The 60,948-nt window shown below is 41.5% G+C and overlaps 1 protein-coding gene across 3 annotated transcripts; it reads right to left on the bottom strand.

The window, feature by feature from the left end:
- Positions 1–2,953: 2,953 nt before the first annotated feature.
- On the bottom strand, positions 2,954–21,253 carry MGST3 (microsomal glutathione S-transferase 3). Of its 3 annotated transcripts, XM_060033436.2 has the most exons (7): positions 21,130–21,209; positions 10,254–10,387; positions 8,331–8,454; positions 7,133–7,206; positions 6,227–6,284; positions 3,904–3,976; positions 2,954–3,194 (listed from the first exon to the last, which is right to left on the bottom strand). In XM_060033436.2, exons 2-7 carry the CDS (start codon positions 10,325–10,327, stop codon positions 3,058–3,060), a joined length of 540 nt encoding a protein of 179 aa, XP_059889419.1. In that variant the 5' UTR covers positions 10,328–10,387; positions 21,130–21,209; the 3' UTR covers positions 2,954–3,057. The 3 variants fall into 3 exon arrangements, with proteins under 3 accessions (XP_059889419.1, XP_059889428.1, XP_059889433.1); XM_060033445.1 differs by lacking the exon at positions 10,254–10,387 and having other exon boundaries at positions 21,130–21,253; XM_060033450.1 differs by lacking the exons at positions 10,254–10,387; positions 21,130–21,209 and adding an exon at positions 20,999–21,121.
- Positions 21,254–60,948: the final 39,695 nt, after the last annotated feature.

The following is a 60,948-nucleotide window of genomic DNA, read 5'->3' as shown; positions in this document are numbered from 1 at the left end:
GCCAAGGCAATAGAAATAAAAGCAAAATAAACAAATGGGACCTAATCAAACTTATCAGCTTTTGCACAGCAAAGGAAACCATAAAGTGACAAGACAACCTATAGACGGGGAGAAAATATTTGCAAACGATGCGACCCACAAGGGCTTAATTTCCAAAATATACAAACAGCTCATACAGCTCAATAACCAGAAAAACAAAACCCTATCAGAAAATGGGCAGAAGACATAAACAGACATTTCTCCAAAGAAGACATACAGATGGCTAACAGACACATAAAAAAAAGCTCAACATTGCTAATTAGCAATGGATTAGAAAAATGCAAATCAAAATTACAGTGAGGTATCACCTCACACTGGTCAGAATGGCCATCATCGAAAAGTCTACAAATAATAAATGCTGGAGAGGGTGTGAAGAAATGGGAACCCTCCTACACTGTTGGTGGGAATGTAAATTGGTGCAGCCACTATGGGGAACAGTATGGAGGCTCCTTAAACAACTAAAAATAGAGTTGCCATGTGATCCAGCAGTCCCACTCCTGAGCATATATTTGGAGAAAACCATACTTCGAAAAGATACATGCACCCCAATGTTCACAGAAGCACTATTTACAATAGCCAAGACATGGAAGCAATCTAAATGTCCATTGACAGATGAGTGGATAAAGAAGATGTGGTGTGTGTGTGTGTCTAATGGAATATTACTCAGGTATGAAAAAAATGAAATAATGCCATTTGCAGCAACATGGATGGATCTAGAGATTATCATACTAAGTGAAATAAGTCAGACAAAGACATATCAAATAATATCACTTATATGTGGAATCTAAAAAATGATACAAATGAACTTATTTATAAAACAAATACACTCACAGACATAGAAAACAAACTTATGGTTACCAAAGGGGAAAGGGGATGGGGGAGGGATAAGTTAGGAATTTGGGCTTAGCAGATACAAACTATATGTAAAATAGATAAGCAACAAGGACCTACTGTATAGCACAGGGAACTGTATTCAATACCTTGTAATAAATTATAATGGAAAAGAATCTGAAAAGAATATATATATATATATATATATATGAAACTGAATTACTTTGCTGTATACCAGAAACTAACACAACATTGTAAATCAACTATACTTCAATTTTTAAAAAAGAACCTTATACAGTAAGTATTATCATTATCCTCAACCTACAGCTGAGCAGATGGAGGCTTAGGGAGGCTAATAAACTCAAGGGCATATACCTACCTGCGAGGGGGGGACACTTGAGGTTCAGTATGGAGCAACGGTAGACTGGTATGGTTCTCTAATTTCCACCTGTAACAGAACTCAGAATGTGTTTTTCCATAGAAATAAACTGACTCTTTGGAATGTACCCTGTGGAACAGCAGTGAGTGGAAGCAGTACTTATGCCCCTTTTTTTTTTCTCCACGAGACCAGGGAATTTAATAGAAACTAGCTTGCCAGTCAGGGTTATTCTCTATGGCATTGATACAAACTGGATTCTGCCCAGCCCTTGCGTGCCCTGGAAGTGTGTTGGTGGAGGAAACAGGGAAATGAAAAGGCAGAGCTCTGGGTTCCCCACTTCAACCACGGCACCCTTTCATGTGTTGGGTTCCTTATAAAACTTCCTTTGGGCCCATTCTATAATAGCAAAATGACAAAGATGGATGATATTACTTTGAAAAGCATACCCTGTTAAGACTTCCAACAAAGGTGAAAACCCAGCTTTGTCTCCATGTCTCCCCTGCCCTGCTTCACTGATGCCTCCTATACTCTGATGAGAAAAGAAACCTTAACAAGTTCTCCAGTCTCTTTAGGTGCATTTCTTATCAAACAAAAACCAAAAAGGCAAAAATCAAAATAAAATCAACCCAAACCACAACCCTAGCTTATTACAAATTTTTAATTATCTTTTTAAGTCAGGAACAACAAAACCATACTATTCATCACCACCATCATTTCATAAAGGGACATTTTAATGTAAAAAAGAATACAAGTTAAAGCTTTATGAAAACAGTCCTCATTTTTCTTATTTTGCTCTCCACTGGTGAAAATTTCTCATGAACCAACACTGATCTAGTCCAGCTTTTTCATCCAATGCCCTGAGGACTCCAGGCAGTCACCTGGCCAAAGCTGACCATCTTCAATTGCTGACCAGGGCATTCTATCCTTAAATGTTTTAGCTCCTCAAAGTGGTAGTGGGGTACAATGGAAAAAGCATGGATTTGAGAGTCAGGCCTGGGTTCAAATCCTATCTAATCCTCAAAGGCTACTGAACACTTGAAATGTGGTTAGAGCAACTAAAGAGCTGATATTTTTGTTTGTTTTATTTATATAGTATAGCATAAATTTAAATGTAAATAGTCCTATGTGGCTAGTGGCTGTATTGGAAAGCACAGATCTAGACACTATTACGGTCAAGTAGTTTAGGGCCACATTCATTTCTGGAACAGCCATCTCATTCTGCCAACTCGCATTGTTCTCCAAGTCAGCTAAAACCTTTTAAGTCTTCCATATTTTGTTGCTAAGGGTGTCCTTCCCCATTTGTACCTATGCAATCAGATCTTTGCATCCAAATGCAGGAAATTAGATTCATCTCTATTAAGTTTCATAACCTTAAATTTAGTCTATCATTTCAGTTTTTAAGCATTAGAAGCAATCTTCAATCGAGATTTTTTAAAAATCCTATTGTTATCCTATGTATTAGCAGTAAAAGACTGCTAGCAGTAAAAGACTTTCTTCGAGCCCCAGTTTTTCACTGCTGTGGCCTGACTATGAACATATTTCCACAATTAGACCTTTTTCTAGCTCACACATTAAGTAAACATCCTCTGGCAGGGTGAGAAGGGGTGCTTAATACCTGTGGCCCCTCTCTCATCTACTAGGAACAGGCTACTTATATTTTAGATAAAGACTCAAAAAAAAATAAGTGATAGAGTCAGGGTTAGGTATGAGGCTGACGCCAGGTAAGTTTTTATTTAGGGGAAAAAAAAAGTCACTGAAAATAAAAGTCACTCAAAATGAATGAGAGTTTCAAAACACCCTATAACTCTTTAATGGCAGCTTTTGCACCCACTGCTCAAGCCAGTTCTAACCCAACCAAGATGCTGGAAAGCAGAGCACACAGAGGTGCCCATCAGGCCAATGAGGGCGATGAAGCTCAGGGCTCCCCGTTTCCGCTTTCTAGGTTCTAAAAAAGAGGAAAGAGCGTAAGTTACTGGGGGTGTTCCACAGTGACAATGCTGTCAACATCCACCAGCCATTCTGTCAAGGCACCTGGAGCTGTACGTTAGACCATCTAGTCTTAGGAGGTCAACCAGCTCTTCAGCCTAAGCTGTCAGTATGGCAGATACTGCACGCAAAGTCGTGTGCCACAACAGTATTGAACTTTAAAACACATTATGGGATAATAATTAGAGCACCTTTGCTCCAGGATCTTTTGGAGTTTTCCCTCTCCCAAGAGGTGAGGACAGCCAGAAGAATCTCTTCCCCCTTCTCTCAGGCACACCATTTATAGCACTGATTAGGAGCAGGGCATCTGGGCTCAGACTGCCTGGGTTTGAATCCTGACTTTCCAGTTTACACTTAGTAGCTCTGTGATCTAGAGTCTTAATCTTTCTCAGCCTCAGTTTCCTCATCTATAAAATAATATTATCTATGTCATAGAATTGTTGTAAGGCTAAACAGCATATGCAAAGTTCTTAGAACAGCAATTGACACACTGAAAATGCAAAATGCGCTTTGTTACTATTCAAAGGTTAATAAAAAGAAAGAAGATGACAGATCTTTCACCTAAATATCAAGTTACTTTCCCTTTTCTTAAAGCCCTGCTAAACAGGATAATATAGTAGTATAAGATTCTAAATTTGTTTCCTTGACAGATGTCAATATGTCCTTACCTCCTGTGTAATAGCCATAAGCATAAAGAACTCGTCCAACAATCCAGGCCAAGCCCAAGCCAGAAACTACACGCTAAAATAAAAGGGCTCCGTTAGTTATTTGCATGAAAGAAACAGGCAGAATTTTATTAACATCTAGGATTGATTACACAATGTTTTAACAAAAAGTTAACAGTTTCATGGATATAGTAAAATACTCCCTACCAAAGTCAGGGTAGAATGAAGTTGTTTCAGTCAGGAAAATCAAAGCGCTGTGATCCTTCTATGAACTGCTCAGAGACCTGGGAGGTGATTGCTGGCCTTCTCCTAGGTAGGTGGGATGGGAGGAACCTCCCGGCCTGCCCCAGGGGACTCAGTGTGCTAGAGCGCAGGGGGAGGAGAGGCAGGCCTGGGGGTCACAGAGTAAGCCAGGAGAGGAAACCCACTGAAAGGCAGGACTAGGGGAGGAGCCCTGCGGACAGGAGATGGACTGCGCACTCCACAGCTGTGTGCTGCTTCGTCTCAGCCAGGTCCCCCCTGGGAGGGCTCTGAGGGGCTGTGCTGCGGCCCACGCATAGGCATGGGGCTCCACTAGAAACAGTCGGGGGAGTGTGTCATGTTGTGAATCCCAGAACATGTGGTGTTGGAGGGGAAAGTCTCCCCATTCCCAACACCCTTGAGAAGAGAGAGTGAAAACTCATGCGAGATGGGAAATCCTTCCATTTGGACACCCTGCTGGGGTGACGAACCCATTTGGTCTAAAGGAGACAGGGGAGAGGAAGAGAGAGGGTGTGTGAGGACGTGAGTCACTGTGCGTCACTGTCCCCAACTGTCTTTTCAGTTTAGCAGTGGCATCAGTGGGGGTGAGGTTCCTACTTTATGATTTTTATTTGTTTTTTTTGATGATTTAATGGAAGTTAAGTATCAGTAGGAGAATGAAACAACTATAAATAAACCCCCAGGCACACAAGTCACTATCTAGAAGCTCTGTAGTTTCTGCCTGGTCTCTCTTTAAAGTCGCGTAATTACCGTCAACCCGGGAACAATATCAGGTGCTTGTCTTCAGAGTAGTCTTAGAGTATTTCCAAGAACTAAGCACAAGGAATGGGATCTAGGGGAGTGGGACAGCAATGGGGCTGGGGTGGACATCAGGTGACACCTAGAGAGACCAGCTAGTCTGTTTAGACCAGCTAGCCTAGTTACTTGCTAGGATTGGGGCTCTCTAGAGGCACAAGAAAGAAATATCTTCTCTAAGAGAGTAGCAGACTTTTCTTTGAAACAAATACAAGACTTTGAGGTCATGAACTATAGATGTGCCATTCTGGCAGCTGACAAAGAAAGCACAAGGCCATTCAGGTACAGACCAGAGGCTTATGAAAGTCTCAGAACCAGAAATGTGGGGTGCCAGCACTCCGGTCTGAACTCAGTGGAGGGGAAACCTGGGCCCTGGAAAGGAAACACTTTCTGTGTAAGGCAAGACCCCAATGGCAACTAATCAGGCTCAGATAAACTTGCTTTATTTAGATAAGGTGTAGTGCAGACCAAACCTAAGGCTCACAAGGGCCTTAGCGGCCCACAAGACCCCGAGGTCCACCCTCACCTCCAGCCCTCACCTCCTGCTCACCACTGAAGCCGCCCTACTCACTGTGCACCACACAGACCGGCCAGGCTCCTGCCCCAGGGCCTCGCCCTTGCTCGTCTCCTGCCTGGAGGTGTCTGGAGACATCTGCAGCACCTGCTCCCTCACCTACTGCTTAAGTGTCACCTTCGCAACAAGGCGCTCCTCCTGACTGCCCCACTCAGCACTGTCCCCCCCAGTCCCCAGGCACTCCCTTTCCACCATCCCTGCTTTTGCTTCCTCTGTGGGGCGCATCACCTTCTAACATGCTACGCGATGTCCTTGAATTGCTTTTTGTCTGTGACCCCCAACTAAGAGTCAGCTCCACGAAACCAGGAGTCTTTGCCTGTTTTGTTCACTGCAGTAACTTCCGGTGTCCAGGAAATGTTCGTTGCATGAATAATGTGGCAAAGGAAAACTCAATGGACATGAACCTCCTAGGATCAGAGAGACCTGGGTTCAAATTCTGATTCATCTACTCTGTAGCTATTTGATCTTGAGAAAGTTACATAGTATCCAAGAGGTTTCTCCTTATCTGTAAAAAACGGGAAAAATGCTACCTACTTTAAGGAACTTTATAAGAAGTAACTGAAATTCTTTTAAATACATGGTGCCTAGACATTGAAGATGTTCATTAAATTTTCATTTCTTCTTCCCTCCTGAATGGCTCAGTGAATTAAATCTATTCAATCTAATTAGATGAAGCCCCTCCCCGGAAAAACTTACTGGGTGGTAAACACCTCCGACAGCTAGAAAAAATAAGAAGGGAGGGTACACTTCCAACCTGGAATAGATAAAAAAAAAAGTTTTTTTTTTCCTTTTAAGTGCTCTATATAAGTATGTCTACGTAAAACTAAGAACCCTGTACATTCTTACTTGCCAAGTTAGAAACTTGAGAATAAAAATAAACATTGACCAGAGGCGGAAGGCCTGACCACTAAGATCCACCTTCTTTTGCTCTTCTTGGGATTAGATTAGAGGTAACTCAGAACACAGTGAGTCAAAGACCTCCAATCTAACAAACTGATGAGGCGAATTAGAGTAGATTTCCTTGCAGAGCTCAAAGCCTCTCACCCCCTAGGCTCAGAGATTCAGTATCAGTTTAGAGTGAACTTGCTGCAAATACCGCAGAAGAGTAATGCAGCATTAAATTCATATTTGAAAAGGGCATTGGGGGAGGGATGAAGTGGGAGTTTGGGTTTAGCAAAGCTATTATATATAGAATGGATAAACAACAAGGTCCTACTGTACAGCACAGGGAACTATATTCAATCTCCTGTAATAAACTATAATGGAAAAGAATATCAAAAAAGAATATATATATTTATAACTAAATCATTTGGCTGTACAGCAGAAATTAACAACATTGTAAATCAATTTTACTTCAATTAAAAATAAAAGAAATGGAAGAAAAAAAGAAAAGGTTATCTAGAATCCCACCATCCTAACAACTCTTAATTTTGCTTAATATTTAATCTGTTCACTTAATACATTTTTAATGATACTTTTAATGAGTATTCATGATCATCATCGTTGCTATTACTCAGCAAACAGAGTACCAAGGGTTGAGGTGTTGTACAGAAAACACCCGCTCTGCAGATGTCTTGGGGGCCGGGCAGGGCCAGCACTCACGTGTTCTGGTGGGCCCGCTGAATGCAGTTGAAGAGGTGTCCGTTTTCAGGGTCAGTACTATACATTGTAGGATACTGTTAAAACAAAGTGTGTGTGATCAAATGGTCAAGTGTAGCATTCAGTGTTGAGAGTTAAAATCCACCTTAAAGATAATGTATCCCAAAGCATCTTCTGCCATAACCTTGGTAAGATGATCATTCAGTTTCTGCTTACATGCATGTGGTGACAGAGGCCTCATTCTCAGAGGCAGATTCAATCTGTGTCTATTAATATCCAGCGACGAGAATATATGTCTGTGCCATTCAAGGGATAGAGGCAGCTTGTGCCAAATTCAGGGTTTTTGTTGACGTTATGCCATCACGGGTGGCTTTGGGATGTATTACAAGGATGCCATTGGGAAATAGCTCCTTCCCAAGAGTCAGCAAATACCACATCCTTTTATGGTTCCCCTTAATGGGGGAACAGAAACTGAGTGTGTGAGAGTTTTAATGTGTCCATCAAAATAATAAACTAGACATGAAAACTTTAAAAGGAGCTCTAATTAGAAATTGCTCAAAAGAAGTAGACATTTAAAATTGCTCACCAGGGACAGCTTCAGTAATTATCCCTTCTAGATCAGCTAGAGCTAAAGGAAGCATTCAACAGACCTCCTCCCTATGTCTGATGTCCAGACACAGGCTAACTCAGCACCATGTGCTTCGTTTCTACTTGGGAAACAGGAAAGTCACCAGAAGACATCATTTTAAAGTGGCACACCAGGAAACAACTGCTATTTAACCCCCTCCAACCCCTGTTTTTTTTTTTGGCCTCGCTGTGCAGCTTGTGGGATCTTAGTTCCCTAAACAGGGATCGAACCTGGGCCCTTGGCAGTGAAAACGCAGAGTCCTAACCACTGGACAGCCCGGGAATTTCCTATTTAACCCCCTTTAGAAAATAACTGTCTTCCTAGCAAAGAGCTCCAGCCAAAAGCACACCTGGTCTTTTTACAGAAGAGACAAAAGTAAAACAAGATGGAAATGACTCTCCAGAAGGGCCCCATATTTCTCGGCTTCCTCCTGCCAGACAGGTGCAGAATTTCTAATAGGAACAGGCCGGAAACTGCCACCACTGACCACTAGCACCTCACCTTTCCCTCCACAACTGAAAACAAGTTCTTGCCGCGACGAACCCACAGAGGCACCGCTGTGTTCCCACTCACCTCCACTTTGTACTTCTTGCGGGCCTTGGAAACGTTGATGGCTAGATGAGTTACCATTAGGAAGCTGGCAGCACCAGTTAGAATCACGAAACCATATTCCTTAGAGAGGACAGCCATCCTGACTCTGTGGGAGAAAGAACACATTAGGCCGCCACCTGGCACTGTGGGCTCCAAGCTGCAGGAGGCCTCAAGAGTGGGATGTTTTGTTACCAGCAAACATATCCCTACAGATCAAAAAGAGGCGTGAGCGATCTGGTGGTTCTAAGAGGTAGAGATATTACTGTTATACCGATATTACTGTATACCACCCAACAGAATTAAAAAATGATTCAAGTCTGCAATATACACACAGAAAAGTTCACGATCACATTGTATATTCTCTTTTGCGCCTGAGTTCTTTTGATCAACATCGCATGTATGAGATTTATCTAAACCACTGCAGTAGTCATTGCTATTGGATGGTCTGGCCACTAAAAACCACAATTTAAAAAAATATTTAGCAAGGCAAAATGCTAAAAGATATACTAAGTTACACAGAGAGAGAGAGAGAGACAGAGAGAGAGAGAGAGAGAGAAAGAAAGAGAGAGGGAAAGAGAAAGAAACAGGATATAGTCAGTAAGTACACAGTGATTCCAAGTTTTTCGCTTGTATGTCTGTTGGCATCGGGGACACTCAGGGCAGGAACCCTAGGGCCTCCCTTGGATCCTGAGACACGTGCTGGTACAGCAGCAGAAATATCACACTGGTAGGGAAGGGATCAGTTATAGTTCTTTGAAAGCCAGAGCAAGGCTCTGGGCAGCTCTTGGAGAACCCAGATTCTTCATCAAATTAATGCTTCAAAACTAACCCCATGATGTGTTCTAGTGTCTGCAATGCAGCTTATTTTGAAATGCATCAAAAAATGATGATGCAAGCTAATATAGCAAAATATTAATGCTAGAACCTGGGTGGTAGCTATATGGATGTTCACTATACAATTCTTCCAACTTTTCTGCATGTTTGAAAAATTTCATATGAAATGTTTGGAGAAAAAGCTCATATCAGCATTTTTCAGTGTTCAGCAATTTCAGCTCTTTTAGCTCTTGTCCTGCTCCAGGAGGAAAGAAGAAAGAAGGAAAGAAACAGACTGGAGATCAAGGAGAGGAAAACCTGCTGGGTGGGAAGAAGCCCTAATAAATTCAGAGTAAGTTAGTGCTGCCCTCCAGTCTCTCTGAGCACTGATCACCAGATGTCTGAAGGGTCAGAGCACGGCAGGACACAGAGAAATAGCTACAATGCTTCCAGAGATCCTTAGCTGCTGTCCCATCACGTGTATGGCTGCCACAGGCCAACAGCTCCTGTGTGTTTAAAATTTCCATCCCTGGGAATTCCCTGGTGGTCCAGTAGTTAGGACTCCGCGATCCCACTGCAGGGGACACAGGTTCGATCCCTGGTCAGGGAACTAAGATCCCGCATGCCACATGGCGTGGCCAAAGAAAAAAAAATTCCACCCCTAAAACTGTTTGGCTGCAATCTCTCCTGAAAGCCTGGGAAGGTTACCCTGCTCCAAAATGTTTTAGCCATCCTCACAAACAACCCAACAAGATGCTAATATCCCTATTTTCCAAAGAGCACCCAGAGGTTAAGTAATATTCCCAAGGTCTAAAAGAGAAAGTATCCGATTTGGGATTCAAATTTAGGTTCCAATTCAGTTCCAATGTCCCCTTTCAATCCCACTTGATGATTTAGAGCTGAACTGACATTGGGATCACAGAATCTTTCTCAGTGTGGAATTTGGGGCCAGCAAACAGGTCAGTTCTTTAAAAGTAAGCTTCCCTTAGGTCTGCAAAATAACATTTGGAACCAAAATCCTAAAACCTGCCCATCCCCAACCATGTTTCACAATAATTCCCGTTAGTTTCCCCTGCCATATTCTTTCTTTACCTGGAGCTGCTTGTGGAGAGGCACCCAGCATTCCCTCCTCCGGGACAGGGGACACACACACTGGAAAGGGCCATCCCCAGGACTCAGCATGGGAATCACCTCCAGGTCAGCCTCTCCTGGGCCATCTTGTGTGGCTGTGGAGAGCAAGGAGTCTTTGGCTGCCTTCCAAGCTTCCCTGCCCTCATTCTCTTTTAGAATTAGTCCTTTCCAGAGTTTCGAAAATCAGCTTGGGGAGGAAGCTTTGGTAGTAGTTATTAAAACAAAAATATGGGGTGAATACTGAACACCTCTTTGAAAATAAATAAATATGACTACCTGATATCCCTGGAGTTCAACCCATCTGGGCCAAACAGGCAACTGAAAATGGAGCTGTCTCTAACTTTGTCAAAAGCCGCCTGTTTAAGAACGATACAATTAAGCATATCTGGTTTAGGTCAAAGTGTGCAAGTTGAAAGTCTGTTCAGACCTCACCTTTAGACAGGTGACTAGGCTCTCACACAGCCTGGGGTCACCTTGTGTTGGTGCAGACTTTTCAGCTCATTTTTCATCTCCCCCCAAATCCCATAAGCTCCATTTTACAGAAAAGGAAATGGAGGCTCAGGTAGAGAGATGAGGGCAGAGCTAAGACCAGAGCAGGTTTTAGAATTCTTCCCAAATACTCCAGCTAGCCCAGGCAAAACATTAGGTGGCTCGGTCACTGGCCTCTGTTTTTCTGGCCCGTAAGGATTTGGGTAGGAGAAGCTAGGTGGCAGGACAGAGAAGTATCTTTGGAGTAGATGTTTCTGTTGCAGGCAATGAACACTCAGAAAGGCAACCGCTTAAAAACCTGCAATTAGAAATTAATGTTTACTACTGACCTCCTCTTCCAAAGTATAAATGCAACCTGGGAGGTTACACTCTTAGGCAGTCACACTCTAGTGAAAGTGACTCTCTTGACACTTTGCTATGGTGATAGGTACTGAGGGGAAAAGAATCTAGGTGAGGGCAAGCAGAGCCAGGAACAAGACCTTTGAAGGACAGAGAATTTACAGTAAGGGAGACCCACAGTCCGATGCTAAAATGGGTAGTGTGCAAAGGACAGTGTAATTGGTCAGGAAACAGTGAGCGTACTAGGGGCGGGAGGAGAGAGGCGGCCCTCCCTAAGGCTCTCCCTGCAGGAGCCCTGGACACACCTGCATAGGTGCTGGAGCCAAGCCTGTTCAGCGCCCCCCACACACACCTCCTTGCACTTTCACCACGTGAGGAGCCCTGCTTCACAGGCCATTGTAGCCAGCACTTCCCAGCTGGTGTGATCAGGGCTAGAACAGAGAGAGCAGCCAATTGCATCAGATACTAAGCTCCCGTGAGGGAGGGACCGTGTGTGTCTGGCATCCCCCGTGCCAAGCACAGAGTGTGTGCTTATAGAAAGCTGTGGAATAAATGAAGCAAGCTGTAAGTCCAGGTTTCTTTCAGAATGCCTCCTCTGCTCTGCACAGTGCCTGGCATAAAGTGTGTGCCTAACCCATGTCAGTTTCCTTTTTCCCTCTCAAAGCCTCTACTGAAACACTGGAAGCAACTGGATGTATGAATTCCTGGAGAAAGAGGAGATCAGAACACAGAGAAAAGCTCTGTCGCTACAGCTGCTGAAAACATAAATCCAGTAGGGACTGCAAAACGCTTAAGTCTTGTCCTTTAAGGAAAGAATCAGTTTAATTCACTTAGGGTTCAAAAAAAACTTTGTCATTTGCTGAATTCTTATTTTCTGAGGGCAAAGAGATGCACGCTCCCGCCCCGTCGTGGGTGTGGGTGCGTACACTGGCGAAAGGGGAGGCACCTCGGCTCACAGCAGCCACGTTCCAGGCAGCTCCAGCCACGCCCGAGGTTGGGCCGATCCGCAGCTAGCCGATAGCTCCCAGAGCACAGGCTTGAGAAGCTGATACGTGCAACACAACCTCTTTCTGACATGAGCACACATTCGGACTGCACACTATAGTTTGTTGATTACATACCTGCTCTGTGTCACTGGCAACCCCTATATCCACCCAACAAGATAAGGTTCTTGGGGGTGGGAACTCTGCCCTAGAGTTTGCCTTCTACATGGCGATAGACACACAGCAGTCCAGTGGTCCTTTTGGAGCTGAACTTTCATGACTGGTATAGATTACTTTGTAACTCACTTTGTTGTATAAGAGCACTTGTTAATTATCACGCAGTTTCCGAGGTTAGTTGCACACCAGCTGTAAAGATTAAAATTTATGATTTGTACAAATAAAAATTTATTTAGTTACTTGGTAGTATTACACGCTGCTGGGAGAAGTGTAAACCAGAACCACCTGGAGGACAGCCTGGTGGCAGGCAATATACTTTACATTGTTCATAACCTTTTGCTCATTAATTCTACTGGGAATCTATCCTGGGGTAATAATCAGGAAGGCAAACAGAGTTGGTTCAAAGACATTCACTTCAGCACTATTTATAACAGCAAAAACAGAAATGGTATAGATGTCCAAACAAAGAGGACTAATTAAATAAATAATATATCTGTAAAACAGAATAGTATATAACCATTAAAAATGGTGAAACATTAAAGATGGTGAAACAGACTTAATATACAGCATGTTAAATTAAAAAAAAAGAAAACAAAGAGTATATCTAGTTTTCTCAATAATAGAAAAAAATTAAAGAAGAAAATATCAAAATCATAAGCATAGCTATTTCCAGATGGCTGAATTATAGATTTTCCTTTGTACCTTTCTATAATGTGCAAAATAAGCAAATATATACCAAAAAAGTTATGTAAAAAAATGGCCTGACAATAATTAGTAATTGAGGAGACAGGAGGAATAGACAGTATGTTACAAAGGAACCAAAGAATCGGACCTGATTTTTAGCTTGAATCCTGTCACTTATCCACTATGTGCACTATAGAGACAGCCTTGCAGGTAAGTTTTGGAATCACATTGTCTGGGTTTAGAACCTGGATCTCATATTCCTAGCTGTGTGTCCTCGGGAAAATTACTCAACGTCTTTCAAGCATCCTTGGTTTCCTCACTTGTTAATTGGAGATAATCACGGCACCTACCCCACACCATATAGTTGTTGTAAAGATTAAATGGGGACACTGTCTCTAAACACCCATCAGGATGCCTGTCACATAGTAAGTACTCAATAAATGTTATATATCAGGTTATACTATGTGTGCTAATGTTCTGTTAACTGTCTCTGCCCTGATTCAGTGATAAAAGCGGATGTTTCGAATACATGATGATGAGATACATTTAAGAATTTATAATTTAGAATTATCATTTTAAAATAGCAAACAAAGCTTAGAACTACATATATTCCCCTCCTTTTTGAACTCTTAATAGCCAGCCATGTTATAATCTATTATCTGAAGGGCAGGAGTATTCAGAAGGAAGCAGTCTTCTAGTACAGACTATGGAAATCAGCAAACTGCAGTCATGCAGACCCTCCCTGTAGCCAGACATGCTTATCCCCGCATGGGGCTGAGCACACATTCATTTACTTGTTCAAGTTTATTGAGTGCCTACTATGTGCTACTCAGTGGGCCCATGCTGGGGATGAGGTGAACAAGCCAGACTTTGGTCCCTGCCCTCAGGAAGCTCATGTTTTACTGGGGGAAGCAGGCAAATAAGTAAACAAATACCCAATTCCAGATTTTTCCTTCATACCAACGATCAGAAACTGTGTACAAATCCCCCCAACCCCCCAAGAAAATGAAACTAAAAGGGTTGGGGAAAGGCAGAGATAGGACAGAAGTGTTTCTGTTCTGTCTTCACTTATTAGTAACTACAGAGGTGTATGTTCCTAGTTAACTGTTTCCTGGCAGGCTTGAGTCAAAATAGTTCAGTTGAGAGAACATTAAGTCGAAGGTTTAAAAGGAATTAGTTTTTCTTTTTATTTAGGAAATTCGTGTCACTTATTTAACGATAGAGATCCTTTTGGGAATGTTTTGTTTGTTTGTTTATTTTGCGGTACGCGGGCCTCTCACTGCTGCGGCCTCTCCCGTTGCGGAGCACAAGCTCCGGATGCGCAGGCTCAGCGGCCATGGCTCACAGGCCCAGCCGCTCCGCGGCATGTGGGATCTTCCCAGACCGGGGCACAAACCCGTGTCCCCTGCATCGGCAGGTGGACTCTCAACCACTGTGCCACCAGGGAAGCCCCCCAGTGGATTTTTAAAAAGCTACAAGGCACCATTGTAAAGTCTTACTTTAGAGTGATCAAGCTTGGACTTCAAATGAGGCAGTGTTGGTCTCACCCCTAGGAGGTATGCTCTATTCCAGTGCCTGAGTTAGCCACATGGAGTTTCATTATGATATTTGGCTAAGGTACTCTCCTATAGGAATGTGACTGACAGATTCACCTGGAAGCATAACTACTCCAGCGCTTATACTTCGCTCAACTTTTCCTCCAATTCCTGCTTCTGCCACCACTTGCCTTATCTCACTGGGGCAGGGGTTCCTTCAGTTACAAAAGGGTGACTCAGAGAACTTCCTGAACTACATTCAACGGAATACTCCTGGGGTAAAGCTCTCCTTCACTTATTTACTCCACTCCATCTTAGCTGCCAATAGAAATTCCCCAGGACACAATCAACACTGCACAAATGGAGCAAAAGGTAGGCTTTATCAGTTGGGCACGGGCCTCAAATAATTTATGACTTCTGAGCCATGAAGTTACAACTTATCTTCTCCTAAATGAAAATCTATCAAATGTCTTAAGGGAGAGAGGATTTCAACTTTCAGCTCTCTCTTTGCCCTCAAACAAATAAAAACCAGTGTGGACAATGGTAACCCTTACTTCCATTTGCAAGATTGCTCCCCTCCAACTGTACTGCAATTTCTCAGCAGTCTTTTTTTTTTTTTTTTTTTTTAATGCATCAGGAATGGGACAATGCTAAAGCACTTATAGACTGACTTGGAGCCATTCCCCAATGTTTCATTAAAATACGTATTTGGCTGCTGTATTATTAATCCAATCTTCCTTATATATGGTCCTTCATTTTATTTTATTTTAAAAATTTAGCTATTTTATTTATTTATTTTTAACTGTGTTTGGTCTTCATTGCTGCGTGAGGCTTTCTCTAGCTGCGGCGAGCGGGTGCTACTCTCCCTTGCAGTGCGCAGGCTTCTCATTGCGGTGGCGTCTCCTGTTGCAGAGCACGGGCTCTAGGTGTGCAGGCTTCAGTAGTTGTGCCACGTGGGCTCAGTAGTTGTAGCTCGCAGGCTCTAGAGTGCAGGCTCAGTAGTTGTGGCGCACAGGCTTAGTGGCTCCAGGGCATGTGGGATCTTCCCAGACAGGGCTCGAACCCATGTCCCCTGCATTGGCAGGCGGATTCTTCACCACTTTGCCACCAGGGAAGCCCCGGTCCTTTCTTTTACATGGCATTTTCATGAGAATAATACAAGGATGGTAACTTAAAGGGCTTCATCTGATCACATCAAATGGACCACCATGAGTCCCCAACACTGGGAGGTTCCAAAAACTCTGAGGTTGTGCTAGGGGTCTACTCAGCCTGTACTCTTTTAATGAGGTAGCTGTCCAGCCTCGTTTCTGCCTCCAAATGTATCTACAAAGGAATAGTCCTCAAAATTATTTCTAGGCAAGGCAGCTGAGCCCATATAAAGCTAAATGGAAGAGGTATGGGAACATTATATGTATAACTGATTCACTTTGTTATAAAGCAGAAACTAACACACTATTGTAAAGCAATTATACTCTAATAAAGATGTAAAAAAAAAGCTAAATGGAGAAACTTGAGATCCTAGAGGCAAGCAGCACAAAAGTAATTCCCTGTTTCCATGATGGGAGAGAAAAAAAGGAGAGTCACAGAATTTCTTTGGGTCCATCCTACATTTTCAGAACGCCAGTCTGGTCACTTCTACAGTACACAGATGATAAAATCTGTTTGAGTGTCAAAGTCTCAAATGGCAGTGAGATTTTAAAAAGAGTACACGGGGGCTACCCTGGTGGCGCAGTGGTTAAGAATCCACCTGCCAATGCAGGGGACATGGGTTCGAGCCCTGGTCCAGGAAGATCCCACATGCCGCAGGGCAACTAAGCTTGTGCGCCACAACTACTGAGCCTGCGCTCTAGAGCCTGTGAGCCACAACTACTGAGCCTGCGCTCTAGAGCCTGTGAGCCACAACTACTGAGCCTGCGCTCTAGAGCCCACGAGCCACAACTACCGAGGCCCGCGCACCTGGAGCCCGTGCCCCGCAACAAGAGAAGCCACCGCAACGAGAAGACCACGCACCACAACGAAGAGCAGCCCCTGCTCGCCGCAACTAGAGAAAGCCTGCGCGCAGCAAGGAAGACCCAATGCAGTCAAAAACAAATAAATAAAATAAATAAATTTATTTAAAATAATTAAAAAAAGAGTACATGGACAGTTGAGAGAAGGAATAATAACCATGTGAAGAAAAATAACTATTCCCCACAATTGTTTTGCATATTCAGTAAATATCACTCCAAGGGCTAAAAATGAAAAGTTAGTTGAATAGGCAGGCCATTATTTGTCCAGCCTTGAATATTAACTCAAGTGAGGCAAACAGCAGAGGCAGGTAATAAAGTGGGTCTTTCCCGGTTTCTCATATTCTTTAATTCCTCATCAGTGTTGCTGGCAGAACACTTGGAAAGTGGAAGCACACTACAAGTTAGGGGGATGGAAGATCTGTCTTCTTAAGAGATAAATGTCCTATAAATTCAAATATATTCAATTTTATAGTTAAGTGGCCACAGCTTGGAATATAAAATATTCAAGTTCCACATGTCATTTTAATTCCAACACTCTCGTGAACTGTCAGTGCTGAGGACAACTACATTACTGCACTGGCTGAGAGCGGGAGGAGGGAGGGAAGGACCAGCTTGATGCTCAAGTCCAAGTGAACGTTTCCTGGTTACGTGGGATGAGCCTGCACTGACACAAATAAACTTTGTTAAGGCCAAATAAGCAAATAACCTGCTCTTTTCTTCTCTGGAGTCTGACTTCTGTGCGAAAAGGCACTAGACACATATGCTTAACTGAGTCTCCCCTGGGAAAAACTGGTAATTCAGCTCTTCAGGAATCTAAGAATAGTAGATTGTAAGACAGAACAAATCCTAGGTTCCCCTGTTTGTAGGATGACAAACTTTCCCAAACAGACTCTTGACCCAAAAGGCCGTATGGGTGAGAGTTCCTTGATGTGCTGACCTAAAAGCCCTGAGCCACGCTGGACCATCTGGAGCCCAGCCTCCAGGGAGCTGTGATCCCAGGGACAGGCTGCAGGACATTTCCTATAGTCTGAAGGCACCAATCTCAGAGGACAGGGAAGAGAATGGGGAGAAGTTATGGGATGCAGAAGAAAATAAAAATCTTGTAACAATTCATTCAAGGGAGCTGATCTGACAAAGTCAATGCAGGACAAAGTGTTTCACCTAAATGGAATGCTCACTTTAAGTCCACATCTACCACCTTCCTCAGTAGTGCCTTAGAATGATTCCTTTCCTGATGTATCCCCTACTGAATGCTGGGTACCACGTGCAGTGCAGGGCTACAATAGTGAACAAGACTGAGAAAGAAGGTCCTGACCTTCCAGAATACAGAGTCAAATGGAGGGAGACAACTTAGGAGGATCATGAAACAGGAAGGTAACAGATTGAGCTAAGGTCTCTGAAGGATGTAACAGTGATGTGAGAGTGAGCACACAGGTAGAGAAAACAGCAAGTACACAGGCACGGAGACAGGAAAGGGGTTTACTTGTATAAGGATGAAAAGGAGACCAGTGTCGGCTGAAGGGTAGTGATATAACCTAGAGGAAGAGTGGTAGGAGAAATCAATGATTATTAATAACACATTATTAGCACATATATTACTTAATATGTGTCAAACACTAAGTAGTTCATCAATATTAACTCATTTAAGCCCTCACAGCATCCCTATGATATATTATTACTCCATTTTACAGATGAAGAAACTGAACATCAGAGAGGTTTAGTAATCTGCCCAGGGACACGCAGCTATAACAGAGAAAGCCTGGATTCACACACAGCCAGGCAGTCTGGCTCCACAGTTATGCTCTCAACCCTTGGCTGTATTGTCTCTCAATGAGGTTGGGGAGCAAGTTTGACCACACTTGACCTCTTTTGAAACTTTTCTACCTCTCCGGACCCTCTCCTGAGCATAAAATATATTAACGAGAACAGAAAGCTAATAATTTACTCCAAGTCTGTGACTGATTAAAGCCTGAGAGCTTTCTAATTGGAAGAAGAAAAAAACTTGGAAAAGGTCCAAAAAGGAATTTTTTTTTTTTTTTTCCTTTTTAATGAGTGTCAGCACTGCAGTATGACAGGAGGAGAGATTACAGGGGAAAAAAATCCTCCAAACTTTCGGGCATTCGGGTTTGCAAAGGGCAAAGCAACACAAAAATTGGCACTTCATTTTTACATCACGATTTCCATACAACCTGTCCCTTAACTGGCATTATATAGGAACTGAGGGGCAGAGTGAAACTAAGCCCTGACTTCCCAAAGAGGAAAAGAAAAATCTCTAATGAGTCACATGGACACCATTTGGATTTTGCATCACAAGAAATGTGGGTGGACTGTATGCAGTGACTTCTTAGCAGCTGCTGAACAAGTCCCCACCAGGCTACCAGCCATTCTGAATGAAGGAACTGCATAGGCTGCAGGTTCCTGCCTGAAACAGGGGTCTAACTCTTTAGGCCTGTCTGTACTTAGAATGAAGTTGTGTCACAATCATTCACATTTCTTAGGCTGGAGAAATAAAATAACACTATTAAATTAAAAAGAGTGAACTAAGTCACCAAAGTATTAGAACACATGTTCCAGTTAATAAATGGGTCGACTCTAGAAGGAACTCATAGAGTAACATGGGACGGATGATTCTAAACGCTGAACTCCTTAAAGGTATTTGCAAATGTATTTGGAAGGTAGTACAACTTCCCCATAGGAAGATAGGCACATAGACAGTGTAAGAGAGAGCGAGGGAAACGCAAAAATTCTATTTTACATAGCAGTAAACTACCTGGTAACTGCTGAATTCTTCTTTTTCAGAAGGATGGTATACTCATAAGTAGTATTAATGAAACCAGTTGTAAAAACCGTAGCAGTATATTCTTTTAAACACATATTGCTTTAAAAAACGCTAAATGGTTCATGGTCAATTGTGGTTGGCAAGGGTGATCTGAATACAGATTCAGAATATTTAAATAGAAATATAGGGAAGAATATATTTAAATATTGCTAGCTGTGCAGTAGGCACTAAATTACTCTTTGACACATTGATTTGTCATTCACTTCATTCCAGATTTCTCCACATAGGTTCAGTGTCTTTGCTATCCTCCAGGTTAAGAGGCTCCCCTTCATGGACTGTGTCTCTGCAGAACTCTAAACTGGCAGGATTAAGTCTAAATAAGGGGGAAGGCTGCCCTTCTCCAGTTTTGTTCCTTAATCTAAGGAGTCCCCTGCAGTGCCGTTTCTATGGCTGGGCACAGTACCTCTACACAGTACCTCTGTTTTATATGTAGTAACATCATTTGCGGGGGGATTCACTTGACAAAGTTTTCTATTTCTGTAACACTGTCAGGAGGGAAGCTTTACAGAACGTCTTCCCCAGCTGAAAGTATTTGTTTGGGTTTTAGATGTAAACTTATTTAACTCTGTTAAATTTAACTCCCGTGAGAATAAACGTTCTTGATCCCCTGACTCAGATACTATGCTCTCAACACTGAATTCGTTGACCTAAACATAGTCTGTAATTTTGACCAATAACCTTGGGTGCTTCCCAGAAACTGTAGGCTCCCAGCGATCTACAGATCTCCCAAGAGATGCCCTTGCTTCCACCGACAGAGGAATCGAAGATCTGCGGCAATTCCACATGACCACGCCCAGGTCTACAGCACCTGCAAAGAGCCATATATCTGCAGAGCAGTAACTGTCCTTCCCTCCAGATCTCCCTTTCTCCAGTTAGCGGATTAAAGCCGCAAGCCCGTAGTTCTTTTCCTACCCACCCTCCTGTCTCTGCTTTCCTTTTACCTCCCTTTCCACACTCACTTGTCCCCTAAGCTACAATGTAGCGGTAAACTCGTGACTCCCAAGGAAAGTGACAGCAGAAGCCAGAACTTCGGAGAATGACTTACCAACCAGCCTCCAGCCCCTTCCACCGCCCCGCAGCTGCCCCACCGCTGTGGCCCTAGCGCTCCCTGCAGCAACACCAGATGAGGGAAATTCTCCGAAATCAACCTCAACGAAGATTCCGCCTCCTCTCCTGCTCTAAGGCAGCCGTAGGAAATGACCCACTCGTAGGTTCCAATTCAAACATACGACAAACGTTTCTATGAAACCGGAGGAAAACAAACACAATTCCCTGGGAGGCCCTCCCGGAATGTCCCTAGCAACACATGCACATCCGCAGCTGGCGCAGCGCTCGCAGGCCACTTTAAAAACCTGTGTTACCGATCAGGCCTGCACTGCCAGCTGTCCCTGCAGTGCCCTGCCCGCCCCTCCTGTGCACCAGAGATGCAGTTGGCAAGGTCAGGTGGGCTCTGGGAGGCAGAAAGAAGGAGCCCGGCGTCCGCACAGCCCAGGGAGCGGAGGAGAGAAAAGGAAGTAACTGAGGAAGGGTTGACCTTGAGAATTTCCCTGAGTTTTAGATAGCGTGGCCGGCCTAGCTTAGACGCTCCAAACCCACTACATCATGGGGAGGATGGAGGGCAAAGGGGATGGGAAGGTAGAAAGAAACCTACAGACAAGAAGGGAGAGAGAGAGCGAGTCCCTATTCAGCTTGGGATGGCCGAGATATGGGCGGTGCCCAGCGCAGGAGCTGAAATGCCTCCGAGGCCCACGCTCCTCGCTGCCCGCAGGTGCGGGGACTCACCCGGATCACCTTCGCTCGGCTGGTGCAGAACGCAGTGCGCAGCGGAACTGTAGGTGCGGCACCCTTGGCCTCCTGAAGAGTGGGGCGTGGCCCGGAGTAGTCCCCGCCCTCTCCCGGGGCAGCGCGAGGCCACGCCCTGGAGGCGGGGCTCTGGGTGTCAGAGCTGAGTATTGCTTCTGGGCCGCTGGTCTTGAGGCAGAGACTGCATTTTCTTCCTCCTCACCGTGGTCCACAGATTTACCTCTCTTACTCCCAAATGCATTTATCTGTTCCTTTCTGCAAAGGCCCTCGTGGCCGCCTTCCTAAACTGTCCCAGCCAGTTCATACTTCTCGGGCTGAGTTTGCAGCACGGTAGCACGGTAATAATTTATCCCCAGCAGAGCCACCGTAGCTTGCTTCTAGGGGCTCTGGGGTGAGGGCGGGGACACGGGTTTGCAGGGCGCGTGCGGACAAGGGGCAGGGCACCAGAGCCGGGCTGCAAGGCTGGGATGGGTGCGTTCTGGCTGCGTCTAGGGTGTGCGGGGCGCTCAGTGTCTCAGGTTGCTACAGTCGCCAAGTGAAGGGATTTAGGGATGTTAGAGCCTATTTCCCTAACTAATGTTGTTAGTTTTGCGAAGATCCGGAGGCGAGCCCTGCCCGTGTGGTGGCCGCACCCATCCTCGCCCACGCCGCCCGCTCACCGGGGTCCAGCTCTTCGGGAACTAGACCGCACCGCTTCGGGGATCCACAGATCTTCGATAGCGAATACAGGCCTCAGTTAGGCCCTCTAGTCCAAGTCCGATGAGGTCTTGAGTGAGGCCTGCAATTAGGGTCGAGCCGGAGGGAGTAGAGCTTGCATCTAAGTGCCGTTAACTCAGCCTTGGAACCGCCGACGGCAGAAGGCACCAAACTTTACAGTTTTCACGTGCCTTAAGTGCGCCCGTCACCCCTTTCCTCTGGATACCCCACATCCTACTAGGGATTGCCACATCTGGGCCACCCCTAGTGTCTCTTATGTGGGAGTACTTCCCCTCTCTACGAGAGCCTGTGCTTCCAGGTTGAGGTGTAGAAAGGCTGGAATCTGTATCTTACAAGGCTGTAGGCTGGGTGTTGGTTCCTTTTTGTTGATTTGTCATATCCACACATCCGGAAGTATTTTGAGGTCTCTTAAAATCTTTATGATTGTTGTTTAAACAACTTCCAACCATTCTCACGCTTTTAACTTTTTCAGTACAAGAAGGCCTTACATGGTAGGGTTTCTGGCATGTTGATTGTAAAGGACTTGTTTTCACTGAACACTGCAAGTAGAAAAAGTAGGAAAGCATTTTTACATTATTGAGGGACATTTTTTTCCCCCTTGCGTCTATAGACTGACGGTGTTCTCTGTTGTACTCTTTGTCTACCACCCCCCACCCCTCCCCACGCAAACCTCATTTCATATGTTGAAACCTAATCCCCTCTGCCCTGGTATTCATGGCTTGGGCCTTTGCCAGGTATTAGTTCGTGAGGGTAGAGCCCTCATCAATGGGATTAGTGTCCCTATAAAAGAGACCCCAGAGAGCTCCCTTGGCCCTTCTGTTGTGTGAGGACACAGGCAAGACAGCCATTTATGAACCACGAAGTAGGCTTTCATCAGACACTGAATCTGCCAGCACCTTGATCTTTGCCTTCCCAGGCTCCAGAATTTGGAGAAATAAATGTTTGCTGTTTAAGTAACCCATCCTATGGCATTTTTGTTATAGCAACAAGTCAGAAGACACTTACTGACTGTTCTATATAAGAAGACATGGCCTGAGGTGGTAGAAGGAATGATTGAAGAGTCAAGAGCATAATTCTGGCCCCTCCTTTCCCAGTTATCCCTGTTTGACACAGACAAATACTTAACCACACAGGACCTTACTTTTAAAAAATCTCATTATAAGAGTAATATTTGTTTATTGCAGACATTTTGGAAAATATGGGGAAAAAATCCACAAGAAGCAAAAATGGAATCATACTGTATATACTTTTTGTTGTCTGCTTTTTCCATTTCATAAATTATAAACCATTTCCCTTTTTCTTTCTTGAACAGTTTATTCTGTAGCATTATTTGGTACTGATTGCACATCATTTCACAGCATGTACATACCAATCCCCTCTTGTTGGAACTAGCTTGTTTTCAATTCTTTACTATTACAAGCAACATATAACCTTGTAGATAAATCTGTATGCGTGCTCTTATTTCTTTTGGCTAAATACCCTTAAAGAGGAATTTCTGGTTCAGAGAATACATACATTTTAAGGTCTTTTGATATCTATTAACAAGATGCACTCCAGGAAAAGATTTATAATCTCCAACACTGAATATTAGATATCATTTTCCTCCATCTCACAGTGAGGATAAGACCTGTCTCACAAGGTTGTTGTGAAGTTCAAATGAAATGAGGACAGAAGTCCTACATTCCTTTTGACACAGGATAATATATTTTGCAAGTTCCTTTATAACAACATGAATTATGATGTAGAACACTTTGGCTCAGAGGTTACTCTGTCCCTACTTCACTCACCATTGGTTCTTTCTCCATTTACAATGTCTTCTTCCAAGCCTCTTCATAAAGTCACCATTGACCTCGTAAGCTCTCTCTATCCTTGGATTCTCAAACATTGCTCTCTCCAGATTCTTTTCTTTCTGCTCTCCTTTACTAGTTCCTCTTCATCAATCTGCATCTTCAGACGTATTCAAAATTCTCCAAAGTGCTATCCTTTATTTTTTCTTCTCACTCTTCTCTTTGATGAGTCTCTTCTTTGACTCTCTTATTGGTTGCATCCACTCCTGTGGTTATTTGGGTTTTTAGAGGCCAAACACTCATCGCTTTTGGGAAAATCCCTCATTTTATGTATGTTCTTTGTAGGTAGTGCTTATCAAAATATACAAGTTGAAAGGCAATTCTTCCTCTCCCTCATTTCAGAAGAGATAAGGGGGTGAGCACATGCCTTCACCTTTGCCAATCAGATGTTACTTCCAAGAGAATGAACAGCAACAAGGGGACATTTGGAGTTCTCATTCATTCACGTGGCTGCAGCAGTGGATGGACCAGGACTCTCCGAGGGGCTTTTCTGACCACTCCATTGAAAATTGCAACTTCTCTCTCCTCAAGGCACTCTTTATCCCCCTTCCTTGTTTTATTTTCTACCATCTGACATATTTTTGGATTTAATTAACCGATTTGTTTATGACCTGGGTGCCCCATTTGAATGTAAGTTGCATGAAGGTGGCGGTATTGACTCTTCACTGCTGTGTCCCCAGTGCTCTGAGGTGCCTGGCATGGAGTATGCACTCAATAACTCTCTATTCAATGAATACACATATGGCTAGTTCTTATTGTCTCACTGTCTGGAACTCCCTGGGTTTGTGACCTTTTCATGAAGCCTGTCCCTCCAGCCTACCAATGATTCTGGGAGTCCCCATAGCCTTCCAAGAAATACCCTATTTGGCGAGTTAACCAGAGTCAGTTTCTGTTTCAGGCAAACCACCTACTGTATTACAGGCTTCTAACCCACAGGGTAACTAAAACCACATTCATTACCTTTCCCAGCAAACCTGTATGTATTTCAGCAAAGGACATCCTAAGTAATTACCTTAGCTGGAAACTTAGCACCACTCCTTGTCTTTCACTCCCTGGGCTTGGGAATCAGATAGTCCTGCAATGGAATTCCAGAATAGTCATTTATTTAGCTGTGAGATTCTGGGGGGAAATTATATAAGTTCTCTGAAAATTTTTTTTTAATCTGCAAAATTAGTATACCAATTCCCATTTTGCTTGGCTTTTGTAAAGATAGCATAAAGTCTGGGCCTACTCTAGGCACTTAATAAATGCTGTTGTTATTAACCGATTCTTGTTGATAACACCTCAAAGCAGTCTCCCTTCTAGTCCCTCTGCCCTAGTTTATGCCTCAAGTCTCCTCTAACCTAGACAATTACAGTAACCTTTTAACTGCTTCTCTTTAGACATTCATCACCCAGCTACCATCATAGTTACCCTTCTAAAGCAGACCTCTCCTTTGGTGACTGACTAATGTCTTTAGGATGGAGTCCAGACTCTCCTACATGATATTTCAATATCCTTTAGCAGTGTAGCCTCAAACTGCTTTTCCAGAATCCTCTCATTTAACATCAATTTCATAAACATTTGTTGAATGCCTACTAGACACCAGGCAGGAACAGAACCTGCATTTTCATAGGGGAAATTGCCAGTAAAAACAAGATAATTACGAATCGTGACTGAGATTTCAACCTGAAGCTTTAGGAGGCACGGACAACTTCTGTCGTCTCTTTTGTGCTCTGCCACCCATGTGAAAAGAGCATGTTTCAGGAAGCCATTGCTTCTTCACTCTGAGTCCCAGAATGGGACACATGGCTTGCAGACCCAAACCTGATTTGCAATCTGGAGCCAAACTAGGCTGAACACAAACAAGGTCAGTCAAGCCTAGCACAAGCACAGCCAGCCTGCAGACTTGTATGTGAGGCATAAATATTTACTGTAACTCACTGTGAGTTTGTTAGTTATTTTAGCAAAACTGGAATAATACAGAGATAGAACCAAGAGAGCTTGTTTGTGGGCTGGATGTGTGGATAAGGAAAAGAAAGATATCAAGGCTTCTGTCTTGAGTAATATAATGGAGAAAGGCATCAGTTACCAAGGAATTACCAAGGTAGAGAAGATTGGTGGGGGAAGGAATTTGGGTTGGGGAGTCAAGTTCAGTTTTTGACATCTGTAATAGTCTGTGTAGGCTAACTGTTGTTGAACAAATAACCTTAAAATAGCAATGGCAGAACACAATAGATTTTTCTTTTCTTGTTCATAAAACAGTTCAATGTGAGTATTCAGTGAGTGATGTTTTTGTTCATTGATTCATGAATCCAAGCTCTTTCTGTCTTGTGACTCTGCCCCGCTCTAGAGCTACATCCAGCTGCATGGGAAGCTAGGAAATGCTTGACTGGGAGCTCAAGGTAATAAGGATTTGGTGAACAACTAGCTAGTCTCTGCCACTGCATCTTATTTTGAGATACCTCTTAGATACCCAGGAGAAGACTGAGAGTTACTATAAGAGTCTGGCTCTCAGGTCTGAGCTTGAGATACACTTTTGGAAATGAAAGACATGTGGATGGTATTTAAGATCACATGTAGATGGAACAGAATGAGGTCAGGCTAGAGATCCCAAGTGTTGGGCTCTTCAACATTTGGAGGTTGGTAAAGGAGGAGGAGCTGGCAAAGGAAAACAAGAAGAAGGTAAGAATTCATTACCAGTGAGGTAAGAGGGAAACCAAGAAGGAGTGATTTACAAAGGCCAGAGAGGAAGAAGGAGTGGTCAACTGGCAAACGTTGCTGAAAGGTCAACTAAGATTTGGAAAGAGAAAGGACATGAATACGAGCAGCTTCAGAGGAGCCCCGTGGAAGGAAGAATGCTTGATTGAAGGGGGGTTGAAGAAAGAATTGCAGGAAGTATGAATATGAGGAAGTAGAGACATAAGAGTGTGTAGACAACTCTTTGATATGCTTGGCTGTGAAGGAAGTAGAAAAATAAAGGGTCAACAGGAAGATGATGAGTGGCCTAAATAAGGCAATAAGGAGAGATTTTGATGACGTAAGAAATGGTATAACTAAAGGAGGCAAATCCTTGGACAGCCAAGAGTAGATGGAAGAAGTGGAGAGACTGTACTGATAAGAGAGCTACTTTATAGTAGCAGGAGGGGAGAAAAAAAGATAAAAAGGATGTATTTTTACTAGGGAGATAGTATTAGGGAAGGACAGGTATCCCCATGCTTCCCTTCCTTCCAGGTGGAGGGAGCTCAGCTATTGTGGCTCTTAGTTTCCCTCTTTGTCCCTGCCCATGCTGTCCCCGGGAAGGTGAAATGACTTACTTGATTGCTGACTCTGGGAAGAATAAACTGAATATAGTTGGCTCAAGTTCACTCTTCTTACTCTTGGGAAGAGAAGATAAACACACATTTATCAGTCATACAAATAAATGTGAACACACACATATATATATATATACACACACATGCTCTGTTTGGGCTGCTATAGCAAAATACCACAGACTGGGTGGCTTACAAAAACAATAGAAATTTAGTTCTCATGGTTCTGGAGGCTGGAAGTCCAAGATCAGGGTGCCAGCATGGTCAGGGGAGGGCCCTCTTCTGTGTCTTAGATTTCTCACTGTATCCTCTTCACCCTCATGACCTAATCACTCCCCAAAGGCCCCTTAACCTAATACCATCGTCTTGGAGGTTAGGATTTCAACATATGGATTTGCAAGGGGGACACAGATATTCATATCGTAGAATATGTGTGTGTATATACAAACATATATATATTTATAGCTTTGTCTGCTGAAAGGGTAATGACATCCAAGTAGCAAAGAACACACCTAGGACCCAGATCCTGATTGTTTGATTTCTAAATACCATTCTCCACTAGGAGAAACCAGGGATTCTTGGGAAAATGGCTGAAACCTAGGTCAGCCTGGAAAATTTTGTTGTACTAAAAAGTAAAGGTGTGCTAATAAAAATTTGATATTTAATATAAATAAGGATAGTATGAAATTATAGTTACTTAAATAAAAATCTGTGAGCCATATTGATAATGTATAGGTAATATGTAAATGCACACATATATATATATATATATATATATGTGTATGTACATAGGAGGTATATGGGAGTTCTCTGTAATGTATAACTATTCTATAAGTTTGGAATTGTTATAAATTTAAAGTTAAAAATATTACAACTCCCATTGTCCTTACCCTGATAAAAATATTTTTAAAAATATAAAATTTTTATATGTATTGTACATTTAAATATATTTAACTCCCATCTTATCCAGCTTCTCATTCTCCCAATAGCACTTTTCAGTATCTATCACATTCTGTAATTTACATATTTATTATTGTTTGTCTTCCCTCCCCCACTGCTTCTTTAAAGGATGCAGGCTCCACAGTAGTTCACTGACATATGCTAGAGGGCCTAGAACATCATCCGGCATGTAGTAGGTGCTTAATAAATATTTATTGTTGAATGGATGAATGGACTAGAACTTTCTGGGTCTCATAGGTCATTATGGCTGACTCTCTGTGAGCCTTTCTCCTGGTTTCTTCAGAGGCACCGCTGCTGGCACTTCTCACGGTGCAGGTGATGTATATCATACCCTCAGCGTCTGGTTTTCCTGTGGTGTCTTTTGGTCAGATTTTCAGTAGGGTTCCCATCATCCTTCTAGGAGATCCTCTTTGGTCAGAATTTAGAAGGGCTCCAGGCCTGATCCCTCTCCATGTTGTGACCTACATGTGGTCCTTGGCAGCACTCATACATCATTTACCCTCATTAGGGAGGTAAGCAGGCTTCCAGTACAGTCTGGTCTTTCACCCATTCGATTTATCATTCTCCACACCAATCAACACATACCCCTCCAACTAGGGAACACCTGTTTAGCTCTTAAAGCAGTCTGCTTAAAGGTCCTCACACCATGCTTGAGGTGTGAAGGTAGCACCACTCACCTATACCCCTTGGGGATAGATGGGAACTTCAATACAGAAACCTTTTCCGAAGCCCTTTCTAATCTTCAACCTCCCAAACCCTTTTGTACTTTTGATAGGCATTACTCATTTAACTGGGTTTTGTAAACCTGCTTATACCTTCCTGCATGGTATTCTGTCTCTCCATTTACTTTGGTATCTGATACATGGTGTCTCAGTCAAAACTTCAGGTTTAACATCTTGTTGCACATGTAAATCCATGACCCACTGTGGCTCAAAGATATATTGCTACCAAATAAATTATTCATTAATCAAAAAGCAATTTCAGGGCTTCCCTGGTGGCGCAGTGGTTGAGAGTCTGCCTGCCGATGCAGGGGACACGGGTTCGCGCCCCGGTCTGGGAAGATCCCACATGCCGTGGAGCGGCTGGGCCCGTGAGCCATGGCCGCTGAGCCTGCGCGTCCGGAGCCTGTGCTCCGCAACGGGAGAGGCCACAGCAGTGAGAGGCCCGCATACCACAAAAAAAAAAAAAAAAGCAATTTCAAAATAATTCAGGTGCTTTTTTGCATTTCTCCCCCAAATACCATGAAGGGGATTTAATATTACAGTGATCTATCTAAAAGTTTCCTTTCCCACTTCTATTTATATTCCTCATACATCACAGCTGTTCTCATTCCTCTGTCTTCCAGATTTTCCCTAAATTCTTCTCCTGGCCTTAATAGGGACCATTTTTTCCCCTCCCTTTCCATTCCTGCCATATTTTGTAACCCTAAAAATCCCAAAGAGAGCTTCCCTGGTGGCGCAGTGGTTGAGAGTCTGCCTGCCAATGCAGGGGACACGGGTTCGTGCCCCAGTCTGGGAAGATCCTACATGCCACGGAGCGGCTGGGCCCATGAGCCATGGCCGCTGAGCCTGCGCGTCCAGAGCCTGTGCTCCGCAACAGGAGAGGCCACAACAGTGAGAGGCCCGCGTACCACAAAAAAACAAAACAAAACAAACCAAAAAGCATATGTATCAATAATTAAACACAAATGGATTAAATGCTCCAAGGAAAAGACACAGACTGGATGAATGGATACAAAAGCAAGACCCTTATATATGCTGTCTACGATAGACTCACTTCAGATCTAGAGACACATACAGACTGAACGTGAGGGATGGAAAAAGTTACTCCACATAAATGGAAATCAAAACAAAGCTGGAGTAGCAATACTTATATCAGACAAAATAGACTTTAAAATAAAGACTGTTACAAGAGATAAAGGACATTACATAATAATCAAGGGATCAATCCAAGAAGATATAACAATTGTAAATATATATGCACCCAACATAGGAACATCTCAATATATAAGGCAAATATTAACAGACATAAAAGGAGAAATTGACAGTAACATAATAATAGAAGGAGATTTTAACACTGTACTTACATTTACATTGATGGACAGATTATCCAGAAAGAAAATCAATAAGGAAACACAGGTCTTAAATGACACATTAGATCAGATGGACTTAATTAATATTTGTAGAGCATTCCATCTGAAAGCTGCAGAATACACATTCTTTTCAAGTGCACATGGAACATTATCCAGGATAGATCACATGCTGGGCCACAAGGCAAGTCTTGGTAAATTTAAGAAAATTGAAATCTTATTAAACATCTTTTCTGACCACAACACTATGAGATTTGAAATCAACTGCAAAAAACACAAACACATGGAGGCTAAACAATATGCTACTAAACAACCAATGGATCACTGAAAAAATCAAAGAGGAAATTAAAAAAAATATTAGAGACAATTAAAATGAAAACACAATGATCCAAAACCTGTGGGATGCAGCAAAAGCAGTTCTAAGAGGGAAGTTCATAGTGATACAAGCTTACATCAGGAATCAAGAAAAATCTCAAACAAACAACCTAACCTTACACCTACAGGAACTAGAGAAAGAAGAACAAACAAAACCTGTAGTTAGTAGAAGGAAAGAAATCATACAGATCAGAGCAGAAATAAATGAAATAGAGACTAAGAAGGCAATAGAAAAGATCAATAAGACTAAAAGCTGGTTCTATGAAAAGATAAACAAAACTGATAAAACGTTAGCCAGACTCATCAAGAAGAAAAGGAAAAGGGCCCAAATCAATAAAATTAGAAATGAAAAAGGAGAAGTTACAACCAACACCACAGAAATACAAAGGACCATAAGCGACTACTACAAGCAACTAAATGTCAATAAAATGTAAAACATAGAAGAAATGGACAAATTCTTACAAAGGTACAATCTCCCAAGACTGAACCGGGAAGAAAGAAAATATGATCAGACCAATTACAAGTACTGAAATTGAATTTGTGATTATAAAAAACTCCCAACAAACAAAAGTCCAGGACCAGATGACTTAAACCAAACATTTAGAGAAGAGTTAACACCTATCCTTCTGAAACTATTCCAAAAAATTGCAGAGGAAGGAACACTCCCAAACTCATTCTATGAGGTCACCATCACACTGATACCAAATCAAAGAAACCACAAAAAAGAAGAATTACAGGTCAATATCACTGATGAACATAGATGCAAAAATCCTCTACAAAATACAATCAAACCAAATCCAATAATACATTAAAAGGATGATACACCATGATCAAGTGTGATTTATCCCAGGGATGCAAGGATTCTTCAATATCTGCAAATCAATTGGTGTGATACACTACATTAACAAATTGAAGATTAAAAAACATATGATCATCTCAATAGATGCAGAAAAAGTTTTTGATAAAATTCCACATCCATTTATGATAAAAACTCTCCAGAAAGTGGGCATAGAGGGTACACACCTCAACATAATAAAGGCCATATGTGACAAATCTAAAGCTAACCTCTCACTCAATGGTGAAAAGTTGAAAGCATTTTCTCTAACATCAGGAAGAAGAATGCCCACTCTTGCCACTTTTACTCAACATAGTTTTGGAAGTCCTAGCCACAGTAATCAGAGAAGAAAAAGAAATAAAAGCAATCCAAATTGGAAAAAAAGAAGTAAAACTCACACCGTTTGCAGACAACATGATACTATACATAGAAAATCCTAAAGACGCTACCAGAAAACTTCTAAAGCTCATCAATGAAATTGGTAAAGTTGCAGGATACAAAATGAATACACAGAAATCTGTTGCATTTCTATACACTAACAACAAGAGATGAGAAAGAGAAATTAAGGAAACAAGTCCATTCACCATCACATCAAAAAGAATAATATACCTAAGAATAAACCTACCTAAGGAGGTAAAAAACCTGTACTCTGAAAACTATAAGACACTGATGAAACAAATTGAAGAAGACACAAACAGATGGAAAGATATACCATGTTCTTGGATTGGAAGAATCAATATAATTAAAATGGCTATACTACCCAAGGCAATCTACAAATTCAATATAATTCCTATCAAATTACCAATGGCATTTTTCACATAACTAGAACAAAAAATTTTTTTAATTTGTATGGAAACACAAAAGACCCCAAATAGCCAAATTAATCTTGAGAAAGAAAAACAGAGCTGGAGGAATCAGGCTGTCTGACTTCAGGCTATACTACAAAGCTACACTAATCAAAAGTATGATACTGGCATCAAAACAGATATATAGATCAATAGAACAGGATAGAAAGCCCAGAAATAAACCCACGCACATATGGTCAACTAATCTATGATAAAGGAAGCAAGAATATACAATGGAGAAAAGACAGTCTATTCAGTAAGTCTGGGGAAAACTGGACAGCTACATATAAAAGAATGGAAATTAGAACATTCTCTAACACCATATACAAAAATAAACTCAAATGGATTAAAACTTAAGTGTAAGACTGGATACTATAAAATTCCTAGAAGAAAACACAGACAGAACACTCTGACATAAATCACAGTCATATCTTTTTGGGCCCGTCTGCTAGAGTAATGGAAATAAAAAGAAAAATAAACAAATGGTACCTAATTAAACTTAAAACCTTTTGCACAGCAAAGGAAACAATAAAATAAAAAGGCAACCTACAGAATGGAAGAAAATATTTGCAAATGATGTGACTGACAAGGGATTAATTTCTAAAATATACAAACCACTTTACAGCTCAATATCAAAACAATAAACAATTCAATCAAAAATGGGCAGAAGATCTAAATGGACATTTCTCCAAAGAAGACATACAGTTGGCCAACAGGTATGTGAAAAATTGCTCAACATCACTAATTAATAGAGAAATTAAAATCAATACTGCAATGAGGTATCACCTCACACCAGTCTGAATGGCCATTGTCAAAAAGTTTACACATAATAAATGCTGGAGAGGATGTGGAGAAAAGGGAACCCTCCTACACTGTTGGTGGGAATGTAAATTGATGCACCCACTATGTAGAACAGTATGGAGGTTCCTTAAAATAGTAAAAATAGAGTTACCATATGATCCAGCAATGCCACACCTGGGCATATATCCAGAGAAAAATCTATTTTGAAAAGATGCATGCACTGCAATGTTCATAGCAGCACTATTTATAATAGCCAAGACATGGAAGCAAACTAAATGCCCATCAACAGATGAATAGATAAAGAAGGTGTGGTATATATATACAATGGAATATTCCTTAGCCATAAAAAAGAATAAATAATGCCACTTGCAGCAACATGGATGAACCTAGAGATTATCAGGCAAAGTTATGTCTGGATGTAATCCAGACAGAGAAAGACAAATATCATATGATATTTCTTATATATGTAATCTAAAAAAAGATACAAATGAACTTATTTAAAAAACAGAAATATACCCCCACAGTCATAGAAAACAAACTTTTGGTTACCAAAGGGGAAAGCGGGGGAGGGATAAATTAGGAGTTTGGGATTAACAGATACACACTAATATATATAAAATAGATAACCCACAAGGACCTACTGTATAACGCAGGGAGCTATACTCAATATTTTGTAATAGCCTATAAGGGAAAAGAATCTGAAAAAAAAAATATCTGAATCACTTTGCCATACACCTGAAACTAACACAACATTGTAAATCAACTATACTTCAATTTAAAAAATTAAAAAATAAAACTATCTGTTTATATTCTTAAAAAAATTATGAGAGAGATGAGTCCAGGCAAGAACTGACCTGTTTTCAAGCAGAAAAAGACCAGATAGAGTAGACAGAGTCCAGAATTTGGGGCATTTCTCGAATGTATCTCAAACTGTAAGAAATCAAACTGTCCTTGCTCAGACACTTCCTGTTAGGCTTTCTCAGTCAAAAAGAGCCCAGCTCTGAGGTCAACATTAGAATAAGGCTATTGCTTTCCTGCTATGCCTTTGTTTCAGATGGCCTTGAAAAAAATCTTTTCATAGCTGCATATCTGTATTCATCTCTTTGTATAAAATAGTTTGTACAAAAAGGTTTCTACTAAAAATTTTGTTTTATTTTTTTTTACATAATAGAAAAATTTTAGAAATCTTTTCATATCAGCACTTAGAACACATTCTATTTAATTGTGGCATTTTAATATAGCAGTTGAATGTACCTATACTTTAACAAATCCCTTATGGCAGACAATTTAGTTAGTTCCATTTTTTCTCTCTCTCACTATTATGAAAAAGACTGCAGTGAGTATCCCTGAAGAGTTGAAGAGATACTCTGGCATATTTTGCCAGTATATCCTTAGGGTAAATAACTAGCAGTGGGATTGTTGGGTTAATGAGTCTTTACATTTTAAATATTGAAATCAATTGTCAAATTTTTCTCCAGGAGGAGTCAACAAATTTACCCTTTGGCAACATTCCAGAACAATGTATGAGAATGATTGTATCTCATGCTCGAAAACTCAGGCTTAGGGCTGCTGTGCCACACAACTCCAGAGGAAGTTATGTGTGTTCACAGCCTGGTGGATCCATGAAGCCACCCTACATTCTTGCCAGTCTCACGGGAGAAACATTACATTCCATCATCTTTGTTCTCATTTTGTTACCTTTGTGTAAGGCTGAAAATCATTGTTCATCTACACTTTTATTTATTTATTAACTACTTGTTTATCCTTTGCTTATTTTTCTATTTAGCTTTTTTATTTGAATTTATTTTGTCTACTTATATAAAGTTTTGTGAAAATTAAGAATATCAGCTATTTGCTTTCCTATACTGCAAATATCTTTCCCCAGTTTGTCAATGATTTTTAGGATTTATTTATTTATGTATTTATTTATTTGTCAAGGAGAAATTTATAAATTTGGTGTGGTTAAGTTTATCAAAGTTTTGCCTTATAACTCACTGCTTTGATATCTTTCTTGGAAAGGTCTTTTTCTACTCCAGGATCTAATATAAATTCATTCATTCTTTATTCAGGAATTGTATAGATTTATTTTATACAAAATCTTTGATACATCTGTAATTAATTTTGGTATATACAGTGAGATTTGAATCCAGCCTTATTTTTCATAACATTCTTCAATTCCCCCAACACTATTTTATTTATCCCACTGACTAGATTGCATATAAATTCACTGATCAGAAATGACATCTTTATTATGAACAAAAACACTATGCATATTTAGGTTTATTTCTGGATTCTCTCTTCTGTTCCACCGATATCTTTTGAACAATTTTAAGCATGGCAGCACTATCTAGGTTTTTAAAATATTTAATCTTTTTGATTGGTGTAGTCAACATGGTTGGCAGAGCTAGGGATGAGGAATTAGCTGATGATTGGTGGTGGCAGTACTAAAGAATTAGCCAGTGTGTCCAGGATGGCGAGGGCTGAGTATTTGACCTTTGTGGTTGGTGTGTTTGGCACTGGGGCCAATGGCTCAGCCAGAGAGGCTGGGGCTGCCAAGGCCAGGGCCAAGAAAACAGTCTGAATGGTCAGAATATTGCTTACATACTGGGGCATTGACTGAAGAAGGAAATATATTGAGAATAATGGAATCCAAATTTCTCACAATGTGAGAAGGGAATTACAAGTATGGAAAAGCAGAGGCTGGAAAAAAACCCTGTGGTGTTGGTTTGGAATTGGAAATATTGGTGTGAACCCATGTTTTTGAATCTGTACAAGTAGATTGATATAAAAATAGATTTATAAATTGTATGCATGTATTCATATACTTCTAGTTCTAGTTCCTGTGAGGACCTAAAAGCTATAATATCCCATTAACAATGAGTATAACCAGTGCCCAGATCTTGGTTTCTAAATACTATCTTCTACTAAAAGAAATGATCCTTGGATAAATAGCTAATTCCAGATATGGGAAAAAACAACAAGTACAAAATGAACCTGGAAGATATTTTTTTTGTTCCAGACAGTTAAAATTGCTCAAAGAATAGTAAGGGATGTGTCATAAGGACATAAGAATCTGCTTAAAGGAGATTCTTCTTGTTAAATCTGGGACAATTCAAGCATCAAAACAAATAATAATAGTGACATATGCAATCCACTCAATAAAATAGAAATCCATGAGCTCTTACTGGTATAAATAAATGCATAAATAAGAAAGAAAAAATTGGGGGAGAAGGGAAAACTGCCTCACAGTAAGATGCCAACTAAGTGTAGAGGGAATGAGGAACTAGAAGCATTTTGCAATCATTATAGTAATAATTCATTCAGGGAAGATTCATCAGTGGATGATAAAACCAGTGAATGGGGACTTTCCTGGTGGTGCAGTGGTTAAGAATCTGCCTGCCAATGCAGGGGACACGGTTTTGAGCCCTGGTCCGGGAAGATCCCACATGCCACAGAGCAACTAAGCCCATGCACCACAACTACTGAACCTGTACTCTGAGAAGCCCGTGAGCCACAACTACTGACCCATGTGCCACAACTACTGAATCCTGTGCTCCTAGAACCCGTGCTCCACAACAAGAGAAGCCACCAGAATGAGAAGCCCATGCACCACAACGAAGAGTAGCCCCCGCTCGCCGCAACTAGAGAAAACCTGTGTGCAGCAACAAAGACCCATTGCAGCCAAAGATAAATAAATAAATAAATAAAAATAAAACCAGTGAATGAATGCTTGATGAGGAACAGATATTTACATATTTTCAGAATTATCTCCACACAGACTACATGTTAATTGTTTATTAATTAATATCAAATACTTGTCAGTTAATTTTATGGCAGAGAAACCTGATACACTCTCTTATAAACATCCCCAGTATTGGGACAAATTGACATTGTGTACTTCCTGAAAGGATGCCATTAGAAGAACATAGCATCACTTTTGGGGTATTTCTGCCAAAATATAAAACTTGTACGTAATTATGAGGAAATATCAGATAAACCCAAATTGAGGGACCCTCTTAGTCAGCTCTGGCTGTGATAACAAAATACCATAGTGTGGTTGGCTTGAGCAACAGAAATTTATTTCTCACAGTTCTAGAGGCTGAGATCAAGTGGCCAGCATGATCAGGTTTTGGTGAAAGCTCTCTTCCTGGTTTGCAGACAGCCACCTTCTCAGTGTATCCTCATGGCAGGGGGAGAGAGAGAGAGAGAGAGAGAGACAGAGAGACAGACAGACAGACGATGCTATGGTCTCTTCCTCTTCTTATAAGGACACTAATCTCATCATGAGGGTCCCAATCTCACAACATCATCTAAACCTATTTAGCTCCCAAAGACCCCATCTCCAAATACCATCACGTTGAAGATTAGGGCTTTAATATACAAATTTGTAGGGGGTGGGTGCAAACATTCAATGCATTATAGGGATTTTCTAGAAAGTAACTGGCTTGTTCTCTTTAAAAAAATGTCAAGTTCGGGGCTTCCCTGGTGGCGCAGTGGTTAAGAATCCACCTGCCAATGCAGTGGACACAGGTTCAAGTCCTGGTCCGGGAAGATCCCACATGCTGCGGAGCAACTAAGCCCGTGTGCCACAACTACTGAGCCTGCACTCCAGAGCGCATGAGCCCCAACTCCTGAAGCCTGTGCACCTAGAGCCCGTGCTCTGCAACAAGGGAAGCCACCACAATGAGAAGCCCGTGCTTCTGCAACAAAGAGTAGCCCCCGCTCGCCGCAACTAGAGAAAGCCTCCACGCAGCAACAAAGACCCAACTCAGCCAAAAATAAATAAATAAAATACATTAATTTAAAAAACATGTCAAGGTCATAAAAGTTGGGAAAGACTGAGGAACTTGAGATAAAAGAGACATGACAATTAAATGCTATGTATGATCCTGGACCTATAATAGACATTGTTGGGATAATTGACAAAATTTGAATGTGATCTGTGGATTAGATTAGAATGAGCCCTTTAAAAGGTGAAACATCAGGGAGACATTTTCCTGTTAGCCTGGAAGAAGACAAACAGCCATGTGGTGAACTGTTAATGGAGGGGCCACGTGGCTAAAACCTGAGTGTGGCCTGTAAGAGCAGAGGGTGACACCCAGCTGACTGCCAACAGGAACCTCAGTCCTACAACCAACAGGAACTGAATTCCACCAAAACCTGGCTGAACTTGAAGAGGACCCCAAACTCCAATAGGACCACAGCCCGGTAGACAGCTTGGTGCAGCCTCATGAGACCCTGAACAGAGAACCAAGTTATGTTGTGCCAGACTTCTAACATACGGGAACTGTGAGACTGTAAATGCATGTTGTTTTAAGCTGCTAAATTTATGATAATTTGTTACACAGCAATGGAAAACAAATACAGATACTCAGAATGCAAATGAGCTGCTGGGAAAGTTTCTTGACCAATGGGAGAACTGTTAACCCTCTGAAACCTGGTACAGATGCTACTACACTACCTGTGTGTTTTGAAGTTTCTGCCAAATCCAAATTGAAAAGGAACACTTTGCATACCAGATAATGTACAACATCGAAATTTAGGCAGCCGGTATGTTAGAACTGTTATCCTGAGGGGAAGGTTTGATTTCATTAAAAATGGTGGTTTTCATAAAACTCCTGGAAGAGAAAATAGGCAAAACATTCTCTGACATAAATCATACCAATGTTTTCTTAGGTCAGTCTCCCAAAGCAATAGAAATAAAAGTAAAAATAAACAAATGGGATCTAATCAAACTTACAAGCTTTTGTATGCAAAGAAAACCATAAACAAAATGAAAAGACAATGTATAGACTGGGAGAAAATCTTTGCAAATGACGTGACTGATAAGTGATTAATTTCCAAAATATACAAACAACTCATACAACTCAACAACAAAGAAACAAACAACCCAATAGAAAAATGGGCCAAAGGCCTAAATAGACTTTTCTCCAAAGAAGACATACAGATGGCCAACAGGCACATGAAAAGATGCCCAGCATTGCAAAGAGGCCTCACCAGAAACCAATCCTGACAGCACTTCATCTTGGACTTCTAGCCTCCAGAATTGTGAGAAAATAAATTTCTGTTGTTTATGCCACTCAGTCTGTGATATTTTCTTAAAAGCAGCCCAAGCCAACTAATATAGTGGCTGGTTGATTTGTCAGTCTTATCTAAATAAAGCGCAATCAAGATATGAGAATACGATTTTCAGCAGCCATATTGATAGTGACCCAGTTTCTGAATGGAGGAGGAACTGGGTGGAGTAAAAGTTTGGTTTCCTTACATACTCAAAGAATGAGTCACTACAAATAGCTCAGTTTTCTGAAGTGCTAAATGCCTTTAAGCACTCAAATATCCTTTGAAAAATTATTCTGAATGGACAGCCAATTTTATATGCTTCTTCCTCTTTTTAATTTTAAAACCTCTTTCATAAATATAATCAATGCAAACTATTAAAATCAGATGGGGGGAGAGAGAAAGAGGCTTATCATGAAAATACTGATTCATGTATTTTCTGTATGAGGCTGTCTCCTGCCTCCACTCCAATCCTGTTCCCAGATACTATTTTAATCATTTCTATAATTTTTTCTTGTGGTGGTTAACTCCATACTTCTCAACAATAACATTACACCGTTTAAAAAATTTATCAACTTTACACCTCGCCATTTTATGATGAGTGAGGATTTAGTTCACTTCCATCAATCCCAATTTCTCCACCCTTTGAAAAGGTTCTGTCACTAGTCTCTGTTCCTCCACTTGTATTCAGGCATCTTTAAACAATACGTTTAAATCTCTGCTTTGTTTTCCACAAACAAGACATAGTATTTAATTTCACACTTTGGATCTTGATAATTCCACTGCCTGTCTTTACCCCATTTCCACTCTTCTTTTGATAGCTATAGATCTACTTTGACAGTATTCAGATTAATAGCATTTATACTTTGTTCTGAAACTATGGTTAATTTCCCCATAATTTGTCTATAGTTTAATTCCATAATTTACAAGTCAATGGCCAATGTTAATATTATTATGATGGTGTAAATACTGTTTATGATAGAACCAAATATTGTGTTGGGCTTCCTCTTATTTCATGTCATGATCCCTATACCTCTCAATGGATAATGGTGCTAAATAGAAATATAATGAACATAATTAATGTTCCTTTGTAACTCTGGATCATAACTGTGAACACCAAATAATTTGCTTGCCATAATCTAGTGGTGTCCTTAGAGTTTACCGAGGTACACAAGGCAGTTTTCTCCTAATATTAATAATAGTTATCATTTATTGAGTACCTACTAAACATCAGGCATTCTGATATATAATATTCCTGTTTTACCTTAATAACAATCCTGTATTACTCCTGTTTTTACAGATGAGAAACCATAAGCTATTAGCTGGGAAGACTGGATGCAAATAAAAGACTGACACCATGTTGGGTTGACCAACTCATCTGCCTGGGACTTTCCCACTTTTAGCATGAAAATCCTGCATCCTGGGAATTGCCTCAGTATCAGGGAAACTGGGATTGTTGGACATCCTACAAGTCCAGACTCTATTTCTCTCTTTCTTCTTTTTAAATTATTAACAACAACAATAATAATAATTATCCATTTCCATGGCTTGAGATTCATTGCTCTTCTGCTAGTCAGTTATATCCATTTGCTAGTGGACCATCTAAATTGGGAGCTCTTACTAAAGCCTGGACTGATGTCAAAACTGTGTATATCTGCAGTACTGAATGCCACTGTTTTTTCCAGTATATTAAGAGATATTCTTCTCATTCAGTTTTTATTGGATGGTAATTTTTCTATATGCAGTGTACTTTAGGAGTCTTCCTTTTGCTGGTTCCCCCTAATGTTCTGCCTCTACCATGGAGCACCTCAGAACTCAGACCTTGAACTTTTCTCTCTGTACACTTGCATGCTGATTCATCTTCTCCCATGACTTTAAATGTCATCCATTTGAGCTAATAATTTCTAAATATATATTGTCAATGTAGTTTCTCCCCTGAACTCCCAAGACAGATACTCAATTACTTATTGGACATCTCCTTTTAGAGGTGAAATAACTTAAGCTTAAAATGTCTAAAAGTGAATTCCTCTTATTCCCTGGAAAACTTGCTTCTGCCACAGCCTTCTACATTCCCAAAATGGCGACTCCATCCTTCTAGTTGCTCAGGCCAACTTTAGAGCCATCCACAACTCTTCTTTCAATCTCTGACCCTATATAAAATCTGAAAAATCCTCCAAAACACATCCAGAATCTGACCATCTCTCACTACCTTCACTCTAACAACATGTCCAAGCCATGTCTCACTTGGATTATTGCAATAGCCTCTTAATGGTATCTTCAATTCTGTTCTTGCCCATCTATAGTTTATTCTCAATAAAAATCCAGAGCTAGTCTTTTAAAACACATGTTGAGTCACTCCACTGCTCAAACCCCACAAACTGTTCTCCATCCCACCTAGAGGATGATCTCACATTATGTGGCACATCATCACCCCATCACTGTCCTGACTCCATCTCCAGTCTCCTTGGCCTCCTTGCTCCTTGTAAACTCCAGATATGCTCTTTGCTATTCCCCTTTCCTACAAAGCTCATTCCCAATTATCTGAAAGCAGGATCCTCTACCTAATATGCAGGACCAATATAAAATGAAAATGTGGGAGTTCTTGTTAAAAATTTATTAAGATTTTCAAGACAATGAGGTAGTGTGTCAAACCAAGTATGGGGCCCTTCTGAGCATGTGGCCCTGTGTGAAAGACTGAAAGTCTTCCCCCTCCCCCAAGTCATCTTCTCATTGAATCCTCCTTCCCTGACCACCCTGTTTAAAACTTCAGTATGCACCTCTCCACCTGTAACTCCTTTTTTATCCTCTACAATTTTCTTTTTCTCTTTAGCACTTCCCACCCTCTGCTATACTGTATAATTTACTTACCTTTATTTTACACTTTCTGACCTCTCCCTGCATTAGAATATATGAGGCCTGGGGTTTTGTTCTGGTCAATCCTTTATGCTCAGCACTTAGAAGAGTGGCTGGCACATAACAGGTACCCAAGTATTTGTTGAAATAAAGGATGAACGAATACGTTGATTTTGTAGTCTTCTGGTGGAATCCATCCTTTAGAGGGAAAATCCTGTGAACTTGCAATATTTGTAGAAAAATTGCACAAATTGCTTTCATTTACTTCATTTTAACCCCAGAGCATGCTTGGACCACAGAACAGTTGGGCTATTTTGCCTTCCCAGAATTTAGCCTCTCCACATGTGCTTTTCCTTATGCAATCCTGTCTCTCCTTATAAGGTTCTAAAAAAATTTTTTTAATTCTCGGCTCTTTTTCCTTTTTAAAAGTAACTTTATAAATAATAATATGGTTTAGAATTCAAAAGTTATAAAAGTGAAAACCTTCTCTCTTTGCTTGTCCCATCACCTAGTTCCTTTCCTCAGAAAAAACAAATATTATCTTTTAACTCTCTTGTGAACCTTCCCAGAGATATTCTATGCAGGGAACATACTAGGAAATATGAGTGTGATGCAGATGTATGCTCTTTTTTCCTCCAAAAAATGATTTGACAATAGGATATGAGAATAGGACTCTGCTGTCTCAGTTTTGACTAAGTTTCCAGGACTCTGGGTTTCAAATATTCCCATGTTTCTAAGGGAGATGCCAGTGGACCTTTGTAGTACTTGGAAAAGTACTGAAAACTGGTGTTGCAAGCCTTGAGCCCTCACCAGTTAGGGTATGAAAGAGTCTGAGAAGGCCTAGGTGGAGTTTGAATTGACAATACTATTGCATTGGCGGTTAGGGTTTGAACATATAGATTTTGTGGGGAACACAAACATTCAGTCCATAGCTCTCCATGAGACTACATTTCCCATCTTTCCTAGTAGGTGGTGTGTCTATGTGACTGAGTTATATCTTTGTTGAAAGACAGAGTCCACCCAAGCTTCCCTGCATGTCTTTGGTGAGTGTGCTGGACTTACTTGTCCACTTTGTAGGTCAAGGTGACTGGCTTTTTTATCCCCATTTCTGTGATAATCCCACACACAGGCTCAGGTTATATCCCTCACAGTCTCAGAGAACTCTTCCATCCACTCAGATGTGTTAGGATGATATTAGGATTGAAAACACTTACCCAGATACTCCGTTGTCTCTGCTAGAAGTCAAATCTACTGGGATCATGCATGGGAATCCTAGGATGTTACAAATGCTTATTAAGCCTTCTACCACTGTATGAGCATCAGGGGCGCCAACGGTGAAGCTTCAGTACACCCAGTGACAAACAATTCTCTCCCAGTAGCAGGGAGATTTTTCTCCACTGCACATGCAGTTCTCAGCAAGTAGCTCCATCTCCGCTTCCCACACCCTTGGCTGGGACTCCTTGGGCCCTTTGCTGTCCTGCCACTTCACGAATCCTGGCTTTCCATGACCTTCCCCCCCAGGGCTTAGCCCTGCTGGTGCTGGCGCATTCCTGGAAATTCAGCCATGGTCAGCTTGCAGACCCTTCTGCCTCCCGGATGCTCTGCTGGGTGTTCCATGGCTTTGGGGTCTGCTCTGGCTCCTGCTTCTCTCTCCTGCCCTTGCTTCATCAGTGAGCCTCCTTCCACAGCAGCTACTCGCTCAGGTTTTGGACCACAGCTATTTTTCTAACCTCTGCCCCCAAGGCTCTGCGTTTGGCTTTAAGATCCATTTTGGACATACACAGTCTCTCATGGTGGTCAGAGCCTGGGTAGTGATCTCAGCTTGCCCGTGGGTGTGAGGTGTGTCAGGAAGAAGAACCCCAGGTGATCCTAGTGATACTGGACTGGCCATCAATCTCATGGAAACACCTGTGGAAAGGAGGGAAGTGGATTGTTTTGAGAAAGCAGCCTAATGGGCAGATAACGGATCACACCAAGCTGCTGTTCCTTAGAGGAGTGAATGTTGTGGGAGATCCTAAGTCAAAAGCAGGAGGGGCACCGAGAGGGGTGCACAAGGGGAGCTCCCAGGGCACACCTCCTTCCTAGGCACTGGAATGTCCATGATAAGGCCATGGTGATTCATTCCCAGAGGTATGGAAGGATCAGAAGAAGGTGGTGCTGTCATAGGGCCAGAGGTGGACCAAAACTGCTCCAACAGGCTTACAGTTTAGGAGTACATGTGTGGGACCCTAGCAGTTCTCTCCTAATCTATGAATCTCCAACTCTCTCTCCCAACTTTTTCACCCCTCAGGTGGTAGAAGCCCAAAGGTTGCAAAACCATTTTCCAGGAACCTCCTTCCCAGCCCAGCTTTAAATGTGAGAGTGGTTGTTACTCAGCAAAAAAAATCTGGTAACATTTACTCCCTCTGGGGAGGAAAGTGGTGGCAGGAGGACAGGAAAAGGAGAGGCGTTACGCTTGTGAACTTGAGTTCAACACCTCTATTACTTACCCACAAATATAAATTTACTTAAAAATACAACAAAGAATTACCAAAAACATGTTTTTAAATGTCCGTTGGGTGACCTCAAAAGGAGAGGCGGTATTGCATAAGGGAGGAGCTGAAATAAAAGATACAGAGTCGGAATCAGGAGCTCTGCAGGATTATCAGGGGAAACCAGTGTCTGCAGGCATACACACGTCCTGGGGTGAAAACCAACCAGATGAGAAAGAAGCTCACGCAGTTTTCACATGGACGTTGCAGGTCCGTGGGACTCCTCTGAGAGCAGACTTTCGTATTGGAAGCTGTTCTCACCCAGCGCAGCTCCTAAAGTAGGTTTTATCACTGAGAATTTTCATGTAGACGATGACTGGCTATTTTCCAAGATAGACGGTCTGCAGCCCTGCAGGTCCACACCGCTCTGAAGGCAATCTGGTTCTCTTACCTGCTCCCCTGCTCCTGATCTCAATTTAGCAATCACAAGGAATCAAGACTACAGAAGGCCAATCTATTGAAAACAACTGGGCATTCGTTTTCCAATCTTTTTTGATCACTTTCTCACAGTGAGAAATAGCTTTTACACTTCAACCTAATACACATGTTCATGCAAATTGACACACATATATACATATATGAAATAAGTTTTTGTAAAATAATACTTCCTTTATTACTTGAGATGGGATAAATTTTCTATTCTATTTTTTCCTCTTTTGTAATTTTTGGGTTTTTTTGATTAAGTAGTGATAAATCACCTACGTTTATTTTTAGATATGAATTAGTGAATTCAATTGGTTTCAAGTGAAATTGGCACATAGGGACATACTTAAAGCGTGAAAAACTTTGAAAAACTGAGTTTCAATGATTTTGTGAATATCCTCCATGGTGAATATTATTACAACTGTATTTTAATCATATGCAATTTATTTCTTATTTGATGAAGTCAGTCTTTAAAAAGTCAGATAAAAGTGCATGCCTTTTGAAATTACAAAGTATCTATTTAGTGGAGTGATTTGGGGATGGCATTTGGCCATGGAAATATGATAGTACTTTTATCTTTTATTATGAGCTACATATTTAAACTAGTGGTGAAAACAATGAGTGGTGTGGAAATATGTTTTAGAAATACATAAAGCAAAGTTAATTTACAAAATAAAATACAAAATAACAACAGAATTTTTGTAGCACCTATTACCAGATAATGATACCAAGAAGACTGCAATAAAAATGTCATTGGTTGGACTTCCCTAGTGGCGCAGTGGTTAAGAATCTGCCTGCCAATGCAGGGGACATGAGTTCGAGCCCTGGTCTGGGAATATCCCACATGCCGTGGAGCAACTAAGCCCTTGCTCCACAACTACTGAGCCTGCGCTCTAGAGCCCGCAAGCCACAACTACTGAAGCCCATGCGCCTAGAGCCCATGCTCCGTAACAAGAGAAGCCACTGCAATGAGAAGCCCGCACACCACAACAAAGAGTAGTCCCTGCTCGCCATAACTAGAGAAAAGCCCGCACGCAGCAACGAAGACCCAACACAGTCAAAAATAAAATAAACAAAATAAATAAATTACAAAAAAATGCAATGCCATGGATGTTACAGGTTACACTTCAGTTATTATTTTGGAAGCAAATAATGATTCAATCTTTAGTTGGTCACATATTGATTTTTCTGGTTTATGTGCCTTTATGATGTGAACTATGTCCTATTCATCTTTGCATCCCCACCTTGGAGTGTGATGCACTGCACCTTGACTGTCAAACAAAAAAGCAATAAATCAATATCTACTATATCAAGGTGAAAAATCTCAAATATTCAAAATCTTTTCTAAGATTGAGCTTTAAGCCGTAACTAAACAATTCAATCTCTTTTTCCTTTCCCAACATTTTTATTTTTAGGACCAGTTCGACCCCTACATATACTTAAGTTTGTACTTAAAAGTTTGGTACGCAGTATCTATTACAATAATTTTTAATCCTGTAATTTTATAGAATAGGTTCTACTTCTAGTTGAAACAGCTGAAAGGAAATGAGCAATTATGGATGAAATCATTTAAACTGATATATTGAAAATCAATCAATCTCATGTATTTTTTGGGTGTTTCTCACACATCTACTCTAACTTGGTACCACTGATTCTTTCATTCAACATATAACTGAGTGCCTATTCTCTAGCATGCATTATGTCATACAAATAATTTAGGAGAGTGGAGTGGAATGCGTTTATATGTTTTTGTGAAAAATCTGTCCCCATCCACCCAGATGTAGGGAAGACAGCCAAGGCAGAGTCTTTGGGGTGCCATGTTGGGAAACAGGGGAGACTGCCCAGGATGCCTCCTCTCAGAGGTGGGATAGTACTGAAGCCTTTGGATAGAAGGCCACATCCAATAGATTAGATTAATGGCATGCATGCTCCATGGTTGATTTGATTACTACCCCTCTTTAAAAATAATCAGCTTTATTGGGACTTCCCTGGTGGCCCAGTGGTTAAGACTCCACGCTGCCAATGCAGGGGGCCCAGGTTCGATCCCTGGTTGGGCAACTAGATCCCACATGCATGCTGCAACTAAGAGTCCGCATGCTGCAACTAAGAGTCCGCATGCTGCAACTAAGAGCCCACATGCCACAACGAAGATCCCATGAGCTGCGACTAAGACCCAGCACAGCCAAAATAAATAAATAATAAACAAATATTTTAAAAATAAAATAATCAGCTTTGTTGATATATAACTTATATGAATCAAAATTCCCCCATTCAAAGCATGCATCTCCATAAAATTTGACAAATGCATACACTTGTGTAACCACCACCCAATGAAGGTATAGAACATTTCCATAATCCAAAAAATTCCCCTGCGCTCCTTTGCACGAGATGGGTCCATCCCCCACCACACTCCTGGCCCTAGGCAACCATTGATCTACTTTTGCTTTCCTTTTATTATCCCTGTGAAATGTGACAACTGATCTGCAGCAAATCAAGAGAGAACTGTTGGGTCAAGGTGGGAATGGAGAATTGTGCGCTGATGAGGCTGGTATGTGGGTGGCAGTGTTGACTTGTGAGAGATGCCCAAGGAAAGTGAATCCTGAGGGGTTGGAGTTGGTCGGTCTAGCTGGGTCTTACTAGGTGGAGACATGCCCTCCTTTGGAAGCCTTGGAGAATTGGGTCAAATTGCCGAGATCAGTGGTCTTTTCAGGCTATGGACATTTAGATGAGGGTGGCAGGACTGACCCTGATGGAGTGAACAGATATATTGGAGGTACTCTTTATTTTGGTGGGAGGGGTGATGAAGAGTTTTACTGACAATATGAAGTGAACAGAAAAATCTGGAAAGCATAAAGAGTTAATTTATGCTATTTATATTACAGAAACAAGTTTACTAGATTCACCAATTCATCTCTGGAGGCATGGCAGGAATCAGTGAGCCAGCTGCTAAGCTTGTAAAGTAAGAATATGGTCCTAAGAAGGTTAAAACTGCACTACAATTTCAGTTCTTAATTTGCTTTTCAGAAGCAGGGTCTATATTTCACTTAGCTATGAACAAGATCAAGAACAAAACCAAATTATATTCAGGAGAATGACATAGGCTTGGGTTGGAAATAGCTGTATATAGAAAGAAAGGAGATGGTCAAAAAATTCATGGGACAGAAAAAAAACTAGTTTCATGTACAGATCATGGTTTGAGCCTAAATTGAGTTCTTGCTAGAATTCGGGCATGTGTGGACCACTATTGGAGGTGCTCTTTTGGGAAAGCCTAGTTCCCTATGGGTAAGGGACTAGAGTTAGGAGTTCAACCAAAAATTCTGAATCCTGCTGAGGCCCCAGTGGGCCTTTATCTGAGCTTCTTTAAGTTATGACATATTTAGGTCAGGATCAATAGCTGCAGTTCAAGAAAAGGTATAGGGCTGCAACCAGTTAAGCAATCATGCAAGAAGAACTGGGAAGGTATAGGCTGCCAGAGTATTCAAGAGAGTGGTTTAAAAAGGCTGGATAGGCAGTATGGAACATGGAAGCCAATGGAACTTGGAAATGGGCACAGTAGTCTTGAATCAAGTCATCTAAAACACAAAGGGAGGAGTTGGGAGTCTTACCAAGTAGTCAAAACAACTCTGTAGTGGTGGTGGGAGGCATTTAGAATTTGAATCAAGACCTACTGAAGAAAACCACACCACTGCTCACAACCAATATAGCAGATGCTGGAGGTGTCCACTCATATCTCCTCAGTGTTTATCATTTCCATAAATTAAGGTTTCCAATCACCAGCAGCCGTTACTCTCTGCCTGAGGGCATCCACTGGCTGCTGAAGCCTACTCTACATGGGCATGCTGTGCACTTGATCTTAGCCACAAGGCCGAGAAGCGATGTGCACGCTATAGATACTGAAGAATTACCTGACACTTCCTCCCGCCACTGTCCCCCCCAGCCTTGTATTTTCCAAATGAATAAGGGTAACAATATTTCCCATCCCATGTGCTCTTCTTACAGTGTGAATTTGACACTCCTCCCACTGAAAAGTGAAGTCTAAGTCCTCTTCCCTTGAAATTGGACAGGATTTTGGGACTGTTTCAACCAACAGAGCACAGTGGAAATGTCACTATGTAACTTCTGAGACTAGGTCATAAAAGGCTATGAAGCTTCTACCTTGCTTACTGGACTACCATCCTTTGCATTCTTCCAGTTACCATATAAGCAGTCTGACTGCCTCAAGGACACCATGTTGTGAGGAATCCCAAACTAGCCCATGGCAAATGATCTATGGAGAGCCATAAGACTATGGAAAGAGAGAGGTGTTGGCCCATCCCCTAGCTGACCCAGTTCCCCATGCTGTTCCATCTCTAGCCATCATTTGACAATAACTACATGAGAGACCCTGAGCTAGAAGAGCCCAGCCACATCCTTCTTAAGTTCCTAACTCACAGAAACTGTAAGGGATAATGATTTTTGCTGTTTTAGAGCCCCTAAGTTTGGGGTGATTTGTTATACAGCAACAGATAACCAGAACATTCCCATCCCTCAACCAATGGCTATTAGGACTTGGTGTATGAATTTTCCATCCCCTTCCCCAATAGGTGGGGTAACATTGAAGAGTGTGTTTTGCTCTGCAGTTACCACAGTGGTAACTTTTTAATTGCTGTCCTTTCTCTGCTTCACTTTCTCATTCTCTTCTGGTGTTTCCCAGGACTGCCTCCCCAAGAAACTACTTGTAGTTAAATCCCTCCTCAGGGTCTGGTTCTAAGGGAACCCAAAGTGTGATAGTTTCCAATGTCAGGCATTTCTCATTTAAGTCTGAGTCGCTTGTTAATTACTTCCTCACCCATCCCCTGAAGTGTGTTTAAAACATTTGCCATCCTTCTAAGGCCCTTTCCTTCTCACCTCTCCTTTCATGCCAAGTGGATGACCTCCCTGCTACTTCCCTGAGAAAATGAAGGCTGCCAGCAAAGAATTCCTCCAAATTTCTTCTCCTCTTCTCTTTCTTCTGCTCAATTTTTCTCCTTCAGCCCCCCCCCCACTCCCCAGTGCTACATGCCCCTCTCCCCATAGTGGCAGAAGGGATGTCCTTCTGCATGTCTAGGTCTGATTGCTCCACATCCACTCTGGGCTCCCTCCTCTCTTGTCTCCTCAGAGACACAGCCTCTGGCCATAGTCACCCACTCTCTTGGATCTTACCTTCTTTACTGGCCCAGCCCCCATGGCTCTCCTTCACTTTGACCTTACCTTTCCTCTAGCTATTGCCCTCTCCTTCCTTTCTCAGTGGAGTTTCTTTAAAAAAAAAAAAAAAAAGTATCCACATTTGTTGAGTCTCTACCTCCTCCTGTCTAATTCACCCTATGCCTACCCTAAGGTGAACTGTCCCAGAGACAGCATTGAGACTACAAGTCCTACCAAAGCTGCTCAGTTCAGATGAGTGCACAAGAACCTGGTGTTTGGTTTCCTGCCTGTCCCAGTGCCACAGCTCATATGGATACTTCACTCCTGTCACTGAGGATTACTTATATTCTTCCAACAGGTCAGTCTGTTTCACATCTTTGTACCTTTGTACAAGCTGTTTGCTCTGCTTGAATTCTCTTCTCCTGCCCCAACCTTCTCTAACAATTCCTATTCTGACAATTCCTACTCAGTCTTTAAAATTATCTAAATTATCATTTTTTCAAGGAAGATTTCTTCTGTAGCCTTAGAGGACTTTCCTCTATGTTCCCATGGCCCTAGGACATGATAAACATCCAGTGAGTATCTGAATTAAGTATGGGAAGCAGCAAGTAAGGGTCTTAGGTACCAACACTTACACAGTTTTGATTCTGAGTGTCCTTCCGACCCCATCATCAAACCAGGAAAGTTCCAATCTTAGTAAGTGGCTATTCCAGGCTTCCAAGTAGATATAGGTAAGCAGATACATCTTGGGGGAGGCATCAGGAAAGGGCAGAAATAAGGGGCATGTCTTGATAATGCTCCCTATGTTAGTTTGCTAGGGCTACCATGACAAAGCACACAAGCTGGGTGACTAAAACAATGTACGTTTATTTTCTCATAATTCTGGAGGCTAGAAGTCCCAGATCAAGGTATCAGCAGGGGTGGTTTCTTCTAAGAGCTCTCCCTTTGGCTTGTAGACGGCCATCTTCCTTCAGTGTCTTCACGGGTTCTTTCCTCTGTGTGTATTTGTGTCCTAATCTCTGCTTCTAATAAAGATACCGATGGTATTGAATTAGAGTCTACACATATGACCTCATTTTACCTTAACTACCTCTTTAAAGGTCCTATCTCCAAATACAGTCACATTCTAAAGTACTGGGGTTTAGGACTTTAACATGTGAATTTTGGAAGGACAAAGTTCAGCCCATAACACTTGCCCAATTTGGAGAACCCATGCTCCTTAATGTTAAGTCCTGAAAACATCAACTTAGTTGTGAACCCTGAGAGAAAGAGCTTCTAGGCCCTAGAGACATTAACTTGAGTCATGGAATTTGTTTTCTTAACCTAGCTCTCTGTTTAAGGCCAGTACCAGAGGGAAAATAGGTTAAAGTCAGAAAGCAATTCTATTTCTTCATAGCTGTTATATGATCTTTCCACAGCTGCTCTAGAGACCAAATTCCATCCAGGAGGCCTCTAGGATCCAGGGATGTGTGGAGGCTGATTATAGGGAGAATGAAGGGAATGACTGCAGTCAGCTTCCAGAGATACTGTGCAATGTGTCTTCCAGGTTGGGAGCATTGGGCTCAGGCATCAGGGTTTGTAGAAGAGCTGATGCTTGTGTAATCACTAGCTTCTACCCAGAGCATCCTTGATGCTGGCATCTTCAGTATCTCTGGGGTTGGGAGGGTGTAACAGGAGTGGAGAAAGGAAGCCACTCCTGAGGGAGGCATCACACTGTGAGCCTCTCTGCTGGGACTCAGTGCTTTGGGAAGTCTCTGAGTCTTCCCACTCTAGAGTGGTGCCATCAGAGGCTGGGGCCACTCCCTGTTCATACGTGGCTCTTGGTTGAGGGACAGGCCACTGTTATACCTCTTCAAAGACTTCGAAAGGTTTGGAGAAGGAGAGGTGGAGAATGCTCAGAGAAGCATGAAGCAACCCTATTTTAGTTTTTGATGCCTCCTGTTTCCCTCAATTCAGGAGATACTTTACAATTCACCTGCTACTAGTCTTCCATTAATTTGTCAGTCGTCATGATAACAAGACATAGAACACAGAATATTTACATTGGAAGGGGCTCAAAGATCAATTCCAGTCTTTCATTTTGCATGTGAGGGGAAAAGGGAGAACTAACACTTACTGAGTTAAGATGTTAATAAATCTTAAAAGGTGGTTATTACCCTCATTTTATAGATAAGGAGATGCCACTCAGAAAAATGAAGTAACTGGCCTAATGACACAGGATAAGTGCCAGGACTGGGACTAGAACCAGGTTTCCTGATTCTTAGGCCACTTGTCTTTGGGCAATGACTTTAACCCAAATCCAGTGATGTGGTGCTCTCCAAATTTTAATGCCCCAATCTATGTCCTCAGTAGATCATATCATCTAAAGAACTCAGATAGACACTGCTCAGGAAAAATTGGATGGTAATATAAGGTCAGCCAACAGCCTTTCATTACTCAGCCCTGATGGACCCCAGTTTGACTGGTGGGATGCTAAACTCACTGGAGCCCTGTCATGTGCCTTGCTCAGATTCCACTGAAAATATGACTTAGATGATACTATATGTAGAAAATCCTAAAGACACTGCCAGAAAACAACTAGAGCTCATCAATGAATTCGGTAAAGTTGCAGGATACAAAATTAATATACATTTGCATTTCTATACACTAACAACAAAAGATCAGAAAGAGAAATTAAGGAAACAATCTCATTTACCATCGTATCAGAAAGAATAAAACACTAGGAATAAACCTCCCTAAGGAGACAAAAGTCCTGTACTCTAAAAACTATAAGTTGTTGATGAAAGAAATTGAAGGCCACACAAACAGATGGAAAGATATACCATATTATTGGATTGGAAGAATCAATATTGTAAAATGACTATACTACCCAAGGCAATCTAAAGATTCAATGTAATCCCTATCAAATTAACAATGGCATTTTTCACATAACTAGAGCAAAAAAATTTTAAATTTGTATGGAAACACAAAAGACCACAAATAGCCAAAGCAATCCTGAGAAAGAAAAATGGAGCGGGAGGAATCAGGCTCCCTGACTTCAGACTATACTACAAAGCTACAGTGATCAAAACAGTATGGTACTGGCACAAAACAGAGATATAGATCAATGGAACATGATAGAAAGCCCAGAAATAAACCCACATGCCTATGGTCAATTAATCTATGACAAAGGAGGCAAAAATACATAATGGTGCTGGGAAAACTGGCAGCTACATTAAAAAGAATGAACTTAGAACATTCTAACACCATATACAAAAATAACTTCAAAACGGATTAAAGACCTAAATGTAAGACTGAATATTATAAAACTCCTAGAGGAAATCATAGGTAGAACACTCTTTGACATAAATCACAGCAAGATCTTTTTGGATCCGTCTCCTAGAGTAATGGAAGTAAAAACAAAAACAAAACAAATGGGACCTAACTAAACTTAAAAGCTTTTGCATATCAAAGGAAACCATAAGCAAAATGAAAAGACAACCTACAGAATGGGAGAAAATATTTGCTAATGATGCAACTGACAAAGGATTAATTTCCAAAATATACAAACACCTCATGCAGCTCAATATCACAAAAACGAATAACCTAATCAAAAAATAGGCAGAAGATCTAAATAGACATTTCCCCAAAGAAGACATACAGATGGCCAACAGGCACATGAAAAGATGCTCAAAATTGCTAATTATTAGAGAAATGCAAATCAAAACTGCAATGAGGTATTACTTGACACTGGTCAGAACGGCCATCATCAAAAAGTCTACACATAATAATGCTGGAGAAGGTGTGGAGAAAAAGGAGCCCTCCTAACACTGTTGGTGGGAATATAAATTTGTGCAGCCACTATGGAGAACAGTATGGAAGTTCCTTAAAAAACTAAAAATAGAGCTAGCATACGATCCTGCAATCCCACTCCTGGGCATATATGCAGACAGAATAATAATTTGAAAAGATACATGCACCCCAGTGTTCACAGCAGCACTATTTACAATAGCCATGACATGGAAACAACCTAGATGTCCATCCACAGATGAACTGATAAAGAAGATACGGTATGTATATACATATAATGGAATATTATTCAGTCATAAAAAAGAATAAAATAACGCCATTTGCAGCAACATGTATGGACCTAGAGATTATCATTCTAAGTGAAGTAAGCCAGACAGAGAAATACAAATATCATACGATATCGCTTGTATGTGGAATCTAAAAAAAAAAGAACTTATTTACAAAACAGAAAGAGACTCACAAACATGGAAAACAAACTTATAGTTACCAAAGGGGAAAGGAGGCAGGGAGGGATAAATTAGGAGGTTGGTATTAACATATACGCACTATTATATATAAAGTAATCAACAAGGACCTACTGTACAGCACAGGGAACTCTACTCAATATTCTGTAATAACCTATAAGGGAAAAGAATCTGAAAAAGAACATATATATATATATAACTGAATCACTGTGCTGTACACCTGAAACTAACACAACATTGTAAATCAACTATACTTCAATTAAAAAATAGAAAACGACTTAGAGATATACTGGAGGAGCCCGTGTTCCAGAGGTGGGGGGTTGCTGAGTACAGGACCAGCCATCAGGGTCAACTGAGAGAGAAGGGAATCCATGTTCAGTGTAACAGTGAGAATTGAGGAGAACTTTTCAAAGAAGAAAGGACCACAGACTGTGGAATGTGGAAGAGAAAGAAGATGCAGAGAGTGTTTCAGGGTATTAAGATGTAAGAGAGTCAGGGCAGCAGAAACAGAGCCCTCATTGAAAATGCAGTCACTTGGGAGAAAGGGAGCACTCTGGTTGTCATCCTGTGCCACCTTGTGGCCACCTTATCAGTTCCCACCAAACACTTCGCCTTCTCTCACTCCCTTTGCATTTCCCATTATCCCTACCTACGTTTGAATGTCAAAGTCACTTGAGTCATGCCCACAAGCAATGCTTAATTTCAGTGGTGGATCTCAGGGCACTGATTTCTTTGCCTCTCTTTGTAGCAATGAAGGATCTAATTGTGGAATTCTGAGAGCTATGGGGGAGAGGGATGGGGAATAGAAGAGGTTCTCATGTATTTCCTTCTCTACTGCTGCTACTACTAATACGGTCACAGTGGAACTACTGTTGGGAAATTCCACCATCAATGCATGAGGGTTCATTTTCATCCTTGTACTGTAATAGAAATGAAAACAGATTCTGATGCTTTTACTGAATTTTAAGCAAAAGCTTGTTTGCTTAATTAATATCCTAGACACCAAGTATGGCCTATTGCAAGAAAGGAACAAGCAAGTATGAGAAACTATGCCCCACTCTCCTTACCCAAAGATTGATTCTGTCAGAGATACTCACATAGTGGCAAACTGCTGTGGGTTTGAGATTACGGCTTTATAATAACAATAGTTAATACCTATTTAGCACTTCCAAAGGCCAGGTCCTATTCCAAGCAATTCATATAATTAACCCACGTAATTCTTCTTTTTAAAAAATATTTATTTGGCTGCACCGTGTCTTAGTTGTGGCATGCAGGGTCTTCGTTGAGCATGCAGGATCTTTTGTGGCAGCACGTGGGATGTTTTAGTTGCGGCATGCGGGATCTAGTTCCCTGACCAGGGATAGAACCCGGGCCCCCTGCAATGGGAGCACAGAGTCTTAACTGCTTGACCACCAGGGAAGTCCCTAACCCACTTAATTCTTCACAACAACCCTATGAAGTTGTTACCATTCTATCTCCATTTACAGATAAGGAGACTGAGGCTGAGTGACTTCTCTAGGGTCACCCAGATAGTAGGTGCCAGAGCTGGGATGTGAACCCAGACATTTGTTCTCGTGACCCCCAGTTTGCACAATCTCCCTCATCCCTACATTCCATTTAGAACATTGACTTCAGATCTGCCTGTGAACTCCCGTTCTTCCTCTGTGTATCCTACTACTTCTAGAGTAGTCTGTCCTCCAGAGCTATTTCCCCTGAGCAGGTGCTCTTGAGAGAAACCTTTCACTTCAGTTTTTTCACTCATCTTTTTCTTCTCCTCCTAATACCTCTTTTCCAAACACTCAGACTATGCTGATTCAGGAATAAATGGGAATGTCCCAAATATCTGACATTTAAATAAACGATGGCAGAGCAAGAGTTGGGGGAGGTGATTCCTATTCAATTCTTTCCTTCCTAAGGCTTAGCACGCAGAGGGTCATGCTAAGGCGGATAGAAGGTGAAATCGAAGAACAACACACACCATCTGCCCATATGGGGGCGGGGGAGTGAATACTGAAACCTTCAGGCCAATAGGTCTAAGATCTAGAAGTTTTTCAAAGCCTTTAATACAATTCATCTAAATACTAGCGGATAGAATGACTTAAAACATCAGTAAGGTGGATCGGCTGTAGGGAAAGGGAAAAGGAAGAGGCAGGAAACAGTAGAAGCTAAACAACTGCCACTTAAGTTGTTTGAAAATTAAAGAGAGTCAACACCCTTCACTCTGCTATACAATTTCAGAGCTCTGTGAGGAACACAATACTAGGCTCCAAATAAGGATAGATCCCAGCTCTTAAAATGCAAGGATGAAACAAGAGAAACTCTTGAGGGGCAAATGGAGAACTGACTGAGCAGAGCTGCTCAAGGGAGTGGAAATTAATTACAGTAAAGCTGGTTTCATAACAGAGTGAGAAGACCATCAAAGCCCAAGGTAAGAAGCACTGGTATATATCCATGATGGAAAAGAGAGACCTTTCCTTGCATTAATAATGTTCCTGGAAAAGGAACTCTCTATATAGTAAGTTAAGAATTACAACAGCCTCTCTGGAAATCAGAAACAAGTTTGAAAAAGAAATAAAAAACACTGTAATGATGCGAGCTGTAGGAAGTGACTTCTGTGAGCCATTGTGAGAACAGGGGTGACTGAATCAGGCACACTGTCAGAAGAAGAGGGAATGGGGTAAGACAATGATTTGAAAAGTACAAAGATTCCATGTAGGTAGGGCTTTTAAAAAATCATCATTATTATTCTTCTCAGAACAGGCATGCTTTGAGACAAAGGACAAGGTCAGCACAGCTTCAAGAGAAGCACAATTCCATGTTTTATGTGCATTTGATGAAAAATTTTAAGTGAATCTAAAATAATTCTGATAAAGGACTGACCATATTCTGAAACTTCCTGAGGACAGTACCCTACCCACTCTGAGTGCTGATAGATGAGAATTCTTCTCCAGATGTTTAGCCATTCTGTATCCTTCCTCCACTGGGGCAGGCCTCCCGGCCTATGAGTTGAATCAACCCTAGGACGGACAAACATACATCCTGGATTTTTTTTTTTTTTTTTTTTTTGCTGTACGCGGGCCTCTCACTATTGTGGCCTCTCCCGTTGCGGAGCACAGGCTCCGGACGCGCAGTCTCGGCGGCCATGGCTCACGGGCCCAGCCGCTCCCGGCATGTGGGATCTTCCCGGACCGGGGCACGAACCCGTGTCCCCTGCATCGGCAGGCAGACTCTCAACCACTGCGCCACCAAGCAAGCCCCTACATCCTGGATTTTCAGGGTCAGGACGAATTTAAATCAGCCTCAATTTTTCCCACAAGTTCAGCGGCTTTTGTTCATATATCCTGACGGGGGGCAGGAAACTAAAGTCATTCTACCGCAGGGCAGAAGCTTTGAGAATTTTCATTTTCTTCTATTGTTTCCCACTGGCTTAGCTGTTCCCTTTCTTCTTCTAGGCTTTTCAAATGTTTCCCTCTTCTTTTTTCTTTGTTATCTTCCATCATCTTTGTCTTCCTTTCTTCTTGAAACCCTCAGCCTGACTAGGAGGTCTCGCTGGTCTGTAGAATGGGGCTGGTACAATACTAGTCACCTCACTGCATTCACTTTTTTGCTGACAGTGTTCTCTTCCTCTGAAGAACAAAGTAAAACATTTTCTTCTTCAACTCTGAACCTTACTTCCCCTGCACGCCCAAATCTTCCGTGAGCTTACTCTCAATTACAGACTTTTATATGACCTGTTGTTACTGTCCCTTCCCAGGGGCAGTAAGGTAATAATAATAATGTTTTGTTTTCCTATCTTAGGGAACAAAGCCTGTGGTTGGTGATCCCGTCACCTTCTCCGGTGGGTTTATCAGATGCCGGCAGAGGCCGGACCTAACTGTGTAATCTCGGATGGGGGTGGGCTCGGCGGAGGTCCTTCCTACATCCCAGCATGAGTCCAGGGGACTCTCATTTCCTGGGGTTCCTCTGACCTTGCTTTCCTAGCCTCACAGGAACCCCGACTGAGGGTCCCGTCCCTGCCCTAAATAGAACATTGGGCATTAGTGACTGACATCCATTTCACAAAGCGAACGAAAAGCGGCACTCACCTCCGTTCAGCTTGTTTCCTCAACCCCGCCCACCTTTGGAACTGACCATTCAGCGTCGGACTTTATGTATCAGCACCTGATTGGTGGATAATGGAGGGCTCGTTAGAGAGGGCTGATGCCATTGGGCAGTCTCTCCGCGCGTTGTAGGCAGTAGAAACTAGTTCGGAAAGCAAGCGACCAGGCGGGGACCTTTTGGTCAGAGGCAGCTTCTCGGAGGAGGTCTGTTGCCTCAGCAACCGCGGAAGCTCGGGGCCGGCGTCTGCAGTTTGGCCGAGCGTTGAACCCACGGTCATGCCGGGGACACTAACCCCAATTTCTTCAGCAAGCCTTTCCAGATTGACAGAAGAGATAGAGTAGCCTCGATTGCCCCATTTCTGTCATTTTTATTCTTTATCTCCAAAGTATTTTTATTTGTCACCCTCAAAGTAAAAATCCACTTGCCTTGACATGGGCATAAGAAATACTTTTATTTTATGGGTCAATGCAATTTTTAAAAATAAGTAAACTGTGAAAACTTTGCCAGGCAGCGTTTTTCTCAGTTCCCTACATTGTCTATGAGAAAAACACTTTCCCTGCTTGTTAGTTATATGCTTGCTAGACATTTGTATTTCTTCTCACATAGAGAGATTACATCACGAATCCCTGCCACATTCTGAAATTTTCAGATACGTTAACAGATGCAAGAAAGAGTAAAGGAACATTCTGAAGTCACTCAGAGTGGGATAGGAGTCAGCCACTGTTAGGGATATTTTCCCACCATCCCATTCCTAATAGCCTTGGTTTAAAGATAACAGACTGCTTTTTCTTCTCAGAGATGGAGGATACTAATGGAGAAGAGGAGGAATAAGCAGACAAAGAGGGAAAGTGGTATCATCTACCAGGCATTCTTGGATATCCTCAGTGTAGACAAATTTGCCTCTCCCAAAATAGTTTTAATTTTATTTTTATGTATGTATGCAAATTTTCCCTTTTTTTAAATTAAGAATTTAGTTTTAATGAACAGTTTTTGGTTCACAGCAAAACTGAGGAGCAGAGATTTCCCATATACCTCCTCACCCCACACCCGCATAGCTTCCCCCATTATTAACATCCTTCACCAGAGTGATACATTTATTGCAACTGATGAACCTACATTGACACATCATCATCACCCAAAGTCCACAGTTTACTTTAGGGTTCACTCTTGGTGTTGTATGTTCTATGAGTTTGGACAAACTAGGTATGTATTTTAGCAAATAACCCCAAAGCATTTGGATCTAAGTTTGTGAAATAGCAGGCTAATAGCTGGCTGATCCTAGTTTGAAATTTAAAAGCAAGAAGAAGGAAAAGGAGAAATATGACTTTTAAGTAATGTACTGGTTTTCTTATATAGCTCTGAAGGCAGTTCCAAGAGGAATTCCATAGACATTCTGAGCAATGTTGTCATGCCACCTGGAAGTAAACATATAGCTTCCTATGGGGACTCCTTTGAAAAGCAATCCTCGTCTGGATGTATAAATTCTGATAATCAAAATTAGTTCATCTTTCCTTTTTTTTTTTCTCCTTCTCTTCCATCTATCACATTTTCACAAGGACGTGGGGCAAGACTTAATAGACTTATTTCAATTAAAGCTACTTTGAAATGTGAAAAATATAAATATGGAGTTTATTACTATTATTTTAGTCATTACCAAATTATTACCAAAATTCTTAGTCATCGCTGATTACATCCTGTGGTACTAGGATTAAAACAGGCTATAAATGTGCTACTGAAAGATTATGTAGATCAAAATTGAAAATGTTGAACAAAATATTTTCCTGTTGACATTGCATTGTTATTTGAGACGCATTAAAAGAATTTTTATTTCTGCCACTTTGAAATTAGTAGGCATTCCTAATTCTCTCTTTAAATTTTTCTAGCCCCTATGTTGTTAGTGAAATGTATGTATTGAACCACATGGGATTGCCAGGAGTTTGATTTTATTTGGTCAAAACAGTCAAGTATGCACAATTTCACGTGATTCAACCTAATATCTGAATAAGGAAAATTTCACTTAAATATTTTGAAGTTGTCCTTTTTTCGATATAAATGGTCACCTTCTAATGTATTGATTTTATAAGTTAAGATTTTATATACTGGGTTTACTTACAGCAGGACCCATTTAAATTTTACCAGACTTTTCTGTTTTGCACATGTGTGGTATGATATTCTGACTAGAAATTCAGGAATTTAAGGGCAACTAGAAACCTTTCAGCACATGTCTTTTGCAGCATTAACCACAATCCTCCCTGACAAGTTGGAGGTTACTGACTTTGAAATGTAGCCAGTGCTGAGAACCCAGGGTGTATTCTTTCCATGACCCCTAAAAACTGGCCTGTTTCCTATTAATGATTTTTTGTTTTGTTTGAGGTACTTTATGGTCTAGTTTCCTTGTTAATTTACAGATCTTCTGCCATTCTTCTTGTACAACTCATTTTCCTTGTGGTGGGTCTTACCAAAAGATACCGTGTACAGAAAAGGGGCTTCTGGAAATTATCATGTTTCAGCAACGAAATTGTTTAAACATCTGACTATCATTTACAACCAACATCTCTGGTCTCATCCATGGAAAATATCACACATAGCAGAGAAAATTGAGAAGAGCTGGCAGAATATATCTGTTGAGTTTGTATCGTGCACTGTTCAAATGGG

This window comes from Delphinus delphis, chromosome 1 (genome assembly GCF_949987515.2).
Source record: "Delphinus delphis chromosome 1, mDelDel1.2, whole genome shotgun sequence".
NCBI lineage: Eukaryota > Metazoa > Chordata > Mammalia > Artiodactyla > Delphinidae > Delphinus > Delphinus delphis.
The sequence above is the reverse complement of the archived record's forward strand: the minus strand, read 5'-3'. Positions and strand labels throughout refer to the sequence as shown.

Excerpts from the sequence above, each read along its gene's own strand:
- MGST3 (XM_060033436.2), bottom strand. The coding sequence starts at position 10,327 with ATGGCCCTTTCCAGTGTGTGTGTCCCCTGTCCCGGAGGAGGGAATGCT. Across the intron at positions 8,455-10,253 it reads CTCTCCACAAGCAGCTCCAG|AGTCAGGATGGCTGTCCTCT; the intron begins GTAAAGAAAGAA and ends TTTCTCCCACAG. Across the intron at positions 6,285-7,132 it reads CAGCGGGCCCACCAGAACAC|GTTGGAAGTGTACCCTCCCT; the intron begins GTGAGTGCTGGC and ends TATCTATTCCAG.